Raw genomic sequence first — 70,147 nt, forward strand, 5'->3', positions numbered from 1 at the left:
CGCATTGAAACACTTGTCACAATAGATTTTAAGAACTAGTGATATTTTCCTAGTAAATTAAAATTAAAAATGGATACATTTTATCACAAAGCGACTGGCGAATCAATTTATGAAATTAAAATATACCCCAAGAGTCAAAATTATGTTACGGAGATATAATGTGGAAGATTAAATGAAATAAAGTAATTGTCATTGAGGAATTAATGTATATTTTTTTTACGAACTTACATAATTTAAAATATTTACGAAATATATTCCCCGAGATTAATTTCGATCCAAACTGATATCCGTATAATGCCTGTAAATTAATTTTAATTAAATTATCAACAAATGTTATTGTTCACAGGCCGATCGCTGTTAATCTTGTTTCACGAATTTGTTTTTCTTGCGTAAATACTATATTTGTCCGCCTCCGTAGTGTAATGGTCAGCACGCTCGGCTACCGTTCTGGAGGTCCCGGGTTCGATTCCCAAGGGGGGTTAAATAAATATTAGTGATTTTTTCACTGTAATATTTACTTAATATTACCCTAGACTGGTACCTGAAGCGGAGGGCTAATCACCTTTCCTTCATGTGTAAAACGATCAAGATAACACTGCGTTTATATGACGCAGTGCCCTATGCACCATTGGGGTTGCGGATAAGGGTTTTATTATTATTTATTATTAAATACTAAATGTATTTGTTTATTTTTTATCATGCACATATTAATATACAATTTAAATTAACAATAATGTGTCCTCACTTAGTTTTCCCGTGCCGACGGCACATTTTGTAATATTTGTTTATTACGGACCTCAACCCTTGAGTTTTAGTTTTTCATTTGTATTCTCAGTTATATTTTCTCATTTGTTTTCTTTTAAACATGCTTCGTACCTTATGTTTTTTTCATTTGTTACATTTAAATGTGCTTTAGACCTTATGTTTTTATATGTTCATTTTTTACACCTGTTTATTGTTTTATATTTTGCCATGTATTAGTTTTAATTTAAAAAAAATCTTTTTTCCAACTTTCTTATTTGTGTTTCAGTCTTGTTAACCTTAATCCCATGTCCCAAAATGAGAAATAGAAATTACTCATCGGAACATTATACATATGACTTATGTATGTAATATGTTTTGAAATAAATAAATAAAATAATAAATAAAATGAAAATAATATCGAGGGTTTACTGGCAAAAAACGTTAACTCTAAAATCCTAGTAGGAATTATCCCTGTTATTTAAAGCTTTTAGCTTAAATAACATACCCGCAATTCAGCTGAATGTTGACTTTACTTGTAAAACTACATATATATATATATATATATATATATATATATATATATATATATATATATATATATATAAATGACATTTTAAACTACTTAGTGTATTTTTCTACTTTATAGAACTTTATAACACGGCATCATTAAGTCAAAATCGCAATATGATTTGTAACGCGTCCAAATTGGTTTATTAATCCAATATGATTTGTAAGGAGTCCAATTTAGTTTTTAATACAATATGATTTGTAAGGAGTCCAATTTGATTTGTAAGGAGACCAATTTGGTTTTAAATCCAATATGATTTGTATGGCGTCCAATTTGGTTTTTAATCCAATGTGATTTGTAAGGAGTCCAATTTGGTTTTTAATACAATATGATTTGTAAGGAGTCCAATTTGATTTGTAAGGAGACCAATTTGGTTTTTAATCCAATATGATTTGTAAGGAGTCCAATTTGGTTTTTAATCCAATTTGATTTGTAAGGAGTCCAATTTGGTTTTTAATCCAATATGATTTGTAAGGCGTCCATTGATGTGTATTTGATTTTCACTAATATGATCAACAACGCTGAAAAAAACTGTTCTAGTATATATAATATTAAATGCCATATATAATATTAATTGATTATCTAGTATATATAATATTAATTTAATGGAACTATAACACTATGATTTTTTTATGAGCCTTAGTATTTAGCGATTTTATCGGCTTCCATAGATATTTATCAAAATAATCTTCTATGTCTCTTTGTTTTTTTTTTATTAATAATCACAACCAGACCATACAAGATAACACGTTCTGCACACGTAATAAAAAACAGTTGATACATCCATAAATTGAAGGTTAAACGATTGGCATCATAAAGGCTTAAAAATCTTATTATCTTCCGATTTCAAACATTTCGGAGTCGATAAGATTCCTATCATATTTTTGTACCGTTTTACTGTGATCGAGTAGTAACAACTTTACCATTGAATTCAGACGAATTAGTGGCAAACGGTGTATGATAGATGTTCGAATGGGGAAATGAGGAAAGATTGCAAGGCTGAGAGATGATCACTTTCGATCGAATTAAATTTTGGTTAAACTTTGGTTACCCTATACATAAATATAAAACTCAACCTCAAGATAATACTTTAATTTATTATAGTATATGACAGGAAGCAAGCAAAAAAATAACAGTTATTTAGGAAATAGCTTATTGAACCAGCAAGGACTCAGATCGTTATCAAAACACGTTGCATAGGTGATCAGATGAGGTATTGTGGATTGTTCGTAGACGCCAGTGAAGAGATGCTGCCATGGTCCGTAAGCAAATACCCCCACATCGTCACCTCCGTGGGTTTCAGATTCTAAAGGATTTAGTCCTGGGGAAAGAAAACCAGGGTCTTCTGCAAAAAAAACAATTTATCCATAGAAATTATAAAAACTGGCTACAAAGTATTCTTACTAAGAATATAATACCAGCGGAATGAATGGTTTTTACAACATTTTGAATGTGTACAAATATTTGTTCACAAATTGGATCTTTTTCCGCTTAGCGGTTTATAAAGTTTTTTTATTTAACATTTTTAATTAATTTTCTAGACATTTGTACTTTTATAATCTTAAAATTAATAATGATTAAAGAAAACACTTGTTTTTTACCACTTGAGTTTTATTATAGACTACATGTTTCGGAAGTTAAACTTCCGTCATTCAGGTCAGTATAATAATAGTTATTATACAGATCTGAATGATGGAAGTTTAACTTTTGCAACATGTGGTCTATAATAAAACTCAAGTGGTAAAAAACAAGTGTTTTCTTTAATCATTGTAACATGTCTTACCACAAAGTTAGTGCCGAAACAATAAATAAAATAAAATTAATAACGCAGTTCTCTCCAATAAAGAGACTAAGCTCTTGTGCTTTTAGAGGGAATAACACTTATTATTTATTGTTTATGTTTTTTGGTAATTTAATTATTTTTTATAAAAAATTTTTTTTTTTTTCTCTTCGATTTAACACGTATATAAATCATACATATTTTTTTTTTAAACATTTTAATGTCTTTATTTTTTTTATATCTAGAGGAAGGTTTTTAATGTACTTGGTTCCCAAATATTTAAAGTTCTGTTGGAATAAAAGCAAAAATACGCTTTTTTTAATTTAAATCGTAATGTTACTCCACAAACTTATTTATTTTTTACAAAAATGCTAATAATATTAGTATATAACCACTCACCGAAAATCGATGAGTGGTTATATACTAATATTATTAACATTTTTGTAAAAAAATAAATAAGTAAAAATGACTAACCACAAAGTAAATGCTTTAAATATGAATGATATTGAGAATACTACTCCACAAAGTTTATACTAATCGTATTTATATAATATATTGATATTTCCAGCTCAGTTCTGGATCATAGGATAACTTACAACCTAGATTGTTAAGAGTTTGAAAAAATCTCACCTGTATTTTCTTGCGCCACATTAACTCGACTGCCATTAACTTCTTTTCTATACCCAGGTCCATTAGCATAGTTCAGGGTCATGTACTGCAGTCCATCAGTTGCTAGTTGTGTATCGACAAATCCAGTAATAGGGTTACCTCTGGTCGGGTATCCGCCTACAGACATTGTATGCGCGTGGTCTGACGTCACTACGATCAAGGTATCCTCGAGATCTACCATGGATACAGCTTTTGCGATCCCTTTGGAGAACTCTACAGTTTCATCGAGGGCAAACTTTGCCCTGGATTCATGATGAGCATGATCTATTCTACCCCCTGCAAGCAAGACAGGTTAAATGGTAATATGGTGAAGACCATATGGAAGTATGAGAAAATTCAGAGTCGACGGGATGGCTTCAATTAATGTAAAAGGTGATATTCTGGGATTTAACATACAATTTGTACCTGATTTAAAAATCATTCCTTATCCGTTTCAATAATTGTCCCATTTTTATAGCTCAACTCCAACAAATAAGATTAAAATACATTTTTTACCAACCTTCAGCAAATAGGAAATATCCTTTAGGATCTTTTGAAAGAACTTTTATAGCAGCTTCCACCATCTCTTCAAAAGATGGTTCCTTGTCGTCATTAACTTCCAGATGATATTTGCAATGACTTGGTTCAAACAAACCCATTAAGTATTCAGTGCTCTTATTTACGTTTAGAAGTTGGGATCTATTCCAAATATACTCGAACGGCTTATTTTGTTTACACTTGTCAGTTTTCCACTCTTTGACTAGGTTCCTTCTATCTTGGCGCCTTCCACTAAATCCCTCTTCATCCAAAGTCGTCGATGGCAACAGTTCTCTTCTACCTCCTCCAAGAATGACCTGAATGAATTAACAACCAAGAATTGCAATGGCAAATAATCTCACAAATCTTTTTTACGATTAGTGAAATCATACATTTTAAATTGTTGAAACTACCATCACTAGATAAACATTTTTCTATCCATCGGAAAATAGATCACCATTAACGTTGAGACGTTTGGCTCTACCAGGTATTTTTGTTAGTATCATAAGTGCATACATTTCAACATTAACCATATCCGCTTCATATGCGGAGCATATAGAATCCTTAAAGGCTCTTCTGTCCACTGCCAACTCCCTTACGTCTTTCTTTGTCAAGTCCACGTCAAATAAAAACTGCCGACGGATTGTCAACAGTGGACGTCTTGACCTGATGCTTTGTAAAAGAGGCAAGCTTGATGGCGGCTCTCGGAAGGCATTGAAGGAACTACATTGTTTTTTCTTGACAACAGTTGAGACTTTGAGTTGCTGCATCCCTTGCCGTATTTCTATATTCCACGAAGTCAGACCAATGCGCGTCTAAAATTATTCGAAAGCACCTATTATCGTTGCTGAGTTACGGCTACTCTAGGCCCTTGCAAGGTATCATATCTTACACCCGTATAAGAGAAAAGAAGCATAGGAGAATAATGTTAAGTAAGAACATCTTTTAAGAGTTTGTCTGCTGATCATACCTCGCCCCATCAGTTATGCGCTGTTGAGGTAGTATTTTACGAAAACGGCGCTATACAAATCATCCAACATTACGACTTTTATTATCTTCAAATGAGTTTACCTTGAGTTTTTGCCCAGGATCTCCATGGATGAGCTGGTGAGCTATATCTCTGCAAAGGGTTGGATCGTGGCCCGCAGCCCTTACGTCAGCATCACTCTCCCAGTTACGATCGGCAGTATGGGCATATGTTCCCGCTGGGGAAGCGTGGGTGACTCTGGTCGTAGTCAATATTCCTATTTACCAAATTGTGATATGATTTTTCTATGGGGGTTTCATATTTGTGATGATATTTATTTCCCAAAAGGGATCCATGCCTAATACAAAACTGGATAAAGTAAATTTAGTGCGCCTCTTAATTTTTTTGTTTAAAAATGCTGGATTTCATCCACTAACAAGTTAATTTTAGAAGAAGAGGATGAATGGCTGAGATAAGCATTTTCGATAAAATTATGAAAGGTGTGCTGAGATGATTTGGATTAAACAAATTTATGAGGTAAATGTAAGTGGAAATATAAACAGAGGAAACTTGGCATGATCAACTGTTTTAAATAATTGAAAGTGGTTAGGTCAGATCCATGATACATGAAAGAGGCGAAGATGGTTTGCAAAGAAAGATTTCTATTCTCTCTGCCTACTTGCCTCTGCCTGAAGCGGCGTGATGGTTAGTCAGTTTACAAGTTGATTTTTATAAATGTCGCAGCAAAGTTCTTTTTTAAATCTGCGAAAAGAACAAAAATTTGGACACACTAAAATATTTAATAGAATGCTTCTTGCTGTATCGTCTACGTGTGAACAGGATAAGGAGGTATGAGTGTAATTTCTCCTTTTTTACTCTGAATTTAATTTTAATTCTTAAAAATTCACCAGCACTCCGTCCGCTGTCGATGAAGAGCTTTGCCAATGAGTGGACGTAAGTTGAGTTGTCCTGCATCTTGTTGCAATCGAATCTTGGGACTTTCGCTGTTACTCCGATTGTCCCAGAATTAGCCTTAACGCCGCCAAGATACGCAGTTGCACTACAAGCCGAATCTGCAACTTGGTGGTTCACGCAGTACGTCTGAAAAAATAGTCAAATCTACAAAAATATTCAAATTTTTCAAAAGATATATTTGTAAATAAAAACCTTCATTAAAGTTTAATTAAAAAAAAATACAATTACAGACAAAAAGTGCTAAGGGTTCTAAAAATAATCGTTAATTCAAAGTATAACAACGAAAACAAAAAATATACATTTTTGACATCTCAACATATGCACATGAAGAAGAATATGGAAGTTTCCGCATCTTTACAGGACGACCTGCCATAGGTTAGTTAAGTGATCACTTTACTAGTGTACAAACCCTTTACCCGTGATTGACACCAATCTACTTAAATTTTTAGAACTCCTATATATGTCATTAATTTCATGACACCGCAAATGTCAGTTCACTGGACCCATATATAAGCCTATGATAGACGTAAGCCATATATTAATATGGCTTCCATATCTTTCTTTGTAAATATTAAGATGTCAAAAATATATAAAATGACTCCTAAGCCAAGGTAATCCACGTTTGTAACTAAGTATTTGGACACTCAAAATGTTAAAAAAAATAAAAAAAACATTAAATAATTTAACTCACTCAATATTATTAGTATTTAAAACTTTCACTTTTTCGTTAGTCCTTTTTATTTGATTTTTTTACAAAAATGTTAATATAAGTATAAAACCACTCACCGAAATTTTAATGTCTACTAAATTCTAAACGTGCCCGTATCTTTGTCAGGACAATCACTACAACAGCAAGCAAACAACGTGTGAATAGTGCCATAGTGGTGACGTGCAGTATTGTTTGCATGCTGGTGTAGTGATTGTCCTGACGAAGAGTCGGGTGCATCTCGAAACCGGTGGACATAAAAATATCGGTGAGTTGTTTTAAACTAATATTACGAACATTTTTGTGAAAAAATATAAAAGTAAAAATTTAACTCACCTTTGACAGGCCCGTAACTGGGAACTTTTCAAAACTAAGTTCGGTCTCTTCTCCCGTCAAACCCTCCATCTGGCCCTGGTAGGTTCTGGCAGCAGCCAGTGTCGGAATGGACATCCCGTCTCCCAGAAACATAATGACGTTCTTGGCTCTGTTGGTGTTCGTCTTCTGCTTGACGACCATCCTCACCCTATCTCTACCCAGCTTCTGCCAGTACTCTGCAGTGTCTTCGTCCGGGTTGTGCCTGAACCGCTTGGAGTTTGCTGGACCATCCCTGATGCTGGGATGCATCCAGGTATCATCACTATCTGCAATACCAATTCAACGCAATCGTATTATTCTAACTAACCAGCTAACCATAACGCAGCGGGGATAGGCAGAGAGAAAAGAGCGTTACACCAATCTGAATTTGCAAATAATCCTTCGCCTCTTTCAAATTCGTGCATCTCCTTATACATAGCCGCCGATAATTCAAACTCCCAACCTGGCCGCTTTTAAGTATTTAAAATATTTAAAATATTGTTGGCTGGTTTACACATGAAACCTTCACCATTCTACCCATGTATTGTCGTACGTGTATAAAGTGTTCACTCAAACCAGTCCTTGGCCTTGTAAATAACTGAAGTTTCATATTCTTCAACATCTTTTTAATATGTCTATAAAAAACAATTGAGATGGAGGAAATAGGGAAGAATCATATGATGGACATTTAATACATTTATTCATATATATATATATATATATATATATATATATATATATATATATATATATATATATATATATATATATATATATATATATATATATATTTATATTTTATATATATATATATATATATATATATATATATATATATATATATATATATATATATATATATATATATATATATATATATATATATATATATATATATATATATATATATATATATATATATATATATATATTTATCTAATACTCACAGTCGTGTGGAAATGCGATAACACTCGTAAAAAACGGTACGAGAATAAACGGGAGGACGCTCTCCATGACGCTATCGATGTGGCCACCTTAAATTGGTAAACTTCCTTTTATGCCGACACGGGGGCCAAGTCGATATCAGGATTTGAACGGTTTACCGTTACCTCCGTATAACTTGTACACAGTGCTAAAATAACAGTAGGTGGTCAGATTACAGCTCTAACCCTAAACGACGAAAAATATTCAACAATTTTTTTGCATATTAACCACCCTAAAAAATCACCAATTTTGTCGTCACAAAATATTGTCGGGTGTGAAACCTAGCAAAAATTTATAAGTGTATCCGGTACGCATTAAATATTTTTGGAACATATGTATTTTGTCGTGCGCGTAGGTCATACGGGCTGGCGTGGAATGGTGAAGATAAACCGAGCGTATCACGTACGTTCGTATGTGTAGGGCGGTTGAAGGCATTGTTAACTTTGTGGTGTGGTAATTTTGAATGTCAAAATGTTTGATTATGTTTATTTCTTTTAAGAAACGTCTGAGACATTACTATCTATCATTAGAATCCTAAGTGTGCATCAAACCTCCTCCCTTAGTTTTATAAAACTACGATTACTACAGTAAAAATTATTGTTGTCGCCTTGAGGGTTGACGAATGTTATAATATTATTATATGTAAATTATCAATATTCTCAGAATTAAAGTACGGCATACAATAAAGTTTTAATTTATACTTCTTTAAAAACGTATCTACATATCTACATATACCTATTACAATAGTATGTCGTTCACTCCTTTCAACAACGTCATATATCAAAAATCGTCAATTTTCAGTTGTGCATGTTTTCGGAATACCCAGAAAATGTACTATATCCCAGCAAAAGCGGCATATTTTAAACTTGATATTTACCTATATTATTTCAAGAAATAAAAATAGTTTGTGTTTTGATTCACTCACATTTTTATTAACCAACTAGTTTCGGCAACAACCTGTTGCCCTCTTCATGGTTTAATTTATGACTCATATTAGGAGTCATAAATTAAACCCTGAAGAGGGCAACAGGTTGTTGCCGATCTAGTTGGTTAATAAAAATGTGAGTGGATCAAAACACAAAGTATTTTTATTTCTCGAAATAATATATCAATATGATCCACACAGTTAATGCTTTCAATATTCAAAACTTAATATTTACCCCCTGCAGGTATTGTTTAATTATATTTTTTTAAATGTATAAAATATTTTTTAAATGGGAAGAAATGAACCTTTAAGTTTTACCTAAAAAGATCTGTTGCACAGTAAAAAGTTCAAGAATTTTCTTGATATTTATTTTTAGTACATTTCATTAAATTCTTAAACATTAAAAGTGATCTCCTGAAAAATCATGTTTCTTGATATATGACGTTGTTGAAAGGAGTGAGCGATGTAGGTTCGTAATATAATACCAATAAACCCATTCAAAAACAAACCAAAACATATACAAAACACATTTCGTTTGCTGTATGTGTGCCATCGAAAAACAATATTTGGACAGGAGACGGGTTTTTTAAGCTTGAATGTGGTCGGTTGTTTTTTTTATGGCAAAAACGTCATTTACGCTAACATGTACATATAAATTTCCTGATTCGACTCCCAGCAGGGTTACAAATTTAACTGTTTTCACGCACGTTAATATTTTAATTAACAAAACCTTCTTGTCAATTACGATTTATGTTTTTGGATGTGGATAAGGAACACATAAAGAGTAAGAAAGTATACAAATTTGATATTACGATTTATTCACAAAATTTTGAGTAAGTCCCATTTTTTCCAAACTTGCAACACAGATTGTAACCCATGAAGAAGATATAAAAGTAGAATATAAAATAATTAGGGCATTTACTGGGCATATGACCTGTCGGAAATGGTGAATGCTTATACTCTGTATAAGCAATTAATTTTATTTGAATGACCTGATGATGGAATGATTTTCCGAAACCGGAAGTCACGAATAAGTGTTTATAAAAGTGGTAGTATACAAAGTAAAATATGGATGATATAGAGAAAGTTTTATTACCTTACCACAAAGTTATCAATGCATTTAATATAGAAAATATAGAATAATTATTTTCTTTTCTTGTGTTTTTATATTTACACAAATATTTGTATTTCATACTATTTCTGTGAGCCTAAGTGACTCATTATTAGAAAAAGGTATCAAATTGTGGTAGAAGGGGTTCGAACCGAGAAACTCTGACTCAAGAGTCCGTGATACTAACCACGGGACTACAACCCGACACCTAAATGGCCTATTTGAGATATGAGCAGTGTGATTGTCAATCATGGATTGAATGGTGAATGTTGTTAGACAGTATATAAATCGATCACTCAAAGTAGACAATGTCATGTCGAAAGCCTAGTAAATGCCCAAACTTCCATATTTGTATTTATCTATGTTTGAGATGTGGATACAAAAATCTTGATATGAATGTATTCGTTTATTCAACAGTGACTGCGTTCGGGATCAAAGCAGATAGCATAAGTGATCAGATGAGGTATTGTGGATTGTTCGTAGACGCCAGTGAAGAGATGCTGCCATGGTCCGTAAGCAAATACCGCCACATCGTCACCTCCATGGGTTTCTGAAGATAATGGAACCAGGGATGGAGAACGGAATCTATGGTCATCTGCAACCCAAGATTGAAATTACACTTTTTAGTTTTTACCAAGGAAATATTAAATTGTAAAATCCTTTTTTCCATTCCTAATTTAGGAGTTGAACTATTTTTTTTAATTATATTAGGAATTACTCTACTTTATCTTCTGAAAGGTTAAATATTAGAACAAAAATAATGGATTTGACTCTGTTGCCTTTTATATGCTGACGATGCGATGCTTTCTGTTGAAAGTAGAGAAGCTCAAAGGTTTATAATGTGTGCCAGTAAAGTGATAAATTTTGAAGAGAAGAAGATTGTTTGCAACGTCAGATTGGTGTGGAGTCTCTGCTTACTCCTGCGAGGAACCAGAAGACAAATTCAGTAAGTTAGGTAGTTACCTATATCTTCTTGTGTAACATCTACTCGATTTCCATCATTTTCCCTTCTATAACCGGGACCGTTGGCATAGCTCAAAGTCAGAGTCTCTAGTCCATCAGACACCGTTTGGGTATCACTTATTCCAGCAATGGGGTTTCCTCTGGTTGGATAACCCCTTATGGACCTGGTGTGTGCGTGATCTGAAGTCACCACGATCAAGGTGTCTTCGAGGTCCACTATGTAAACTGCTTTAGCAATGCCTTCGGAAAACTCTGCAGTTTCATCGAGAGCTTCCTTGGCTCTTGTTGCATGATGAGCATGGTCGATTTTGCCTCCTACTGAACAACAAAAAAATTAAACACGTGTTTATTACTAAATCGGATCGAAGATTTAGGAATTTGGCTTCGCCGTATAATGCTTCTTCTCTGGATGGATTGGGTCACAAATAAAGAAGTTCTAAGAAAAGCTGGATCACACAGAGAACTCTCGTCGAATAAGGTTTGGAAGACTTTATACATTGATCCACGTATTTTGTGGAGGAAAACACCACCTTCTTCAAATCATCATGATAGAAAAGATAAAAGGACACTGAGGAGCTGGCAGAAAACTAAAATCGTGGCTTCGCAAACATTCGCGACTGGACCGGGATAAGAGTAGTAGAAGAGCTGTTCCGGATGGCGCAAGACCTGTTGTTCCAAAAAAAATTAACAACCAAATAAACAATATTAAGTGAACTGTGTACCTACTCCATGACGTTATCGGTATGACTCCTGCTTTGTTTTTTTTAGCATATTATCGTCAGAATTAAATTCTATCAGCCAGAACACTACTAACATTAATCGGATTAAAGTATTTTCAGTAATCTTGCATGATTATTATCAACACAAGCAATTTCTTGCATTATATATTATAGGTTTCTCAACTTGAGGCTAACCATCTATCACCTTTTATACGAAAGAAGGTGAATATCTTAGTAACCAAAGATTTGGGATCTGACATTTGGTAGATAAGTTTATACATTTTTTTTTACTAAACGTAATTACGGCTCTTTAGGCATGGCATGTGTTGAGTTAATACAATTTTTTTTTATTAGTTTTTTTTTTATTAGATTACATACAATAGATACAATAACTATTTACATTGTAAAGGCTTTACAATAAAATAATTACACCTGGACTTTAATTAATTTACTTTCTACCTTGTCCTTTCCAACGAGATTATGTATTTTATACACCTGTGTTTACATTTTTTTTATTTACATAAATTGCATACATTTATTTAAAGAACAATTAAAAACATATTTATTTCTTTTTTTGCAGTAGGTACCTTACCTTGTGTGTCTTGTGGGTGGAGTTCTTTTTACATATTTTTTAAAAATTATATTTATCTATTTTAACCTAATATACACCAAAAACGAGAAAAAATAATATATATAGTATTTTAAAATTTTAATGGAATCAACTCTTGATAATTTACCCATTCCTTTATTTTGCCTTTGTTCCATATTTTATTTTGACCTCTAACATCCGTCGGCAACAAATTAAAAATGTTTGGAAAACGATATATGGCAGTGTGACTCCCATATTAATTGTTATTCTGGCCATTATTGAGTTCATTTTTTAAACCTATACATATGCAATGGTTTCGGGTATTTTCCACATTCGGATAGCATTTTTAATGGATTTGGAAGACCGACTGATTGTGGCGCCATCAATTGAGAAATTTGTGAAATAATTATATAGCTTGCTCCATTTTAAATTCATTTCGAATTAGTTTACATATATTTTTTAAGACACAGATCCTGAAATAACATTTAACCTGACTACGGATGATATGTCAATATTATAGGTGTCTCAACTTGGTATGAAACATCTATAGATAGATGTTTCATCTCAAGCTGAGACACCTATAATAACTTTTACATATTTCCAATTTTTTCCCATTTTTCCTTTGCTAAAATTACTACCACATTCGCCTCATAATTTTTTTATTCGATTTTCTAGCAATTTGAATACAAAACTAAGTTGTCGCGTTATCTGTCGACAGTTTATTATATGCAATTATGACAACCTTCACATTTGATAAGTTAGTTTATAATTAGTGACATCTATTCAAAACTGTGTAAAGGCAAAATGAATGATGAATTATGAATTATGAATTATGAATTATGAATTATGAATTATGAATTATGAATTATGAATTATGAATTATGAATTATGAATTATGAATTATGAATTGTGAATTATGAATTATGAATAACACATCACTCGAGCGAGTGTTTTTGCCTAGAATTTTCACTCACAAATAACATTCACACTGTACATAATTTAACTATAAAAAATTAAACTAGCGAACCATCACGCCGCTTCCCCGTAGGGGTAGGTAGAGAGAATAGAACGCAATACCAATATTTCTTTTTACACAATATTCGCCTCTTCCAAATTCATCCATCTTCCACGCCGATTCTTTCGACTCCTGACCTGACCACTTTCAAATATTTGTTATACTTGATCATGCCAAGTTTTCCTCGGTCTTCCTCCGTTTCTATTACCAACCACATGAACCTCGCAAATTTGTTTAAGCCTTTCTTCACACATTCTATTTTTATGCCGAAACCACCTCAACACACCTCCCTTCATTTTAATGATAATACTTATCTCATCCTTGCATGCTTTCCTTACATCACCATTCGAACATCCATCACATCAATGAGAAATCGCATTTCGAATGAAAAAATCACTAATTTTAATGATTAATAATAAATAAATAATAAAACCCTTATCCGCACCCCAATGGTGCATAGGGCACTGCATTATAAAAACACAGTGTTATCTTGATCGTTAACACATGAAGGAAAGGTCATCAGCCCTCTGCTTCAGGTACCAGTCCAGGGTAATATTGAATAAATATAAGAGTGAAAAAATCACTTATATTTATTTGACCCCCCCTGGGAATCGAACCCGGGACCTCCAGAACGATAGCCGAGCGTGCTGACCATTACACTACGGAGGCGAACAAAATGATTTAAATAATTACTGTTTATTATTACTAATTATTTATTTCAATCATTAAAACATTTAAATTTTAATAACGCGGTATTTCGTAATCTTGATTACTTATTTTTAGACTAATTTTATCTCATTTTATTGGATGTCATGCGTACTACTGACGAACATAGTCATGTCAAAGATAATTTACTGTGTATGATAAAAGTATAATAACCACGTGGGTCCCACGACATGAATCATGGCATGAACCAGCCAGTGAGTATCGTGACAATATACACACATTGTATTATAATATGTGTTTACTCACGTGGGTCGTTCGATAAGTAACTGCCGTAAAAAAACATCTATGTAAAAAAAAAATATATATCAACATAAATGAAGAAGAATATGGAAGTATGGGCATTTACAAAGCTTCATAGGCTTGGTTAAAATTTCCCTTACCGTGCTAAAAACTTCTGCGTTCACCGGTGATATGTATTTTGTACACCATATAAAAATGTGGTTTTAAAACGGGAAAATGTGAACATGTTCCGATATGTTTTTTTATTATAGTTGGAGTTGAAATATAACAATTTTGTAATGTTAGCTCTGGTAAGTCGCTCACTCCTTTCAAGAACGTCATAAATCAAAAATCGTCAATTTTCAGCTGTGCATGTTTTCAGAATGCCTAGAAAATGTACTATATCCCAGCAAAAGTGGCATATTTTTAACTTAATATGTACCCGCTACAGGGCAGAAAGTGTTGTTTTTGCATTTTGAAGAAAAGGCATTGTTTAATTATTTTTTTAAATAAACTAAATATTTTACAAATGGAGAAAGAACCTTCAGGTTTTACCTAAAAAAGATCTGTTGCACAGTTAAAAGTTCAGTAAGTGGCTTGATATTTATTTTTAATACATTGTATTATATTTTCAAACTTTAAAAACGTTATCCTGAAAAATCAAGTTTTTTTTATTTATGACGTTCTTGAAAGGAGTGAGCGAAGAATCTGAAAGCGAGAAAAAAGTGCATCGCAAGTAGCTGCAATAGCTAACGTAGCGACACGACTGCTGCGTAAGACAACCTGCGCACTACTGGTGCGGTAAATACGCTACGACATGCCCGTATACGCAAAAAACGTCCACGCGCGAACACATTGAAAAATATTCACAAATTCTACCCACGATTGACAACCACACTACTTAATTTCTAGATGTATTGATCGAACTCCGTATCATGTGAGTTCAGCCATCTATGTTGAAATAGGAAAAGCTTTTATTAAGCAAAGACTCTGTCTATTTATACCTATGCAGGGTCCGAACCTTGGGTCAAATTTAGAAACCTGAGACCCGCTTGAAAACGTGACTTTAATTTGTATTTATGTACCTTACAATATGACCATTTATTTTATTTACAACATTTTGAATGTGCCTAAATACTTGTTCACAAATCTGGATTTTCTCCTTTTATGAAGTTTATATGGCATATGTAGGTTATGAAAGAAAATATATTTTCTTTTATCACAGAAATAATAACTATTTGGACTGTATGAAAAGTTTGACAATGCTCTAACATGGCAATTAAAAAATATATGATATGATTTTGTAATATTATTATTAGATTAAAACCAATATTTTTAGCTTTTCCACTTTATTTTTATTTGACCAGCGACCGGGTTTCCACCAGTCTGATGATGTCGGTAACGACGAAACCCGGTCGCTGGTCAAATAAAAATAATGTGGAAAAGCTAAAAATATTGGTTTTAATCTAAAAATATATTAAAAATGCAATTCCATCGTGAAGTGTCAGTGGATAATTTAAATCTATATGATTTTGTGATGATTTAAAATCTGACATTACATTTTACAACTGTTGTGTTGATAAGTCAACTGTGTATCAAATCACAGTTTTTTTTTTCAACACACTAATCGGAAGCCCCTAATATTTCATTTGTTTAGAATTCGTCTCCTAATATTCTGTCGAAACCTTGAGTCGGTATAGTTCAATAAAAAAAATCACTCTAGATTTAAAAAATGTAATTTACAAGTACTAAACTAAAATACTCAAATCTTAATTCATTGTTTGACAAAGCCATACTTATCTTAGTTTTCTCAACATCATAATGTTGAGAAAACTGAGATAAGTATGGTTCAATATGGCTCCAGAGTATCTTAAGGAGCTGTGTATTCCAGATGAATTGGTTGATAGACGTCCCACGCTTCGATCGGCTACAACATCTGCAATGGGCAAAGTTATCTTACCAGCTCGCAACCAACGCACTAAATTTGGCGAGCGTGCCTTTGCTGTTGCAGGACCGACGGCGTGGAATGCTCTTCCACCGATGGTTAGAAATAGTGAGAGTGAGATGATCTTTAGAAAAAGACTAAAAACACATTTGTTTGCTAAATCATTTCCACCATAATATTTTCCCCAATTCATTCACAGTGAAGCGCCCTTGAGGTATTTTTTTTACGAAAATGGCCCTATATAAGTTATCCAAATTTATTATTATTATTTTTATAAGCGATTTTCAAATTCGCCCTTGGCAGGAATACCGGAATAAAGCAAACCTCAACAAAGTATTATACAAGTATTTTTATTTAAAAAAATGTCTTTTTACTCCCTTTTTGGAAACAGTTTAACATCGTAAGGGCGTTTGTCCACCACACGGAATTAATAATAATAAAACCCTTATCCACACCTTAATGGTGCATAGGGCACTGCATCATATAAACGCAGTGTTATCTTGATCGTTAACACATGAAGGAAAGGTGATCAGCCCTTCGCCTCAGGTACCAGTCCAGGGTAATATTCAATAAATATTAGAGTGAAAAAATCACATATATTTATTTGACGCCCCCTCCTTGGAATCGAACCCGGGACCTCCAGAATGGTAGCCGAGCGTGCTGACCAAAATTACACGGAATTTTACCGTCCGACACGTCAGTTAGGGTTTTAAAACGATGATTGGCTTGGATTGGCTTGTGCTTTTCTTCCATATCTTTTCTTCTCTAAAATGTTCTTGTTATTAGGTTTATCAAGTCAAGAAAATGTTGATCACATTGGACGTACCAATATGCATAAAAAATATAGTGCTACTAATCTAAGCATGGCCATGACGGAACAGAAGATAGCAAGTTTTAATAAATTGACCTAATAAACCAACAAACAATGTAAGGGTAGGCAGAGAGAATAGAACGCCACACTACTCTGAACACTTCTTCGTCTCTTCCACATTCATACATCTCCTCATACACCCATCGATTATTTCGACTCCTGACCTGACCGCTTTCAAGTATTTGACATTCCTGATCATACCAAGTTTACCTCGGTATTCCTCTGCTTTTTTAAATATTTGCCTTATAAAATTGTTGTACCGTTCTTTACTTACCCGTTTGTTTCATACGTCCTCACCTTCTAAACACACTGTAACCGTCCGGCCACGCCATTTGGTGTTGTCAGGTTGACAACACTGAATTATACTGCTATTGTCAGGTTGACAACACTGAGCGGATTCAACAAAAGCAGCCAACCGAGGCGCGGGAGCGATAATCGCCTGCTATCGCTTGATTGTTAAAGAACGTATATTTTAGCTTCATATTTCATTCAAAGTTCAATAATCAATTAGATAAATTATAATAAGTTAATATCAAATCATTATCAAATCGTGTAAGAATTTTATATCAATAAACAAACTGTAAGTAAACATTTCTTTTAAATATCCTGCTCTGGCATCCCGTCAATACTACACACACCGGGTTTCCAAATTGGTGACCTCCGTTATGCAACGCACACACTAGGTGGCTATAACACCTTTCTTATTTTTTTACTGATTTACTGAATTATTTTACATTCTAAGAAAACATGACTAAATATATATTTTTAAATATTATAGGCATTTTTATCCAATTTAAATAAGGGTCTTGCCTGCATTTGGAAATAAAAAGAGTTTCTGTTAAATGAAAAAAAAACTCAAATCAACCATAGATAAATGCCGTAAACTCACGCGTAAAGCGATGTAAGAATTATATGATATATATATGAGTTTCAAAAATTTATTGAGTATTGAGGTTGTCAATCATGGGTAGAATGGTGAATGTTACACGTGTGATAACGTAACCAGCCTATGACAAATAAGCCCTGTAAATATCCATACTTCCATATTCTTATTCATCTATGTTGAGATGTCGAAATGTAAAAATAACATGTGAAGAAACCCAGATTTGTGAACAAGGATTTGAACACACATAAAATGTTGTCAATTTTACATTTTTATTAATCATGAAATATAAAAGCATTTGAAATAGAAGATCGTTTGCTAATATACTTAATACTAATTTCCTGACGAAAACTCTCACATATATTGCTCACTCCTTTCAACAATGTCAAAAATCAAAAAACTTCATTTTTCAGGAGATCGTATTTAAAGTTTAAAAATATAATACAATGTATTAAAAATAAATGTCTAGCCACTTATTGAATTTTGTACTGTGCAACAGATCTTTTTAAGTAAAACCTGTATGTTGTTTTTTTTTTAAATATTAAGTATATTTCAAAAAATAATTAAATAAAACCTTTTCTTTTCTTTTTTTCTTTTCCGCCCAGGACAACCACTGATGACAATTTGTCGGCAGTTCTCGTCCGAACTTCGGGACGCGGATCTGACTTGGGAGAATGCAAGGGAGCTGGCGGCCGACTGAAAAGCCTGGAGACAGTTTGTGGACTCCATATGCTCCACCTAGGGAGCGGATATGGTTTAATTATTAATTTAAATTTTTCTTCAAAATGCAAAAGTAATATTTACCCTGTAGCGGGTAAATATTAAGTTTAAAATATACCACGTTTGCTGGAATTTTTTGGACATTCCGAAAACACGCACAACTGAAAATTGTCGATTTTTGATATATGACATTATTGAAAGGAGTGAGCGATATGTACATACTCAGTTTATCTTTCCGTCATCCTCCTTACACTGGCAGTACTATAGCTATGCCCTATGCGTGACCAGAGCATGTAATCTTCGATCATCGTTCAATCTTGAACCGTGACAAGGAACGAGTGATAATTCTGAAATGTCAACACAACTCGAGATAACTCCATCTCACAAACAATAATTTTATCATCTAGTGATATTTGGATGCAGCGAGCATCATACTTACATTACACACAGTCGGACCTCTAAAGATAACACTTATTAAAACTAATCAAACATGTAAAGTACACTGCACACACGACTTACAAAGTTTATTAATTAATCTGATTCAAACATTGTTGAAAAAGCTAGATCCTTATTCAAACAAATTCATAATCGACTTGTTTAAACGTTGAAGATCTGTTCTTTCAGTGATTTTTGGGAAAATGCTAGGTCCCATTGATGAATGCTCCAAAAAGTTGTCCCAATTCACTTAGATTTTGTTAAAAACTTTATGTATCTTTCAGATCATGGTCCTCACTTTGTTCTTCTTAATAGAAAATGTCATTCCTCGTCATACCACATCATTCGTCAGTAATTTCTGCATTGTCTAAGTCAGGGGTTCCCAATCTTTTTCAGCCCGCGGCGCACTTACAAGCTTAGTATTTTGTCACGGCGCCCCACATTATTAAGCTATTCGGAATAGACATAGTGACTGTATATTGGGTCGTTCAATAAAGACTTTCAAACTTTCACAGTTAATATCGACCATATTGTTGATGCTACATCTCTGGCACACACCTTATTTTATTAAAATTTAAAGAAAGAAAGCACTTAGTGAAAGATCCTGTATATATTATAGTCGAAAGAAATAGATACAATACCTACAATAATAGTAGTTGGGTAGATGGACACAAAAATTAAAACATCCACAATATGAAATTGAGTTTTATTATATCTATAAGAATTCAGAATCGAAACGGAGAACAACAAAAAATAAAATATTGTGGTTTCGGATAATGATAGAGGATCGACTCACGGCGCCCCTCTTTACTTTTACGGCGCACCAGGGCGCCACGGCGCACACTTTGGGAACCCCTGGTCTAAGTGGTTAAACTATGAACTTCATAATCTCTCCTTATTTTTTTTTCAGATATATATGGTAGTTGCATTTATTATTAACTTTGCTAATTATGTTTATAGATCAATTATATCTTTGAAATTTATAGATCATAACAATGATTAAGGAAACTTTGTTTTATACCACTTGTGTGGTTTTAAAAACAAGTGTTTCCTATATCATTGTAACATGTCTTACCACAAAGTTAATGCCGAAAAAATAAATAAAATATAGATCATTAAATAAATTTTTCTTTCTTCTAGCTGGAAGGCATATTTTCTTTATCTGCGTTGGAAACAGGGAGGATAAACTAGAGTGACCCAATCAGGAACTTCTCAGCATTTGCTCATTGCTGGGATAAAACCACCTTAAACTCCTCAGGAGTTATTCCCTAGGACTACTGACTGTCGTCAACAGACCTACTTTTTCATGATAAAAATGTCCCACCTCTGATCTTCTTCTGTATGTGTCAGGTCCCCCTATCACTTGTCCTGGACAGCGCTAAACAGCACCCCGACGGTTCTGATCCCCTCCCAATCTCGTATATTTCGGAGCCAGAAGATCTCTGATGCCCACACTGGCAATCTAAATAAATTCAAATTTGTAAAACCACCACCAAGTTTCTAGAAGAGCCCCAGTGTAGGCAGTGAAATATATTAATATTTATTTTTTGACATCTTATCAAAGATGAAGAAGAATATGGATGTCTGGGCATTTACGGGGCTGACGACCGTCATAGGCTGGTTTAAATGATCACTTTACACACGTGTAACATTCACCAATTCTACCCATTATTGACAACCACAATACTCAAATTCTTGGAAGTTCTACATATATATGAACCAATTCAGAAACATTGTTATTGAATCCCAGACTTCCATTGACTTCCGGACTTTGATATCAATCAGCAACTGTCTTCCTACTCTTGCTCTTTAGAGCACATTTACATTGCTGATCATATTGGTCCATGGAATGCGCAGCATTCTACGATGTTGCCATCTCTGATCACTTTCAAGAAATGCCACAAAATCTGCCCACTAAAATTCACACCCCGCAGGTTTTTGGAGGAGTTGAACATCTGTATAAAATTAATAATCTGTGGCATACTTCAATAATAATTAATTAAACCATATCCGCTCCCTAGGTGGAGCATATAGAGTCCACAAACTGTTTCCAAGCTTTTCTGTCGGCTGCCAGCTCCTTTGCATCCTCCCAAGTCAGATCCGCGTCCCGAAGATGTGACGAGAACTGCCGACGAATTGTCAACAGTGGTCGTCCTGAGCGCCAACACCTTTATCAACCTTTCTTTAGGACCAACCGATTTCGATCAATTTTCGTGCGCATTAGTTTTTTCTCAATTAAAACATAAAATATCGTGCGAAAAAGATAGATGCCCGTCGGCTACTTGCTTGAAAAAGATAGCACGATGATTAGTACGTCGTATACCTAAAAAATATCCTACGCGGAAGCAAATGAATTCGAGTAGTCATGATTGGTCACGTGTACAAGACGTCATTCTAAATATTATTTTACATCTCAATAATAATGATGATTACGATATAAATAATAATAATTTTATTCCGTCACACATATTTTGTCTACAACATAACATTATAAAATTAAATTAAAATAGCAAAATATCATCGAGAAAGATATAAATAAAATTAATTATAGGAATTAATATCGTTACTAAAATATGCTCAAGCAAAGTTTTTTTTATGAAATAATTTTTCAAAAACCGTTTATAATACATGATCGGATGGCGATATGAGGAAAGAAAGCATTATCGATTTAAAAAAGGTGTGTTGAGGTGGTATATATTTATATATATATATATATATATATATATATATATATATATATATATATATATATATATATATAAATATATATATATATATATATATATATATATATATATAAATAAAATTTATCCATAATTGTAAAATTATATATGTCCGCCTCCGTAGGGTAATAGTCAGCACGCTCGGCTACCGTTCTGGAGGTCCCGGGTTCGATTCCCAGGGGGGGTCAATTAAATATAAGTGATTTTTTCACTGTAATATTTATTCAATATTACCCTGGACTGGTACGTGAAGCGGAGGGCCCACCTTTCCTTCATGTGTAAAATATCAAGATAACACTACGTTTACATGAAGCAGTGTCCTATGCACCATTGGCGTGCAGATAAGGGTTTTAAAAAAATGTATAAATTAACTAAAATAAAATGCATTTCGACTAGAGTAAGGTCGTGGTCTCGATACAAGCGTCCTGCGGCAGACTGGCGAGCGATTTTATTATAACTGCAATTTTAGAAGACCGTCATAGTATGCACGCCGCCCATCGTATCGACATTTACACTGCCGCTAACCGCTCGCCGCTTGTATCGTGAAGACGGCCTTCATAGTCAGATCGAAGCGTCAATTAATCGGTGTATAGTCGGTTCAAAACTAAATTACTCCGTCAGTCTTGACCCCATCTTCACGGTACAGAGTATTGAAAGATAAAAATACATTATTATCAATCTAATTCGTTTAAATTTTAACGCCCTGATTATTTTCAATTATCGTCAATAAATGAACCTCAAAATAACCAAGCAAGCGTGAAAAATTGTAAGAATTAATTTTTAGATTAAAACCGAAAAACACAATATCCATAAAGAATGGAATATTTTATTATCTTCGAGAATTTAACCATACCAAAATTTGATCAAAATTCAAGTCAAGATTTTATTGATATCTCAACATAGATGATATTTTACAATAATAATATTCAAACACTTATCCGCACACCAATGGTGCAAAGGGCACTGCATCATATAAATGCAGTGTTATCTTGATCGTAACTCATTTTTTACAACAACAAAAAATAGTTCATTACAATACCACATTTTTTACGAATTATATTTAAATAGATTGTAATTACGTAAGCAGAAACATTGTTTCGTCTTTTTTTTTTTTTTGACATCTCATCAAAGATGAAGAAGAATATGGAAGTCTGGGCATTTACGGGGCTGACCACCGTCATAGGCTGGTTTAAGTGATCACTTAACACACGTGTAACATTCACCAATTCTACCCATTATTGACAACCATACTACTCAAATTCTTGGAAGTAATTAGTAACTTCCAAGAATTTGAGTAGTATGGTTGTCAATAATGGGTAGAATTGGTGAATGTTACACGTGTGTAAAGTGATCACTCAAACCAGCCTATGACGGTCGTAAGCCCCGTAAATGCCCAGACTTCCATATTCTTCTTCATCTTTGATGAGATGTCAAAAAATAATATGAAAATAACTCCTGTAATTGGAGATAATCCAGATTTTGTGAACAAGTATTTGGACACACTCAAAATATTGTTTCGTCTAATTGATTTTGTGAATTTAAAAAAAATATTCATGAAAAGAGGTGCCGGAACGTCGTTACACCGCATTACATGGAAAAAAGCCCTGTCTACACAGAGCTTTTATTATTTTCATTTTCTAAAATATTCCTCTACAGGTATATTTTAAATTGAATGTTTTTAATTAATGTTTTATTTAGTAAATACCACTATTTCTATAGAAATAGTGGTATTTACTAAGTAAAACATTAATTAAAAATGGATAGATTTAACCACAAAGTGAAATTTAATTGAATGCTTTGGCTCGTTCAAGAGGAATTAAATAAAATCGTAACATCGGTAAGTCGTTAAATTGAAGTTCCTTATATCGAGGTTCCACTGTATTACATAAAGCCGTCACATAACTTTTTTTGCCTTATCAACAATTATGCGCGTATCATACATTCTCTTGACTATTTGATTCATAGTTTTGGCATGGTCACTCACAAGGTTTGATCTTTTTCGAACGTCCTCGACTTTCACTTCCTTCAAAGTTCTCATCTTAAATCATAATATATCTTTTCCGACAGTTTTATAAATTTCTTCCTCTTCTTATTGGTGCAGGCCTTGCAGCCTATTTTTAAAAAGGATTAGATTAGATTATTACTTCTGCGATGTCGATTCCCAGCTGTCAATCCATCTTTTTGGAGATCTGCCCGGTAATCGATTACCTTGGGTAGTGCAATGCAATGTGGGGAAGTCTGGAAGGTTCCATTCTCCTCATTGCCTTCTTCGTTGCCTTCCTCGCCTAGCGACATCTTCAATCTCGCATATTTCTCTTATCCTGGTGTTCCTTATTCTATCTCGTAGACTCTTCCCAGATGTTAGAGTCTCTCCTTAGAGTCTTTATTTCTGACACTCTTAGTTCATTTTACTTATTCATTATTTATTTCTGTGGTGTACTATTTCATTCGATCCCATATGTCGTATTTTAAGTGGTTTTACACAAAATAACCGATGAATTATAAGGAGAGTCTTAATGTTACATGTGTATGAAATGATCACTTAAACCAGCCCTGTAAATACCCAGGTTTCTATATTCTTCTTCATATATATTGAAATTTCAAATTGTGACAAATAACTTAATAATTAATTACTAAATAAATTAATATGCGTATGATGAAAAATAAATTTGTATCAAACGACCCTTATTTCCGTTTTAATTTGACATTTTTTAAGAAAAGATGAAATTTAAAAAAAAAAACTTAAATTCAAGGAGTTGGGACCTTTTGAGGGACATTTATAGGGTCCTAAGGAAAACTTGGGCCAAAAATCAAAACTATTTTTGAAAAAGGAGATTGATGCTTAATTCGCTCGGATTGTAATGGAATGGTTTATTAAGCACGTGTTCCATCAATGGTGTTCACAGCTTCCCAAACTTAATCGGCGCCCATTTTTCAACGTTTACATTTATGCATGCAAATGTTTTTTTTTTCAAATACATAAATTGGATACATTTATTTAAAAGAACAATTATAAACATATTTCAAATATTTTTCTGCAGAGACCAACCAAGCCATCTTGTGTGTCTTGTCAGTGAAGTTCTTTTTACACACGTTTTTTATTGTTTTTATATATTTTAACCTAATATACACACAAAAAAGAGAAAAAAAATATAAACCAATTTACAATTTTCATAGAATTAACTCTTGATCATTTACCCATTCCTTTATTTTGCCTTTGTTCCATATTGTGTTTTGACCTCTAACCTCCGTCGGCAACAAATTAAAAATGTTTCAAACGATATATAATATGTATTGCAGTGTTCGACTCCCATATTTATTGTTAATTCTTGGGACTATCAAACCTTCGTTTTGAGTAAATCGTGTAACGTAGTTGTGTACTAGAAGAATTCGATATTTTTGTCTACTTTGTTGTTCAACGAAGATACTTATCCACAATATTTTATGTACCGGAAGTAAGTTTAAATGTTTATATATCAAATTCGGATTGTCCCTTTGATTGTTTATGTAATATGACTGGGTAAAAAAAAATATTATGGAAAATAGCAGATTTTGAACCATTTTCAAATTTGTTTTCTGAAATATGTAAAATATTTAAATCAAACACTAAGTTTTGGAGTCTACTTAAAGATAAAAATTAAATTTGTTTAGCTTCGTTATGGCATTTTCAAACTAATGTGAAGATTAAATGGACTGAGGGTCCTTATATAGCAATACAATTCTAGGTACTTAGGTAATAGTTTTAACATGTGCAGTAATAATTTACGGGAGAAGACAATAGTTCATGGGGCATGTAGGTACACATACTTGTATTCCTTTTATGGGGAGACAATTAATGTTTCATAATTTAAAAATAACTTTTTAAAATAACTATAAATTTTATATTTTAACTTAATTATTCGAATTAATAATGAATGTGAAGATTCACTTTCGTTTGAAAATGCCATAACTGGGCAAAACAATTGTGACAGTATTAATTTTTATGTGTTTTTTTAGCAAAACACAACTGAGTTGACTCAAAAAATCTTTGTTAGATTTAAAAATTAATACATAAGTTAAATTTTAATATAAAATGGAAAATCACAATGTTAGTGCTTCAAATATAAATTATACATACAAAAAGATATTGTCCAATTTAGGAACCTTTGGTGTAATTGAAAGGGGTGTAGCTTTGATAATCACATTTAGCCTTAAGAAACGAAACATCCGATCCAGACATCACGCGACGGAAATCCCCAAATTGTAAAAGACATGGTTAGATTCATCTTATTCGTTTCTCCTAAACTCCAATTGCACAGCAGAGGCCGATAATTTAAAATACTTACGCGATGGATCAAGAGTACTCAAACCATTATGGCGCAAAAGATGATTACAAGGGGCGCGTTGCATTTTTGCGCCCGATTATTTTTTAATATGCTATTAACCCGTATGCTGCACATCACATCTATTGTCGTTTTTATAGAAGTAACGTTGACTGCGGATCGCATGCATAGTTGTTTTTCAACTTTACGTACTTATATCAACACCTATGGATAATTTTTGCACTAAAATTTGGTTTGAGGCATGGATGAATAAGTTCGTTTTGATTTAATATAATTAATAATAAAACCCTATCCGCACCCCAATGGTGCATAGAGCACTGCGTCATATAAACGCAGTGTTATCTTGATCGTTTACACATGAAGGAAAGGTGATCAGCCCTCCGCTTATATTAGGGTAATATTGAATAAATATGACAGTGAAAAAAATCACTTGTATTTATTTTACCCACCTTGGGAATCGAACCCGGGACCTCCATAACGGTAGCTGAGCGTGCTGACCATTACACTACGGAAGCGGACAAAAAAACACTCGTTTTGATTTAGTGTCATAAAATATCAAAATTATTTTAATTTAGTGTCAACTTTATCGTGAATACTTCCGGTCCTAAATTATTCCTAGATTATCATTAACTATTTTCATAATCATCATATTTATTTACAGTGTGGAACGAGAAGGGTATTATAATTAACTAACAAGTGTAAATAACAAGTAACTTTAAATAACTCTTTTATTTTCAAAACTATAAAATTACTTCAAAGAAAACATATTGCATAAACTATGTTTTAAGAAAAAAATCAATTAAGTTAAATGTTACCTGGATTTAGAGAAAATTACGTTGCGACTTAACGATTACTGGGCCTTCACCAAAACATGTAACCTACGTCAGATGTGTAAAAACAACCTATAAAATAATATGTGTATCGATAATTATGAAAATATTATTTAATTAAATTACATTTTTAAAAAATTAATTTGTTTTTAACGAAAACATGTTACCATCGGTTGAAATGTGTGAGACAAAAATATCAAATAATATGCGTACTAGTAATTATTTTTTTTTAAATCATGGAACAAATGGAACTTAGCTCCTATGTTATTTCAGTTTAGAACCATATCAGAAATGATGAAAGTGACAGTTCAAATACCCTAAATTCATTTTTGAAAAGCATTCAAAAATCTTGATCAAAAGGCATAAAGGAGCATTGTCAAGTGAGGTATTCTGAAATCATTTATTTTGATGACTTTCACTTCTGATTTAGAGTAGGGTAAATGTTCTGTTACTGGCCCCATGGCAGTTACTGGCCACTTTTTTGCGCCAATTTTAAGTCTTGCATTTGCGGATGCATTTTTTTTTATTTCATATATCGAATACATCATTATATAACGTGTCATTGTGTTAAATTTAATGGACACGATTTTGACGTTAATTTTTAACGCTTACAATTAATTTTCTTGTCTTTTTCGTATTTTGTTCAAATAAAAAAGCATTTATATGTTTTTTTAAGCTCTTACATAAATAAAATAAAATGGTTTTCAGATTAGTGGTAAACGCGTCTAGCTATCGAACTACAGGTTCCAAGAGCGATTCCCAGATGAGCACAAAAATTCAGTAAATTTTTCACTTATATTTAACATTATTACTGGTACTTGCCTAATTAATGATTAAAAAAAAACACGGCATCGCAGAAATGCAGTGCCCAATGCGCCAGTGGGAAAAAGTTAAATAAAAGGTTTTTTATAGGAATAACCCGCAAAGCGTCTATTTTAGATGCTTGTTTGCAGGTAGGATAGTAAGGATAGGGAAAAAACAAATAAGGATCCTAACCAAGACACTGCAGACTGAAGAAACATGACAAAAATCTCACTTCATGACTCCTCAGTATGCAGATTTTGTATGGAGGATAGCGAAACGCCAATCCACATTATTAACAATTGTGACGCACTCGCTCACAAACGAAGTCACATCTTTGGAGGACCTCTACTGGACTCCGAGAAGGTGAAGCTCCTACCACCAAGACAGGTCGTGAGTTACATGACTCAAGTAGGTCTTGGCAGTGAGCTGTAAAATACAGGGAAGTCACAATAGACCTGACATGGTCGCGGTGACATAAGGGATGCAAGATCCCTTGACCCCCAAGGAAAAAAAAGGACAGGGAAGGTAAATGTGAAAAATACATCACAAAAACCCAGACCAATAGAAAATAAATCTTTCTTGAATTAATTTTGCAATCGGTGGGAATCGAACCCGCGGCGCCAGTTTCGCAGTCGAGCGTCTACCCAACTACGCCACAGCGCCTGCCTACATCAAAGGGAAAAAGTTGAATAGGAAGTCTTCTTGAGTTTCATAACTATACATTTTGCTATTAATATTAGACCGTTTTTCGGATTACCACATCAACACAGTTTTTAATATGATCAATCAATCAAACCCTTATCCGCACCCAATGGTGCATAGGGCACTGCATCATATAAACGTAGTATTATCTTGATCGTTAACACATGAAGGAAAGGTGATCAGCCCTCCGCTTCAGTTACCAGTCTAGGATAATATTGAATAAATATTAGAATAAAAAAATCACTAATATTTATTTAACCCTTCCTTAGGAATCGAACCCGGAACCTCCAGAACGGTAGCCGAGCGTGCTGACCATTACACTACGGAGGCGAACAATATGATACACACATAAAATCTAAGTTTCATACTGTAAATCTTGATCGTTTACACATGAAGGAAAGGTGATCAGCCCTCCGCTTCAGGTACCAGTCCAGGGTAATATTGAATAAATATTACAGTAAAAAAATCACTTATATTTATTTTACCCCCATTTGGGAATCGAACCCGGGACCTCCAGAACGGTAGCCGAGCGTGCTGACCATTGCACTACGGAGGAGGTGTTTACATAGAATAAAATAATAAGTAAGATATAGTTTTTTCCACATTAATTTTATTTGACCAGCGACCGGGTTTCGTCATTATCGACACCACCAGTTTGATGATGTCGGTTATGATGAAACCCGGTCGCTGGTCAAATAAAATTTACATAGTTATTATTTAAAAACTACATAGTTATTACTTCGTGGGCACTGGCAAAAAACGTTTAATCTAAAGTCCCTGTTTAAGTTATCCCTGTGATTTAAAGCCTGAACAAAATGGCCGCTATTAAACTTAAGTTTGAATTTACTTTTAAAACCACATAAATATGACATTTCAAACTACTTAGTGTATTTTGCCAGTTTATAAAACGTTGAAAACTTTATAATTTCAACTGGTTACCTATAAAAAAGAGACTAATATATAATATTCTTATCTTTATATTTAAATATTTAAATAATAAATTACGCAAATATTTTAAGGATAAAATAGTTTTGATCAACAATTTAACAAAAATTTTCGTGTACATAGCACTAGAAATAAAGATAAAATAAGACCGAGTCACAAAATTGTTTAATGTATAAGGGTTTGAAATGTATGATGAGATGCCTGAATGTATGAAGGATGAAAAGAGTCTGAAAGAATTTAAAAATAAATGTTTTGTTTACTATTTGAAGATGTAAATATATATATATATATATATATATATAGGATGTAAATTATGTTTCAATAATAGTTTGTATTAAATATAATATAAGTTAACTTAAGAAATAAAATTAAAAAAAGTCAAAATTGCATATTTTCGAGTTAACGTTTTTTTTGCTACTACACCCACGATTTCATTCTATAAAATGCAGTTCCACAAAGAAATCTCAGTACAAAACTTAAATCATATATTTGTTTACGTTTGATATGTACATGTAAAGACCCACCGAGATTCGTCCGAAGAAAATCGCCTCAGACGACTGTGACGTCACATTCTAGGGCACCATCCGCCTATATAAGCGCGGTAATCAATCAAAATTTTCAGTGTTTCCCCGCTCTTGCCGCGATCAGCGGTGGCGCGCGTTATCCATAGAAAAATAAATACGATAACATCCCCTAATTTACCCTTCAGTCATGAAAACGTAATTCAAACAGCCCAATGAATATTTTTCTTCCTTAATATTCATCCTCTTTTCCATGGCCAATTATTTTAATATTTTTTAAAAGTCAGACTTTTTAGTCTCACGTTGTATTATATCACCTAGTCAAATTAAATTTAGTTATTTATTATTTATCGCGTAGTTAGATTAATTTTATTAATTAGAAATGGAGTCAACGAGATGTTTCAAGATGTTCCTCGCTTTAATTTATATATGGATAGTTTTGATAAGTGAAATTACTGCACCTCCTGCTACTAAAAGTGGTAAGAAGATTTCATATTTTTTTACAATGCATTATTATACTATAACGGCATATCCGTATTTATAGAATAAAATATCAACTACGGAATTATTTCCACCTTAATTGTATTTGACCAGCCACCGGGTTTCGTCGTAACCGACATCACCAGTTTGATGTCGGTTACGACAAAACTCGGTTGCAAGTCAAATTAAATTCATGTGGAAAAATTACATAGTTGTTATTTTATTCTATAAAATGCAGATCCACCAAGAAATGTCAGTACAAAACTTATATCCGTATTCTGAAAACCCGTTTATATTTGACCTTATATTTTAACGAACAGTCGATATTAGGTTAATTCTCACCCTCGTCATGTTGAAACTAACATTAATCTAGCAAATCACCATCGCCATTTATCCAATATGTATAAAATAAATTTGAACGCAGGCCAGTTTCGTTTCGTTCAACGAAATTTGTCTAAAATCGACAGTTAATATTTTTTTAAGATCGACACTTTATTTCTACTGGTTGTTTTGATATAAGTTGATTTTTTTAAAATTTTTACTCCATTAGTTGATAATATATTGTTTATCTAGCTGTAAATGTCAAACACATGTGATACCTATCCTAAATAGCAAAAATTATTTATTCAAATATATAAATATACTCGATTACATTTAAAATACTAAATAGTAGCAGCTATCAAGAAGCAGGCTGAGAGCCATGAGTAATGCTTGTTATTGAGTGTGTTGCTGCTACGTTCAACAGATGACAGCTGCCACTGTCAACAAAAAAAATTAACTTATTTTAATTTTATTTATTTTAAAGGTAAAAAATCCCATCATACGTTTATAACAAATGTTGATACACGCGCCTATTCAAGTGCAAAGTTGTGTCAAAATTTCATGGAAATCGGTAAATTACTTGAGGAGATTAAGGTTTTGAACAAACCTTGTGATTTTTAATACTTAAAATATTAATTTTTGAAATAAAAATTATCAAAAAAAAATTATACACATATTTCTGTTACTCTTATTTTATCATTACAGTTATCGTAGAGTTTAAAACATCAACTTTGTTTTTCGTTTTTATTATTTTTTGTAAAACCTTTATTTATTTAATAAAATAAAATTGTAAAAATAAATAAATTTTGTTTTAACTTCAATAAATTATTCTGCGTGTTTTAACTCATTGTTATCCTTTTTTATTATTTAATTTATTATTGCCAAGTGATCGTTCATATATTGTGAATAAAATAATAAAATATAATTATTTTTCTACCTATTCGTGAATAATAAACCACTTCAATGAACTCGGCACATCTGTTTCAACAAGACAAGTACTTTAAATAGATGAATTGTAAAAATTATTTATAGGAATGACAATAAACTTGGAATGAAATTGAAGTAAATAAAAATATATATATATATATTTATATATTTATATATATATATATATATATATATATATATATATATATATATATATATATATATATATATATATATATATATATATATATATATATATATATATATATATATATATATATATATATATATATATATATATATATATATATATATATATATATATATATATATATATATATATATATATATATATATATATATATATATATATATATATATATATATTTAAATGTAAACCGTTATCCGCACCCTGGTGGTGCATAGGGCACAGCACCACATGAACGCAGTGCTATCTTGATCGTTAACACACGAAGGAAGGGTGATCAGCCATCCTTCAGCTTCAGGTAGGTACCAGTCCAGGGTAATATTGAATAAATATTACAGTGAAAAACATTACTTTTTTTTTAAATATTATTCGTAAGTTGGGTATACGTAAGTCGAGGCATTCCTTAATTGTAAATGACGAGACTTATTAATAGACTTTTGGAAAGCTATATCTAGATATCGCATACTTGAGCGAATATCGTAACCAAATTTGGTGTATAAGTTACAGAAATAAATACCGTAACCGGTTTTTGCCCATATTGCAAATATAGTAAGACTTCCTTTTAAGGAAATGTCGTAATGACAATTGCATATGATGTACAAATACTTTCAATATTGACAGGCGCCGTGGCGAGTCGGGTAGACGCTCGACTGCGAAACTGGAGTCGTGGTTTTGATTCCCGCCAACGGAATAGACTTTTTTCCGCGGCACACCAACTAATCGCCACGGTACACCAGTGTGCCAATGCTCTAGTACAGGCCTGATCTACCCAATTTGCACCCCGGGCCGCATTGACGACCTAAAATTTTCCCAAGGGCCACACATACAAACATTATGCAAAAAAGATTTGTTGCAAATAAAACCAATTATCAATGACTACTCCTTTCAGTGCGAGATTTGAGATTCTTTTCGATTACTTAATTTTTCTAAATCTTTTTCGATTCTTTAAATTGCACACCTTAACTGATCTTCCAGATCTACATCTATTATTGACGCCCTGTTTTTATTATCATTGTATCTCATTATTATCATTTCTTTTCCAAGAATTGTCAGAAGGTACATTACTTTCCTTTGATTTTAAATGTGAAAAAAAAATTACGAAGTATTATATCGATATGCCCACTAATTTTAAAACTAGTTGGTGCTATTTTTGATCTCGTGCGCCAAAACTACTCTGAATCGGATTACTCCAGAATAAACCAATTACATTTTATATCAAATTTAACTATCGTCTAAATAATATCTTTATTTGAACCCGTTTATAGACTTGATCTTCCTTAATTGCAATCTTTCACTTTCCGGTTCTATGCCGAGGTAGAATCTAAAGGTAGGTTTGTATATATATATATATATATATATATATATATATATATATATATATATATATATATATATATATATATATATATATATATATATATATATAAATTTATATATATACATATATATATATATATATATATATATATATATATATATATATATATATATATATATATATATATATATATATATATATATATATATAATATATATATATATATATATATATATATATCGCTCACTCCTTTCAAGAATGTCATAAATCAAAAAAACTGGATTTTTCAGGAGAACGTTTTTAAAGTTTAATAATATATTACAATGTATTAAAAAAAATATCAAGCAACTTATTAAAAATTTTACTGTGATTTCTTAAAAATGCAAAATCAAACACTTTCTGACCTGTAGCGGGTAAATATTAAGTTTAAAATATGCCTCTTTTGCTGGGATGTAGTACATTTTCTGGGCATTTCGAAAACATGCACAACTGAAAATTTACGATTTTTAATTTATGACATTCTTGAAAGAAGTGAGCGATATATGTATATACATAGTTTGACTTAAGGTCAGATCACGGAGTTTTTTTTTTACAATATTGTTTGTGTATATTTTTTTCATATATCCTGGATAAGCATCACTTCAAATGTTATTCATAAAGCACTCCTTTCCTTCATGAACATCCCTCCATTTAATATTCAACAACAGGTAAACTATAGTGCAAAATCAAAGGTAGTCAAAACAAATGTTAATTTGTATTGAGTTATTATTTCAATGATTAAAGAAAACACTTCGTTTTTTACCACTTGAGTTTTATTATAGACTACATGTTTCAGAAGTTAAACTTCCATCATTCAGGTCTGTATAGTAACTAAAATATAGAATATAAAATTGTTCTATAAATAAGGAGAGGGGAAAGTAAGGGGAAGGGGTTAGTCAAGGAACGGAGTTTGAAAACAAAGGAAAAATGGAAAGCAATGGCGAAGAATTCTGAAACAATATATAATTTAATAAATTATTAAAAGAATTCAGGTTTTTTTGTATTTCTAAATTTTCAAGATAATTTGGCCTTTATATGGAACAAGGTGTTATAATTTTAATTTATGAGTGTGAAATGAGTGAGTAGTATCTATTATATGATTTTCAAATTCCAAAAAATAATTACTAATAAGACCAAGAGTTATTATTTATAAACCTGAGCAGTTCGCTTTCAGAATATGGAAATAATAAAGATATCAATAGACAAGTCACACAAGGTTGGCACGTCTGCCCAAGTTCAATCGTTTTTTATTATCCATTGTAAGTACAGTCACGCACATTTGAACGGAAATCTTGTAATGGTGATCTTGAAATCATATTTTTTTTCAATGGTATATTCTGTAATAGACTGGGTGAAGAAAAAACCTTTTATTTCTATGATGATACCCACTTTATAGTGAAACATTGACTGAGACATTGGCATTGATTATTGAAAACACATACACCCATTGGATCACAAAACATTGACAGAGACATTGATTATCGAATGAAATATACTAGGTGAAGGAAAAACCTTATATTTCTATATGATATCACTAAATCATGAAACATTGTAAGAGACATTGGCATTGCTTATTGAAAATACATAGACCCATTGGATCACAAAACATTGACAGAGACATTAATATTGTTTATTGAATGTAATAGACTAGGTGAAGGAAAAACCTTACATATCTATGATATCACTTAATCACGAAACATTGTTAGAGACATTGGCATTGCTTATTGAAAATACATAGACCCATTGGATCACAGAACATTGACAGAGACATTAATATTGTTTATTGAATGTAATAGACTAGGTGAAGGAAAAACCTTACATATCTATGATATCACTTAATCACGAAACATTGTTAGAGACATTGGCATTGCTTATTAAAAATACATAGACCCATTGGATCACAGAACATTGACAGAGACATTAATATTGTTTATTGAATGTAATAGACTAGGTGAAGGAAAAACCTTACATATCTATGATATCACTTAATCACGAAACATTGTTAGAGACATTGGCATTGCTTATTAAAAATACATAGACCCATTGGATCACAAAACATTGACAGAGACATTAATATTGTTTATTGAATGTAATAGACTAGGTGAAGGAAAAACCTTACATATCTATGATATCACTTAATCACGAAACATTGTTAGAGACATTGGCATTGCTTATTAAAAATACATAGACCCATTGGATCACAAAACATTGACAGAGACATTAATATTGTTTATTGAATGTAATAGACTAGGTGAAGGAAAAACCTTACATATCTATGATATCACTTAATCACGAAACATTGTTAGAGACATTGGCATTGCTTATTAAAAATACATAGACCCATTGGATCACAGAACATTGACAGAGACATTTATATTGTTTATTGAATGTAATAGACTAGGTGAAGGAAAAACCTTACATAACTATTATGATATCACTTCATCACAAAACATTGTAAGAAACATTGGCATTGCTTATTGAAAATACATAGACCCATTGGATCACAGAACATTGACAGAGACATTGGCATTGCTTTTGAATATAATAGACTAGATAATAGACTAAAAACCTTACATATCTATGATATCACTTAATCACGAAACATTGACAGAGACACTGGTATTGCTGATTGAAAATATGTACACAGACCCATTTGATCACAAAATATTGACAGAGACATTTATTATTGATTGTAATATACTAGGTGAAGGAAAAATCTTACATTTATATGATAAGAACACTAAATCGCGAAACACTGGTATTGCTTATTATCTCAATGAAAATACTCCAACGCGATCTTTAAAAATTGGTGACGAATCAAATTAATTAATTTTCATTAATTGTTTCGGCAGTCACTATTCATTTTAAATAAAGTTTTACTTGGTAAATACCACTATTTCTTAATATCTATTGTGACACGTGTTTCGATGCGTTCCGCATCATTTTTAAACACTGTATGGTGTTTGAAAATGATTCGAAATGCATCGGAACAAGCGCCACAATAGATATTAAGAAATAGTGGTATTTAACAAAGTAAACTGAAATCCGCCTCCGTAGCGTAATGGTCAGCACGCTCGGCTACCGTACTGGAGGTCCCGGGCTCGATTTCCAGGGGAAGTCAAATAAATATAAGTGATTTTCTCACTCTTATATTTATTCAATATTACCTTGGACTGGTACCGGAAGCGGAGGGCTGATGGATAACGATCAAGATAACACTGCGTTTATATGATGCAGTGCCCTATGCATCATTGGGGTGCGGATAAGGGTTTGAATTTGAAACTGAATTCGGGTGACGCCAAATAATAACATCATAATTTTAGATTGTGTTAAACACAAAACAACAGTTATACTACTGTTAACATTTTTTTTTACTTTGATAATATCCTACGAATTCCCACATACCACCATACATTATTAAATAACGGATATCTAAGTGAGACGGTCACAAGGTTTGTTTTTATCATGTTTCTAAATAACTTCTACATGAATGTCATATTTTTGTGTCATTGTCAACCGGGCATAATTATTTATGCAATCAATGCATGCAATTAACGTCACTTCAAAATCAATAATCAATGGTAAAACCTTATGTTTTCCCTTTTTTTACATAGACTTACACTAACCAATTAACCAACTCGCCATTACGCCGCAAAAAAAACTAACAAAAAAAATAGAACAACTATTACCAGTATTTATGGTGAAAAAGTGTGGTGGAGCGGTTAAACGCTGCTTTATTTACTTTTTTTTCACCCACATAAAGTATATTTGAATAAAAAACATTCTCGTTACTATCCATTGTTTAATAATAATAATAAAACCCTTATCCGCACCCCAATGGTGCATAGGGCACTGCGTCATGAAGGAAAGGTGATCAGCCCTCCGCTTCAGGTACCAGTCCATGGTAATATTGAATAAATATTACAATGAAAAAATCACTTATATTTTATTTTACCCCCCTTGGAAATCGAACCCACAAAGTTATCAATCCTTTTAATATACAAAATATATATTTGAAAACACTATAGTAAATATGTAAGAATCCCTTCCCCGTGGCATGACCTTGTATTTATGTATTTTTTTCCATGCAAAAAAAAGTGGAAAAAACACCATCATAGGGGTTAGTCAGAGAGAATAGATCGCCACACCAGTCTGTATTTACAAACATTCATCGCCTCTTCCACATTCACGCATCTCCTCATATATACCCGCCGATTATTACTACTGTAATTTCAATTATTGAAAAAAAAATACTAATTAAATAATAGAAGGCAACACCAATATTTCTTTAACCACAATATTCGCCTCTTCCAGATTCATACATCTTCTCATACATACACGCCGATTCTTCTGACTCCTGACCTGACCACTTTGAAGTATTTGAAATACTTGATCATGCCAAGTTTTCCTCGGTCTTTCTTCGCTTCTATTACCAACTTAATTCGCCTCGTAAATTTGTTTTTCTATTCTATCTTCACTCATTCGATTCACATGCCCAAACCATCTCAACACACCATTCTTAATATTATCGATAGTGCTTATTTCAGCCTTGCATTCATTCTTTATATCACCATTCGAACATCTATAATACATCGCTTGAGACTTCGACCGCGTTCAGTCTACTTTCAGCCTTCTTTTGCCAACTCCATGCTTCACTTCCATAATACATAATATAGAAAAAAAATGGTCAGCGTGTTTAGCTACCGTGCTGGAGGTCCCGGGTTCGATTCCCAGGGGGGGAGGAGAAAATAAATATTAGTGATTTAACACTGTAATATTTATTTAATATTACCCTGGACTGGTTGGTGATCACCTTGCCTTCATGTAAGTAATGATCAAGATAACACTGCGTCAATTTTATGCAGTGCCCTATGCACCATTAGGTGCGGAAAAGGGTCATACAATAGAAAAAAAGTATAAAAATAAGATGGTCTGACAACAAAGCCGCTGTTAGGGGTAGAAGTTGAGTGCAAGCGACAACAAACCGAAAAAAAGGAAGGGTACAAAAGAGGCCTATATCCAGCAGTGGAGGACAGAAGGCAAATAAAAAGAAAAAGAAGATGAAGAATATTGGACAACTAAACATAGATGAAGAAAAATAAGCCTGGGCATTTATGAAAAATAACTCCTATAATGCAAAGTATGCCATGTTCTCTCCGATTCCGCGGCTTCACATGTTAGCCAATGCTTTTGAAAGTATAGATTTATTTAATATATTGTAATCCACCTTGAAGTCTGTACTTTCTCAGCATTTCTTCTCCAAGTTAAAATGGATAAATTTAAACGTTGTGTTTCACTCTCTCTCGCTGCTCGATCATAGTGTATGAAGGAGACGTGTATTTACCAGTGATTACTATTTGCTATTTTTTATTATTATTTTACGTTTAAGACTTTTTGTGTCTCTATAAGTGTATTGTCCGCCTCCGTAGTGTAATGGTCAGCACGCTCGGCTACCATACTGGAGGTCCCGGGTTCGACTCCCAGGGGGGGTCAAATAAATATTAGTGATTTTTTCACAGTAATATTTATTCAACATAACCCTGGACTGGTACCTGAGCGGAGGGCTGATCACCTTTCCTTCATGTGTTAATGATCAAGATAACACTGCGTTTATATGATGCAGTGCCCTGTACACCATAGGGTGCGGATAAGGGTTTGAATAAGTGTATTCATTAATAATAATAATAATAATAAAACCCTTATCCACACCCCAATGGTGCATAGGGCACTGCGTCATATAAACGCAGTGTTATCTTGATGGTTTACACATGAAGGAAAGGTGATCAGCCCTCCGCTTCAGGTACCAGTCCAGGGTAATATTGAATAAATATGACAGTGAAAAAATCACTTATATTTATTTTACCCCCCTTGGGAATCGAACCCGGGACCTCCAGAACGGTAGCCGAGCGTGCTGACCATTACACTACGGAGGCGGACAACATTTTTATATTTGATACTGTAAATATGTATTATGATAAAGGCATAAGCCGTTCAATAAATAAATAAATAATTGTAGATAATCCAGATTTGTGAACAAGTATTTATGGTAGACCCACTCAAAATTTTGAAAAGAATATTGGATATTTGCTATTTTTGGCATAATTCTTTAGTGTTTAATGCTGGGAGAAGGAATTATATACATTTGTCTCATTTTCATTGATCCTTTGTAGTTTTATTCGTTTTGTTTGAACATCATCGATATTTTCATCTCTTATCGACTATAGAAAAACGTATTTAAATCGATTTTATGTATTATTAATTGATTATTCAGTTGCCGAATTCGTTTTGTCGTGTATCAATGAATGCGATGGTGCGAGTAATAATTGGCTTTGAAGATAATAAAAATGGTAATAACATATTATGACTACAATAGCATCAGCAGTCGATAGCACTTCTTCAGTTTTAGCACTGTTTGCTGAGCGATAATATATTCCACGAGTACTTGTAAATTACGGAACATTATATTGGCAATCGTCAAGTATGAAAAATGTTGGATGTTGGATGGTAAGCTTCATTTAAGATTCAACTCTTACGAAGAATCTTTAGCCTTCCATAAATTATCTTCACTTAGTAAACGTAGGAATATATCAGATTTATGTTTTTTGTATAAAGTTATAAATAATATGACTGAGAGCCCCTATCTTCTTGCGCAGATACCTTTTCACTGTCCAATTAGAATCAATAGGCATAGTCATACTTTTTATAATCCAGCACCAACAAAGAACTATTCGAAAGATTCCTTTATTTATCGAAGTTGTGGGAAATTTAATGAATGTTGTACACACCTTGATATGTTCTACTCCAATCATTCAAAATTTAAAGCTAAATTGTTCGAAATCTTATAAACCTAAAAAAGTAATTCTATTCCCTGTCCTTTCCTTTTCTTCTTTTCCTATCACTGCCATCTCCTTTTCTCTTTATCCCATCCTTGTCTCATGTCTCTTCCTTTATATAGACCTCTCTTATGTATAGTTGTGAAGAACTATAATTGGTACTCATGATTTTATTTTTTGTATTCTGTATGTATCATTTATTGTAACTGTTGTTCTTCCTTCCAATAAAATAAAAAAAATAAAAGTATAATATTGATTAGTTATTAATTATCTTACTGAAGACAGAGAAGTCGCAGTGTGCTCTGTGACCGAGAAATAATTCCATTTTATATAAATCACAATTTTTTATTCATATTTTAAGGTCCAGCATTTGTTAAGTCGCATTTATTCCACTGGAGACCACCGGATAGGTCACATCGCTCACTCCTTTCAAGAACGTCATAAATCAAAAAACTTGATTTTTCAGGAGAACGTTTTTAAAGTTTGAAAATATAATACAATGTATTAAAAATTAATATCAAGACACTTATTGAACTTTTTACTGTGCAACATATCTTGTTAGGTAAAACCTGAGGGTTTTTTCTCCATTTGAAAAATATTTAGTATATTTAAAAAATAATTAAACAACACCTTTTCTTCAAAATGCAAAAACAACACTTTTTGCTCTGTAGCGGGTAAATATTAAGTTAAAAATATGCCTCTTTTTCTGGGATATAGTACATTTTCTGGGCATTCCGAAAACACGCACAACTGAAAATTGACGATTTTTGATTTAGGACGTTCTTGAAAGGAGTGAGCGACATGTCTTTTCACGCCCGATGTTTTAAAGAATGTTTATGGTTTTGTAATTTTTTTAAATAGAATATATACCTACATATACGAGTATGTAGAAAACGTATTTTTATTGTTTTTTTTTAACTCCTTACCTTTCAAGAACTCTTATTTTCAAAACCATATAATTATTTCAAAGAAAAACTTATTTTTTCAATGCAAAAACGGTGTCTTAAAAAAAATCAATTGCGTAAGATGTTACCTGCATTTAGAGAAAATTAAGTTGCGACTTAACGAATGCCAGGCCTTAACTAAAAAAACTAAAAAAAATATATAAACTTAACGTCCTAAATACAAAAAAGGTTTTATTTATTGTTCCGGCATTAACTTTGTGGTAAGACATGTTATAATGATTAAGGAAAAACTTGTTTTTACACCACTTGAGTTTTACTAGTTTCGGAAGCTAAACTTTCATCGTCAGGTCTATAATATAATATAATATAATAATAACTAAAATATAAAATATAAAATTGTTCTAAAAATAAGGAGAGGGGAATGTTAGGGGGAGGGGGTTCGTCAAGGGCAGGAGTTTGAAAATAAAGGAAAAATGGAAAGCAAAGGTGAAGAATTATGAGACAATATATATTATTTTACAAATTATGATTAGAATTTAGGTTTTAGATTTATTGGTTGTTGCAAAGAAAAAAGTTCTCCAAAAAATATTGTGTTGGGTGTCTTCAGCAAATTCAAAATTTACTATTGATCAAGTAGCATTCATCAAAAAGTAAAAACTTGCAAATTGTAGGTTGGATGGTGTCTGCATAATGTGGTCCAATTGTAAGGCGCTATTGAGGTAATTTTTAAATAAAACAATGCGTTATAAATTGTCTATTATAATTTTTACTTATTATTATCATTAATGCAGTTTTTTCAGAAATTGTAACTTCATGTCAAGTATACAATATAATAATTTATAATAATCCATTATGTACTTGAATACATGTGCTCATTTATATATTATCTTCATATAATAGTAAAAATGTACGTTTGAACAACAAAACATATAATAAATTGCTATAAGTATGATTGTATTTTTATCTGGCGCATCGTGCATTTTATGCAGTAGCGATTGTAGATAATAAAAAATACATATTTACTATCAAAAGGATTTCCCCGCGTAAACTATGGTAAAATACTAAAAACAATCAGTGGCGTGCACAGAAAATTAATTAAGGTAGGCAATAGAGGTAGAAGTAAGGTAAGCTAGGTACTACTTACTAGGGTAGGCAGTAGAGGTAGGTGGAATTCAGCCGTGGTGGGATTCAGCCGGTTTGTACCGGTTCTAGCGAACCGGTGCCCAATTTTTTTAGAGCTCACCGAACCGGTCTTTAACCCTTTGTTGTCACAATATTCCGATTGAGATCATGTATCGGAGCACGCTCGGTTTACTTGGTCCGCCACGTTTAAAAATTATTTGAAGAATAAAAAACAAATGCATGAATAAATGTAAAGACTATTTTTTTATAGGGGGGTAGGGGTAGTAGCTAATGGGCGATCCGGTTCTTGAACATTTTGAAGCCCATCACTGGTAGTAAGGTACTACTTAGTAAGGTAGGGTAGGTTCTGGTTGCTTTTATATATATATATATATATATATATATATATATATATATATATATATATATATATATATATATATATATATATATATATATATATATATATATATATATATATATATATATATATATATATATATATATATATATATATATATATATATATATATATATATATATATATATATATATGACGCGGGTAAGTTAGGATAGGCACAACTTTTCTGCCTATATGGAATGCACGCCTCCGTTGACAAGTGCTAATATTTGAATCCCTACACATATTTTCATTCATCTACCTGTTCTATAATTTCCCCATCATACATTCCAATATATCACATCTAGATCTATATTCATCTCTTTCAAAAACCATAATTTTGGATTTGCCAACATTCATCAGCGAATCATTTTCCTTGCACACGTTATACACTTTTGTCACCAACGTCTGCAGGTCTTCTCTGCTATCGGCAAGAAGAACAGCATCGTCAGCATACAAAAGGCAACAGACAGTCAAATTATTCATTCTAGCTCCCACATTTAAATTTTTCAGTTCTTTCATGAAATAATCCAAGTAAAGATTAAACAGCCAAGGCGACATAACACATCCATGTTTAACACCTTTAAAGATGTTACACCAGGATAAAAATAAACCACTTATCCTTATGCATGCAGTGCTATCTTCGTACAAGGCCTGTACATTGCCTTGGATAAATTTTATGTTTATTTGAGTTATTATTGGACATCTCAACATAGATGAAGAAGAATATGGAAGTCTAGGCTTTTACGGGGCTTACGACCATCATTAGCTGTTTAAAGTGATCAGTCAACACGCGTGTAACATTCACTAATTCTAACCATGGTTGACAACCACTCTACTCAAATTCTTGGAACTCTAATTATTTTATATATTTTACGATAATTTACTAGAATTTCAGTAGAGACATCTATGGTGAGGTGAGAGAAGCAGAAACTCTTTCATTTATATGTGAGTTCCGAATCCTGGATTATATTCACATTTATTTATTTATTTATTTTATTTATTTTATTTTATTTTATTTTCATAATACATAGATATATTCAATATACATATTCATTTCATATACACATTTATTATACGTATTACGGCTCTTTAGGCATGGCCTGTGTTGAGCCGAATACTAACATGGTAATACAAAATTTATATATTTTTTTATTTTTATTTTTTAATAATATTTTTTTTAATGATTATATCATAAACATGACATACAGGAGATACAAAAATAATTTATAGTTTTAGGTGATAATTACACCTGAACTTTAATTAATTCACTTTCTACCTTGTCCCTTCCAATGTTAAGTAACCATCGACGGACACTGTTCTTAAAGACCTGAAAAAAACTCGAAAAACATACTCGAAAAACGCTAGAAAATATCCTTTTCAGTTTTTGTTTTTAGCTCATAATTAGACCAGTTAATTTATCTTTATTGAGATGTTAAATAAATATATTTTAAATAACTCATAATTGGAGATAATTCAGATTTGTTAACAAATATTAGTTGGACACACTCAAAATATTTAATATTATAGTTATTATGTTAATATTCATATTTTTTTTGGTTAAAACAGAAATTCAGTAAATAAGTATTTTAACAATGATTAAAGAAAACACTTCGTTTTTTACCACTTGAGTTTTATTATTGACTACATGTTTCAGAAGTTAAACTTCCATCATTCAGGTCTGTATAACTATAAATAAGTATTTTAACCACTTTAAACGATGCAATTAGACGCAGTCATTTAACTAAATTATAGTATCCATCCGAAATTACTGAAAAAGCTATTACTGTCCAAATAAATTGAAATATTTGTGATGTGCTTTTTACGATTTGCGGAAAATCACGATTATAATAATTTTAAATGTGTTTGCAGTTCAATCCGGACGTGAGCGATTTTCCAGCAATTTGAATACAAAACTGAGTTGTCGCGTTATTCGTCGACAGCTTATTACAAGCAATCATGCCAACCTTCACATTTGATAAGTTAGTCTGTAATTAGTGACATCTATTCAAAACTGTGTAAAGGCAACACTAATTATGTATATGCATAAACATCGCTCGAGCGAGTGTTTTTGCCTAGAATTTTAACTCAAAATAAATAATAATAATAAAACCCTTATCCGCACCCCAATGGTGCATAGGGCACTGCGTCATATAAACGCAGTGTTATCTTGATCGTTTACACATGAAGGAAAGGTGATCAGCCCTCCGCTTCAGGTACCAGTCCAGGGTAATATTGAATAAATATGACAGTGAAAAAATCACTTATATTTATTTTACCCCCCTTGGGAATCGAACCCGGGACCTCCAGAACGGTAGCTGAGCGTGATGACCATTACACTACGGAGGCGGACAAAAAACTCAAAAATACTTTTTTTTTTAAATATTACATATATAATATGGTTACAAAAGTTTTTTTTATAATTTTAATTTAATTCCTTGACATTTCTACTTACAATCTTAAGATTAAAAACGCAGTATTCTCCAATAAGGAGACTTAGCTCTTGTGCTTGGAGAAGGACTTACACTTGTTAGTCATATTTGTTGGTAATACAATTTGTGTAAAAATATTTAAAAATCCATTGTTTTTCTTTTTTTTTCTTACTGTAATTTCAATTATTAAAAAAAAAAATTACTAACTAACCAACCTAGTAGGTAGAGAGAATATAAAGCAACACCAATATTTCTTAGCATACAATATTCGCCTCTTCCACATTCATACATCTTCTCATACATACACGCCGATTCTTCCGACTCCTGACCTGACTACTTTCAAGTATTTGAAATACTTGATCATGCCAAGTTTTCCTCGTTCTTTCTCCGCTTCTATTACCAACTAAATTCGCCTCATAAATTTATTTAAATATCCTTTCTTCGCTCATTCGATTGACATGTCCAAACCATCTCAACACACCTTTCTTAATTTTATCGATAATTTTTATCGCAGCCTTGCATTATTTCCTTATATCAACCATTCGAGCATCTATCATACAACGTTATGCCGCACATTCGTCTGAGAGAACGCATTTCAAGTGCATTTATAATTTTAATAACTTTCAATACAAAAACAATGTTTTAAATAAAAATTCAATTACGTTAAATGTTACCTGGGTTTAATGAAAATGAATTTGCGGGCCATCGATTATCCCGCCTTAAGGAAAAATCCATGCAAAAAATCAACTATGGGAATCTCCATCGTCTGTATCTCTTAGTCTCTTCCTTAAAATTAAATTAAAACCCCTAATTTTGTATAATAAATAACAGTCCCTCGGGACTCAGGTACTAAAAATATATGCAAATGCCTCCCTAATCTTATTTTGCAGACATTGGTTAATTTTTTTAAAGAAATGTAATTTGACGCTGGCGATATTAGATCACTTGGAAAGAGTGATGACCTTAAGCATGTAATTTTAATAAATGGTTATTTTTTAATCTAAATATTACCTCTTTCATTTCAGTAGGTTCTGTTTATTTTATGACAAAGTAAAAAAATCCTTTTACTTATTTAAATGTTACCTACACACTGTTTGTGTAATTAGCTATTGTTATTGATCGAATACCTTGAATTAACACCTTGAAAATAAGCTTTTACATGATATTTATAATGGGTGATTTTTTTATATCATTTTTTGACATCTCATCAAACATGAAGAAGAATATGTATAATATAAAGTCTGGGCATTTACGGGGCTGACGACCGTCATAGGCTGGTTTAAGTGATCACTTTACACACGTGTAACATTCACCAATTCTACCCATTATTGACAACCACACTACTCAAATTCTTGGAAGTTCTATATATGAACCAATTTAGAAGCCTTGTTCTTGAATCACTAGAACTTCACTAGAGGCATCTGTTGGTGAGATGTAAAGAAGCTTTTTATTAAGCAGAAACTCTTATATTAGTATGTGAGGTCCAAATCCTGGATTAAAATCACACACATGAGAAACGCCAGAAAATACCATTTTCATTTTTATTATTTAGCTTATAATTTGACCAGATAATTTATTTACAACATTTTGAGTGTGTCCAAATACTTGTTCACAAATTCTGGATTATCTCCAATTACAGGAGTTATTTTCATATTATTTTTTGACATCTCATCAAACATGAAGAAGAATATGATTTTTTAATAGCTATTGGTATTTTTTTTTAAAGTTATAAAATTCAGAAAAATGCATGAAATGTTTATTTGAATCGATAGCACGGTTCATATAATTACATTTTTGAAGATTATTTCATCTAAATGTTGACCGCGGCTACGCCTCAAATGGTCCATCCGTTTAGTCCAATTTTGGCATACACTTTCCAACATTTCGGCCGGTATCTCACGAATAAATGCTTCACTGTTGTCTTCCAATGCATCAATCGAAGCGGGCTTGTTACTTTGGACATGAGCCTTAACAGCACCACAAAAAATAATCTAATGGCGTTAAATCGCACGATTGACCGGTCCCAAACGTGAAATAAACTGTTCACCGAACTTTCCTCTCAATAGGTTCATTGTTTTGCGTGCAGTGTGGCATGTAGCACCGCTTTGTTGAAACCACATGTCATGCAAGTCAAGTTCTTCTATTTTGGGCAAAAAAAAAGTTGCATATCATTTCACGGTAGCGCTCACCATTCACAGTTGCATTGCGAATCGCATCATCTTTGAAGAAGTACGGTCCAATGATGCCACCAGCCCATACATTTTTTTTTCCATATTTTTCATGATTTTTCAAATACATTACATTAGTTTAGTATTTTCATGGTAAAACTACCCATTATCAATAGAAAGTCAACAACCATATGATAATAACAACGGCTATACAGTTTTTACACATTTATTTTATTTGATCAGTGACTGGATTTTGTCGTTACAGACTGCCTAGACGAAATTCTTTATTTTATACCTAACAAGGGCAGTGGTTGAAAATTATGGATTTTTATCCATTATAATGGACAAAGTGAATTTAAAAATATTGCTATTTTTGTTATATTGGATATTAACTAGATTATTCACCCTACAGATGAAATGTCAAAACATAACAATAAGTAAGTAAAAAAAAATGTTTTGTGTAAGGTTATGTTTTTGTTCAAGATCAATCTCGCCAGTCTCGCGGTCTCCCTGAAAAGGACCAGTCGCTAGGCTCCGCCCCCTGGCACGCGGGCGCGCAGTCCCAGCTGCTGCGGCTGCTCTCCCGGACCCCCGACACGCAGATCGCCAGGAACGTCATCCTATTCCTGGGCGACGGCATGTCGGCCGCCACCGTGTCCGCCGCTAGAGCCCTCCACGGACAGATGTACGGCCTTATGGGAGAAGACTCCTCCCTCTCGTTCGAGGACTTTCCCTACACTGGACTGTCTAAGGTATGAAATCTTTCCTGTATTACTCCTCATTACTGAGGGTCATGACCCTCATGAGAGAGGACTCCTCCCTCTCGTTCGAAGACTACACTGGGCTGTCTAAGGCAGAGGTTCCCAACCCCGTGCCCGCGAACCCCAAGGCGCCCGCGGTCCGATTCGTATGTGCCCACCACTATTTGACAGATATATATTTTTTTCATAAACATTAATTAAAAATGTGAATTCTTTTATTTTGTTGTTATTATTTTTATTATTTGAGTGCCTGGGTTTATTAAATACGTTCGTATGTTTGCGATATTGTATATAGTGCATCTACAAGTATTTTACCTCTAGTTGTTATGTTTTTTATGGAAATATAAATCAGATGTAAATTAAATATGAACCAAAATAAAATCAATATAAATAAATCAGAGGTAAAATAAATATAAACGGACAGTATATGAGTGGTTTCTTTGCTGACAGTACTTTAAAATAAGTCGATTAAAAATAGGTGGCACCCGCCACCCTGTCGATATTTTAGAATGTCGTCTAGAGTACAAACACAGGTATGAACTTTTCTCTGTCTTTTTAACTTTAATTGTGGAATTGTTTAACTATATGAAAAAAACAAAAAAATTATACGTAGGTGTAATAAATTGAAATTACCGTGTTATAAACGTAAGCTGAAGCGGAGTATCTCTGATCCCAGCTACTACTGCAAGTTGACAAGGAATAGCACAAAACAAAACACCTTATTAGATAGTTAATCTAATGCCTGAACATATAAATTCAATATTAATTAAGTTTCTCGTAAGTTACTATATAGATCACGAGATCCCAACGGAACCAATAGGAAAACTGAGGCGATCACACTTAAAAAATGCGAAAAAAGTGTTCAAAATAACATTTTCTCCTCATTCTCTTCTTCGTCTCATTTCTCATTGCTGAGGGTTGTGACCCTTGTCGAAGCAACGACTCTTCTCTAGTTATCCTTTGACTGCGCTGCACGTAGCGCTCCAAGCACAGATGTGCCTGCTGCTGTCTTAAATTGATTGGTCCATCGGGTAGGGATCTTCCTCTCCCTCTCTTCTCTTCCAGGCTACCGATCATAACCGGTCGTTCCAGGCTATCCTCATTGCCAGGCGCAACGTATCCAAAGAAGTGAATATCTGTTCATGACAGATTTTTCAGTTCTTTTACCGGTTAGCATATTATTTTATGGGTTGTTTTTTTTATTTTTTTGTTTTATCTGTTGGTGACATGTTTTGGTTAAAAACAAATTAATATTTCATCAATACAATGTAGCGAGTGTTTTAGACTAGAATTTTAACTCATGAATTACATGAAATTATAATAACTTTAAACATAAAAAGTAAATCCACTCACGAGTAGGCATAGGCTAAGAAACTTAAAAAGTTGAAGCCTGAGTAGGGTCATGATAAGCGATGTTGCATAAGCCGTAGCTAGATTTCAGAGTCACTCGGACGTTAGGTAATTAAAAATATCAATACAATGTAATATAACAAATTAATGTTTTCATTTTTACCAGTACGCATATGTGTGCTGAAGCAAACATGCCACTTGCTCTACAGTATCGGGGTAACTTCATGAGGGCCCTGTATCCAATATATCTTGATGCATCGCGTCACCAAAAGATAAGATATTTCGAGACGCACTGAAGTGTAATGAATCTTCATAATGCCCATATCCAGGATGACCATTTCCGTTTATCACTGAATCGATTCACAAAAGAACTCTGCATTATTGGCTGTGACTGATCTGATCTCTCTACGAACAAGAGCACGCCTGATTGGACGCGCTGTAGCTGTGACGTTTTATGCTTTTTTATACAAGTTACCTCAGCTATGGTTCAAAACTTTTGTTGCAAGATTTTCTAAAAAAAACAATTCATTTAACTATCAAATTCATTAAAATAGCTCTTTTTTATCAGCTTTCCCAAAACCCGTGACTAAATTTTATTTGATTTTTCGTTCTTGTTTCGATCAAATTGGTTAAATATCTTGGACAAAGATGAAAACATCTATTATTCTAAATAAAAATGATGGAAGTCTGAGCATGACAAGACTTACTACTTTGTATTTGGCTGGCTTAAGTGATATTTTATGCACTAGTGTAACGTTCACCATTCTGCCTATTATTATTAATATTTGGCCTCCACTCGTTTAGTGAGTGATTAAATTATTGGACATCCGTATTGCATAAATTTTTTGGAACTTTTATAAGTGCAATGGTCTTGGATTTCTTTCACATATAGGTACAAGTCAATAGATTCGGAAATATGATATATATATATATATATATATATATATATATATATATATATATATATATATATATATATATATATATATATATATATATATATATATATATATATATATATATATATATATATATATATATATATATATATATATATATATATATATATATATATATATACAATATATACATATTTTTACATGTTTTAATCTTTAATTTAAGTTTAACTCAGTAAATACCAATTTTTCTTAAAATCTCTTGTGACATGTATTTCCATGCATTCCGTATCATTTTAAAACACCGTATTTGCTGAGTCAATATTTTTGAGTTGTGTCCTTTTTGGGACGTTGAAGGTTAAAGAGGGTAGGAGCTGTATCTTATTTTTCACATACGGTGTTTGAAAATGATACAGAATGCATCGACACGCGTATCACAATAAATTTTAAGAAATAGAGGTATTAACTCAGTAAATCCTTAATTTAAAATGTATAGATTTTACCACAAACTGACTGCTGAATCCATGAACGTAAATATTTTTTTACAACATTCATTATAATTCAGAATTCGGACCTCACATAAAAAGCTTCTTTTCATCTCACCAATAGATGTCTCTAGTGAAGGTCTAGTGATTCAAGAACAATGTTCCAAAATTGGTTCATGTATATATGTAGAACTTCCAAGAATTTGAGTATTGTGGTTGTCAATAATGGGTAGAATTGGTGAATGTTACACGTGTGTAAAGTGATCACTTAAACCAGCCTGTGACGGTCGTCAGCCCCGTAAATACCCAGACTTCCATATTCTTCTTCATCTTTGATGAGATGTCAAAAAATAATATGAAAATATTTGCATTGCAGACTTACTGCTTGGACAAGCAGGTTGCCGACTCGGCGTGCTCGGCCACGGCCTACCTGGGCGGTGTGAAGGCCAACTACGGCACCATCGGGGTCACCGGCGCCGTGACGCGGAAGGACTGTGCTGCATCAGCCGGCCCCGAGAACCACGTGCACTCCATCGCCAGCTGGGCGCAAAAAGCCGGCAAGGCCACGGGTATGGTCTTTTGTTCAACCATCCAAATGATTTTTTTTTCAATAAAACACTAGACACGCACCATTGGTCTGTTGATACATGCACCAAAGTGTAACCTACCTAAACCATGGTCAAAAAAGACCATGGTCGTCTTCTTCCTATATTAAAAATTCTTCTGAAAAAAATACGTTTTATAAAACTTTATAAAATAAAACAAATTTGTTTTAACCACTTTTTTATTTTAAGTACACTTTAACCTATCGGTTTCGACAAGAACCTTGTCATCATCATTTCTACGCAATGCATAATAAAAATAACATTTAGGATTTTTAACAAAGTTTTTGGTAAGGGAATGTAATTAATTATGAGTATTTTGATGTTTTAGAATTTAATAAACCTTGATGATGACAAGGTTCATGTCGAAACCGGTAGGTTAAAGTGTACTTATAATAAAAAAGTAGTTTAAACAAAGTTGTTTAATTTTATAAAGTTTATAAATTGTGCCACAAAGTATCTGCGAAAAACATTCTACAAACGTTTTATTATTTTACTTTGTTAAATTATCAATGTTTTTCTTTGATTAAAACTGAACTCAATGCATCTTAGGTCTTAAGTGCATGTTGACCTGTAATTCTTAATGCATGTTGGTTCTCTGGTTGACTAAAAACGCGTGTGATCAATTTGAGTTCAAACATGAAAGCTAAATTTTGTACTAATTTTCTTAACATAGTTCATAGTCTGTCAGGAAAACCTAGATGCTTCTGTATCAGATCCGGAAATACGGTTAGGAGAGTCCGCCATCGTGATGTAATGGTCAACGTGTTTAGCTACCGTACTGGAGGTCCCGAGTTCGATTCTTAAGAGGGTCAAAATAAATTTGAATGATTTTTCAATCTAATATTAATTTAATATGACCCTGGACTGGTCTAAAGCAGAAGATAACACTGCTTCTGTACGATGCAGTCCCCTATGCATCGTTGGATGCGGATAAGGGTTAGAAGAAAAGTTTTTACTTTAAAAAGTTTACATATCGCTCACTCCTTTCAAGAACGTTATAAATCAAAAAACTTGATTTTTCAGGAGAACCTTTTTAAAGTTTAAAAATGTAAAACAATGTATTAAAAATAAATATCAAACCACTTATTAAACTTTTTACTGTGCAACAGATCTTTTTAGGTAAAACCTGAAGATTTTTTCTCCATTTGAAAAATATTTAGTTTTAAAAAAATATATTAAACAATACCTTTTCTTCAAAATGCATAAACAACACTTTCTGCCCTGTAGCGGGTAAATATTAAGTTTAAAATATGCTGCTTTTGCTAGGATACAGTACATTTTCTGGGCATTTCGAAAACATGCACAACTGAAAATTGACGATTTTTGATGTATGACGTTCTTGAAAGGAGTGATCGATTTGTGTTTTTTAGGGGACAGAGTCTGAAAAAAGGTTTCATATTCTTTCATATAAAAATAACGGTAGATGTTTTATCTCAAGTTAGAATATTTATGATATCGATATTTCATCCGATATAATGATCCAGTTTCTGATATAAACTAACTAACTAACTAACCATCACGCCGCTTCCCCGAAGGGGTCGGCAGAGAGAATAGAACGCCACACCATTCTGTCTTTGCAAACATTCTTCGCCTCTTCCACGTTCATGCATCTCCTCATACATACCCGGCGATTATTACGACTCCTAACCTGACCACTTTCAGTATTTGGCATACCTGATCGTGCCACGTTTTTCTCGGCCTTCCTCTGCTCCTTTTTCCAATAACCTTCGCCTCATAAATTGGTTTTACCGTTCTTTCCTCAATCATTCGTTCTACATGTCCAAACCATCTCAACACACCTTTCTTAATTTTATCGATAATGCTTATCTCAGCTTTGCATTCCTTCCTTATTTCACTATTCAATCTATCATACATCGTTTTCTTCTAAGAGATCGCATTTCGACTGCATTCAGTCTACTTTCATCCTTCTTTTGCCAACTCCATGTTTCACTTCCATATATTAGGGTTGGAACCAGGACTCCGTTTCAGTTACTGAAATAATAAATAATATTTTTAACAGGAATAGTAACTACGACTAGAGTGACCCACGCATCGCCTTCAGGAACCTACGGGCACACGTCTGAGAGAGACTGGGAGGCAGATAGTGACATCATCAAGGCAGGAGCAGATCCGAGCGTCTGTCCAGATCTTGCAAAGCAGCTTATCTTTGGAGACGTTGGAAAGAATTTCAAGGTTTACCATATATTTTCTTAATGCCCTTTCTATGCCAAATTTTCAAAAGCCTTAGCCTTTTTTTGAAAATTTATTTTACCTGAGCGTCTGCTACCAGGGAGTCAAAATGAATATGTGTAATTGTTGACCGTAATATTTAGTTTATATTACCCGGCATTAGTACCTGAAGCGCAGGGCTGATAACCTTTCCTTTGTGTATTGGATCATATTTACTCCTCCACAAAACACACTCTGCAAAAAATGGTTCTAAATATGTAAAAATTGTGATTTAAATAAATGTATACAAATAATAATAAAAAATATAAATAAAAATTCTTTATTGAAAAACAATTTTTATTAAGTACATATTGAGCATTATTTTCTTTGACTTTTTGCCATTTTTCGGGTAGATTCATAATTCCATCGGTGTTGTAGTTCTGTGTTTTATTACAGTTATCTTGTGATTTTTGATAATTATACTTATCACGATGAATTCTGATTAGTTTTTTTTATCTAAATAATATTTTTCGGTACTTTTAGGTGATTCTCGGTGGGGGTAGAAAGAACTTCCTCCCTAATACTACCATTGACAGAGATGGAGAACCCGGTGTCAGGTATTATATATTATTTTTATCCAATATATGTATGTAGGATTAAAATATAGTATTATTATTTTATCTATGGTATGTAATGTATAAAATTTAGGAATTAAAAATAAAGTATTGACATGTAAGTATTTCGGCTATTAGACAGAATTTGTATGGAGGATAACGAAACGCCAATCCACATTCTCTATAATTGTGACGCACTCGCTCGCAAACGAAGTCACATTCATGGAGGACCTCTACTGGACTCCGAGAAGATGAAGCTCCTACCACCAAGACAGGTCGTGAGTTACATGACTCACGTAGGTCTTGGGAGTAAGCTGTAATACAGAGGGAGGTCACAATAGACCTAATATGGTTGCGGTGACATAAGGGATGCAAGATCCTTTGACCTCAAAAAAAAGTATTTCGGCTCATCACACGTGAAGAGCCGTTATACATATAATTTAAAAAATGTAAAACATTGTATGTATGTACCAAAAATAAAATATAAATAAAAATAAATAGACAGTAATAGACGATACATAGATAATAATTTTAAATACAATTTGCGTATTGTAAAGCTTTGTGATCCTCTGCGGGCTCTAGTGAATACTTTATAAAAGTTGTCCTTTATATTGCTTCAAAGATTATCTACTCTTAGTTGTTGGAATCCATTTTAAGATATAAAATAAAATTATGGACCATATTATAAAAACAAATCTGAAAATCGTACAAAACCTGCAATATTCCATAATAATAATAATAAATGTACCCGGCTATAAACAAAATATATTATATTTATATACCATACATAATCAAAGGGATAGTATGTACTGAATTGATATATAACCATATTAAATATGAAATAATATAGATGGATAATCATAGTAGAGCAATAGACTAGTAAAAAGCGTAAAAATGGTCCAGTGCACGACTATGATGATACTCGCTTCAACCACCATGAAGGGTTGATGTTCCCAAAAGTGTATGATTAGTTTTTTTTTCTTTTCTTGTGTGTATATCATGTTATAATATATCAAAATAATAATTTAAAATGTGTGTTAAAAGAGCTCTGGCAAGAAAACAAAAAAGGTGGCCTTGTGGTTCTCCTCAAAAAATCTTCCTCTTCTTCTTTCTTCTTATAGATCCGTGGATCTGTCTTTCCGTTATCCGTCTCTTGTGACGTAGACTACCAGCTGTAACGCCATCGTCTTGGAGGTCTTCTTCCGTTTGGGTTCTCATGAAGAGCAATTCGGGCCAGTCTACTTTCTTACATTCTATTGACATGGGCATTTCAGAATCATCTTCGCTGTCTTCTCCATCTGACTATATCCTCCGCACCACACATTCATATTTCCGTGATCCTTATTTGGTCTCTTAACATGTTTCCGGTTATGCACCTCAGTACCTTTATTTTTGGTATTCTTAGAAGAGATTATATTTTCTTTATGTCTGCTCGGGTCTCTATTCCATATGTGGCAATCGGTCTCACACGTGTCTTGTATATTTTTACGCAAACTATAAATGTACGTACGTTTTTTTTTCACAAAAAAAAATTCTGAAAATAAAATAAGATTTACAACGAGAGGTATATTTCAGGCAAGATGGAGTGGACCTGACATCTGTGTGGCAGAAGGAAAAGTCTTCTCGCGGAATATCGTCAGCCTATGTGCAAGACAGGAATACTTTGATCGGAGCCTCACAGATGGCAGACGCTATCCTGGGACTCTTCGACTCCGACCACATGCAGTACCACCTAGAATCGGACTCAGCGAAGCACCCAACCTTAGCCGAGATGACAACCATCGCCATACAGATGCTTGCCAAGGAGGAAAAAGGGTTTTTCCTTTTTGTTGAAGGTAAGAATTAAAACTAAAATTGCGCCACGACATATTATTTTTAATTCTTTTAAATTTAAGTTTTACTTGGTATTTATCAAGTAAAACTTAAATTTAGAAGAAAAAATCTTTACAGACATTCCCACGAATTAACACGAAATCATTTAATATAACTTATATACTCCTACAATATTTTGAGTGTCTCCAAACAAATTCTGCTTTTATTTCCACTAAGGAAATATTTTTACAGACATTTTTTTATTGATATCTCATCATAGATTAATACAATATGGAAGTCTGGGCATTTATAGGGCTAACGACCTGACATGGGCTGGTTTAAGAAAACTTTATAAACTGTGTAATATTGACAACCACAGTTATCAAACATGCATGTACTTATTCACTTATTCAGCAAATTTATTTAATTATTCAGCCCATCTTAGCTTGAGCTTAAGGCGCAATACACGAAAAATAGAATATTAATTTTCTTTAATCCCAGATAATACTTTACGCATTTATTTTTTTTGTTAAAATACCGCTTTTGTATTGAAAAAAATGTTTTTTCGAAAAAATATATGGTTTTGAAAAGAAAAGAGTTATTGAAAGGTGAGGAGTTAAAAAAAAAATAGTGCGCAAACATACGTCCGGTATCTCGCGCAGCCGATCGCATTCTGAATCATCCTGTTTGCTAGTTATCCCTTTATAAGTTTTTTTAACATATCCTTTTATATTTTGATACAACATTTTGAGTGTGTCCAAATACTTGTTCACAAATCTCGATTAACTCCAATTATAGGAGTTATTTTTCACATTACTTTTTGACATTTCAACATAGATGAAGAAGAATATGGAAGTGCGTAAAGTGTGCAATATATACCAAGAAGTTCCAAGAATTTGAGTAGTTTGGTTGTTAATCATGGGTAGAATTGGCTAATGTTACACGTGTGTAAAGTGATCACTTAAACCAACCTATCACAGTTGTAAGCCCCGTAAATGTCCAGACATCCATATTCTTCTTCATCTATTTTGAAATGCAAAAAATAATCTTTTTTTATAAATTTTCAAGAGCCATTTGGTTACCTAATGTTTTTTCTGTTATATTTATTAACACTGTTTTTATTAATAAATGCCTTTATTCATCTCTTCAGGTGGAAGGATAGACCATGCTCACCACGACAACTTAGCCAGGAAGGCTCTAGACGAAACCATCGAGTTCTCTGAAGCCATCAAGTCCGCAATGTCCATCGTCGACAAAGACACCCTCGTGGTGGTCACTGCCGACCACGCGCACACCATGTCCTATGCTGGCTATGCCAAGAGAGGCTCCGACATCCTCGGATTCGGTGGAATGGGTACAGACGGACTCCCTTACACGACTCTCGCATACGCCAATGGACCCAGCTACAAGCCTGAGAAAGGAGGAAGATATAACTTATCCAAAGATGACACACGTAAGTCTTCTTCCTTGCTGTTTCTCAACTTTGTAAACTGTTAGGGTCAGCTCTCCTTGTCCATTGTTGGTCCGTCTATCATATAAAACGTTACCTAGGTCATGCAGAGGCGTACATTCTATATAGGCAGAAAAGCAGTGCCTATCCTAGATTACTTGTGTTCCATATAGAAGCTCGACCAGTGCCTACTTTGCCTTATCCTTACCCAACCCTACTGCCTACCCTAAAAGTAAAGTCATTCCTTCGAATCGTGTTATCTTTCTGTAGCATCCATGAATTTTTTGGTCTTCCTCTAGACTCTAGACACACGCAAGTCAGTTCAAAAAAATCTTTGTTGCATTCTAGATAAAATACTGAAAAATTGTTTTTAACCAATTGATAAATTTTGGAAAAAATATATTATTAATTAAAGTTTTCTTCAGCATATTTTTATGTGTTTCTAGATTTTCTAAATTGTTCCTTATTTACCCTTTGAATGAGACTGAGTGTAATGACTTATGTGTGTTAATCAAAAGAAAGGTTTTTATTTGCTTTTACTGATTTCAATGCACCATTCACTCTGTTCCTAGCATTCACTCTCCTTCCTATATCTTTATCAATCTTTTTGTTTCAGATCACCTCAATTACACATTCCCTGCTCCAGTTCCTCTAGAGTCGGAGACTCATGGTGGAGAAGACGTGGAAGTCTTCGCCCATGGACCATGGTCACACCTCTTCACAGGACTATACGAACAAAACGTGATTCCTCACACCATGGCCTTCGCAGCCTGCATCGGTCCAGGACTTACAGCCTGTTCTCTCAATTAAAAAAAATGTTTTTTCATTTCCATTCATTACTTCACTCTAGTCGTAATTACTGACAGTGATAGGATTGATAACTGAGGTGTCAAAATAATCAATCAAATAAAATCAAAATTACAGAGTGTATCATTCGAATATTGATCGAATACCCGTATTGAATACTTCCATTCGATTCATACCATCACTAGCTCTAATAGCTGCCATTACACGTACGCATAAAACGACTCTTAATGTTGTTCGTCTGATTTCACATACGAAAAATAACGTATTGAGTCGTTATTAGAACGCATTGTGAAAGGTGGTCTGCAAATTTCTTGGTCTGCTTTGAAACTTGTAGTACTTTTATATGAATTGTTCTCAAATTTAAAATTTCAAAAAAATGGGTATCAATCATGAGTAGCATAGTGAATGTTACATGATGTATAAGAATACCACTTAAACCAGTCAATGACAAATCGTAACATCCGTAAATATCAAGACTTATTTATTTAAATAAATGAAATCAGTATTTAAACATGAAAATATCGTGGGTATACTGGCAAAAAACGTTAAATCCCTGTTTGAATAATCCCTGTTATTTAATGCTTTTAGGCTGAATAAAATACCCGCTATTAAACATAAAGTTGAATTTACTGATGAAACCACATATGTATATATATATATGACATTTCAAACTACTTAGTGTATTTTGCCAGAACGTTGAAAACTTTATAATATGCGTCATTAAGTCAAAATTGCATATTTTCTAGTTGACACTTTTCGCTAATACACCCACGATATATGAGTCTTGGTTTTTAAAAGAGATCAACGTTGATCTGGTTTTATAAATAAAAAAATGTACATAGGGAAAATTTGGAACAGGCAGATGATTTCGTTTATTTGGGAAGTATGTTTTCCATGGATGAAATGATCGATAAAGATATAGAAAGGAGAGTGAATGCTAGGGAACGGAGTGAATGGCACACTGAGATTTGTATTCTGTGTGTGCACAAATTAGTTGCGATCTTTCATACAGTTTACTTATACAGTGCGTTGGCGATAACATAAATCGCGCGGTAAAGCGCTTACGTGTAAAGGCAGCTAACATTGTTAAAACATCGCCCAGTTTATCATAATAAAAAATTGTGAATAATTTTGTCAATACCTCGTTAAAGATTGTGTATTTTTTGCATTAATTTTTTTTCGTTCCCATGTCTAAAATGTCATTCTTTACCATGGAATATGTTTTTTCAAGTATTCTTTTTGTACATAATTAAGTAGTATTTTACAAATAAAAAGATAAAATTATTATCATTTTAGGTGTCAATGATTTCACTACAAATAAAAGAAAATAAGAAAAGTTTTCATTTTATTTTACATATTCCTTCCCTATATGAAACTTCAAATCACAAATCAAATAGGGTTTTAAATAATTAAAAAGTAAATTAATTAAAAAATATGCACAACCATAAAATCTTCAAGTAACCATAATCTAAAACTAATCCATGGTACCTACATTGCTCTCTATAATAGAAACACTTCTTGAATTACTATTTAACATAATAAATTCTAAGATGGTTGGAAGTGTATTTCATTTAAGGGTGTACTCTCAAATATACAATGCGACCAGCTGCGCAAAAAGCCACACGTATCTCTGAGCATTTTTTTAAAAAAAATTTTGGAAAATTATCATTTTATTTTTACTTCTTACCTTTCAATAACCCTTTTATTTTCGAAACCAAATATTTATTTCGAAGAAAAACTTTCGTCTATATGAAAGTTTACATATATTTTTCAATACAAAAACGGTGTTTTAAGCAAAAATTTCAAAAACGATACCTTAAATGTTACCTTGTTTTAAAGAAATTTGCGGACTATCGATTATCCCGCCTTATGGAACAAATTTCGATATTCTTCTTTTTCTGACCCTTTTCAGCCACTGATAGTATACAGAGTGCATCATCGAGTTGACTGCGGTGTTAACTGAATAGTTAATCATTCAATTTCTTTTTCTTTTTTTTTTGCTTTTGCACAGTAAAAATGAAAATACTACATGTTACAAGCAACCCAATCTACGATGATACTATTCTGCAAAATCCACAGTGTTACAAAGACGCCACGTTGCAAGGCCGCCCTAATACGGTGAGACACGTTATGTATTATAGATAACACCAAAGTATCATGGTGTTGAATTTAGTTGGGCGTTATATTACTTTTGTTTGTAACGTTGACCGAACAGACGGCCGTTGACCGTTTTGCTGTCACTCAACATCACGATACCCTATAATAACGTGTCACGTATATTGACAATCTGCGACTCGAGGGAAGACTAATCAGGACACGAAAAATTAATATTTTCTAAAAATTATTTACACACTTGTTTTCATCGTACACATAATAACATCTTAGTTTCAAACTAGCATTTATAACTCCGCCATTGCTGGTCCCGGCTCCCTACATATAAATATAAACAAATGCTCATTGAAACGTTATCGAAGTTTAGGAATACAATACATAAATGGAAAAGACTAAAGCAAGAAAAAAGTGGAAGCAAAAAAATGTATTTCGAAACTTAATCAAACAAGGATTGACTTCTGGAATATTGAATTTGCATCGTAGAACAGAAGAGATCGGGAGATTATAAAGATTTCAACAAAATTGACATCTACGGAGTTTTGGAAACCTAAAAGGAAATACAGAGCAGACACAGCGAGAACCAAATGTCTTCTAAGAACTTTAAAAATGAGGACATTGAGGTGCATAACCGGAAACACGTTAAGAGACCGAACAAGGAACACTGAAAACACAAATCCGAAACATGAGTATTAGGGAGGATAAAGTGGAAGACAGTGAAGACGATATTGGAATGCCCATATCAATAGAATACAAGAAAATAGACCGGGTCTGAATTGCTCCTGAGTTAAATAAATTTAAGTGATTTTTTTCACTCTAATATTTGTTCAATATTACCGTGGACTGATACCTGAAGCGGAGGGCTGATCACCTTTCCTTCGTGTGTTAAGGATCAAGATAACACCGCGTTTATATGATGAAGTGCCCTTTGCACCATTGGGGAGCGGATAAGGGTTTAAAGAAGAATATATGTTTATTTATATGTATATATATATATATATATATATATATATATATATATATATATATATATATATATATATATATATATATATATACATATATATTTATATATATATATATATATATATATATATATATATATATATACATATATATATATATATATATATATATACATATATATATATATATATATATATATATATATATATATATATATATATATATATATATATATATATATATATATATATAAGTCTAAAAATCGTTACTATACCTCCCATTTGCGACTTACAGTTTGTCGAAGCAATTACTAGTATACACAGTATATTTTACTATCTTTCTATGCTTATAATGTTGCACAACATAGCCATGGGTCGGTTCAATTTTAAATTAACTATTTTATATTTCAAAATAAACATTATCTATTAAAATACGTGCATGGCCATATATCAGCTCTATTTTGATTCCATTGGGTTCTACGAGACCAATCTCAAAGCTGGTGATACATAGTTAAGTATACAAATGTTAGGCAAGATGGTTTATACGTAGTTTATAAGTAAACACATATCCTATGTAAACTCACAAGTTGAATCATAGAACTTAAATCATACACCTTAGTAACTTCATTGCTAACTTAGAATCATTGAATTGTATTAACTCATGCCTTTAACGAGATAGCAAGTCTGGATTATCTCCAATAACAGGAGTAATTCTCATATTATTTTTTGACATCTCATCAAAGATGAAGAAGAAAATGGAAGTCTGGGCATTTACGGGGCTGACGACCGTCATAGGCTGGTTTAAGTGATCACTTTACACACGTGTAACATTCACCAATTCTACCCATTATTGACAACCACACTACTCAAATTCTTAGAAGTTCTATATATATGAACCAATTTAGAAACCTTGTTCTTGAATCACTAGAACTTCACTAGACACATCTATTGGTGAGATGTAAAGAAGCTTTTTATTAAGCAGAAACTCTTATATTAGTATGTGAGAATGACTCCTGTTATTGGAGATAATCCAGATTTTGTGAACAAGTATTTGGACACACTCAAAATGTTGTAAATAAATTATCTGAGATAGCAAGTGTTTTTGCCTAAATTTCTTCCCTCAATAATTACATAAAATAACTTTAATAACTTCAAACGTAAAAAGCAAAAAGCAAAAAATAGCATTAAACACAAAAGGCAAACCCACTCACAAGTAGGAATACGATATAAAACTCTTTTTGCTTAGAATTTTTCCCTCAAAGTAACAACTATGTAGTTTTCCCACATTTATTTTTTTTGACCAGCAAACGGGTTTCGTCGTAACCGACATCATCAGACTGGTGGACCTCAAGAATTACATAAAATTATAGAAACTTTAACCATAAAAAGCAAACCCACTCACAAGGAGGATTAGGCATTAAAATTGTTTTGACCAGAATTTTACACTCAATAATAACTTGAAATTTTAGTAACCTCAATCATGAAACGCAAACCCACTCACAAGGAGGAAAAGGCATTAGAACTGTTTTTGACCAGAAATTTTCACTCAAGAATAGCAAAAATTTAAGTAACCTTAATCATGAAACGCAAACCCACTCACAATCAGGAACAGGCTTAAAAAGTTTATAAAATTGGAGCCCAAGTAGGGACATGATGAACGGTGGTGCATAAGCTGTTACTAGATTTCATAGTCTTAAATCAGAATTTCTCGGTTAAAACACCCTCTACCACAATTTGATACCTATTTCTAATAATGAGCCGCTTAGACTCACAGAAATAGTATGAAATTGAAATATTTGTGTAAATAATAAAAAACACAAATATTTCTCTTTAAAAAAAAATAATAATACTGACTCTCTTCAGTGAATATTGCTCTTTAGCAAACAGCCCGCCAGTGTACATATATTTTATTTTTAAAGAAAATAATAAAATAAATCAATATTATATTCTAGAAAAACAAAAAAAAATGAACCTCTGTACTTTTCATTTTACGATACTTTTAAGATTTTGTGGCCAAAGGAAACACATACTGAACCATTGTCCATAATGAAACACTTTTTATGTGTTTCCAGGAAAAATTTCAACTATTGTGAGCAGTTTTTCCCGTTTTTTTGTTGATTTTTTTAAATTAATAAAATACCTTTTATTGTGACAATCAACAATGGTGTATACAAAATAAAAAAAAGCATTAAAATCGAGTTTGACAACGTCAACCATTCAATTCAACTCAGTGCCAATTATTGTTGATTATACACTACTACTACCATCACGCCGTTTCCCCACAGGGGTAGGCAGAGAGGATGGAACGCCACACTCTTCTGTCCTGACATACACTCCTCGCCTCCTTCACATCCATACATCTAGTCATACATGCCCTCCGATTACGCAGACTTTTGACACCGCCAGATTTTAGGTTCTGATCTGATCATGCCAAGTCTTTTTCGGTCGTCCACGTCCTGTTTTCCCTCTCACATTGGCCACATATATTTTCTTAGTCATTCTCTCGTTATCCATTCGCTCCACATGTCCATACCACCGCAAAGAACTCTTCCTAATCTTTTCAATTATTCCTCGTTCAGCCTTACATTCCTTTCTTATATCTTCGTTTTTAATTCTGTCATACAATGATTTTCCACGCACTCGTCTGAGGGAGCGCATTTCAACAGCGTTCACTCTGCTTTCATCCTTCCTTTGCCAGTTCCATGTTTCGCTTTCATACATTAGTGTCGGTACTAGCACGCCGTTGTGAACCGCTAGCTTGGCTTCCATGGACATATTCTTATTCGCAATCACTCTGTTCAAAGCACCATTTATTCTATTCCCTGCATGCACTCTTCTCTCAATATCCTTATCCACTTTTTTTTATTATACACGTGGCACAAAATTAATCATTCAATTTTGTTATTGTAATATTTTTTTACCAAAATAAATCAGTAATGAAAATCTGTACTAACTTTATTTTTAATTATTTTTGTTAGAAAAATTACCGTTAAGCCAAAAAACGCAAAACTGCAGCCCGTTCAGAACAGCAATTGGATGTTTTTCCTCATAGTTTTCTAATGTCCACCCTTATAATCTATTATGCTAATGTTGTGTTAGCGATTATAATTCAACGATTAAATTGCTCGGGGGTAGAACACACCCTCAACAATGCCGGCGGCCCCTCAATCGACCCTTTTGACACCAAACGTAAAAAAATTATTTAAAGTTTTTAACGTTGTAAAATATATCCACAAAAAAAATTAAATCGTCTGAATAGAAGTACAGGGCGTACGTCAAAAATATTTTATAAATATATATATATATATATATATATATATATATATATATATATATATATATATATATATATATATATATATATATATATATATATATATATATATATATATATATATATATATATATATATATATATATATATATATATATATATATATATATATATATATATATATATATATATATATATATATATATAAATATATATATATATTTATTTATATATATATATATATATATATATATATATATATATATATATATATATATATATATATATATATATATATATATATATATATATATATATATATATATATATACATATATATATATATATATATTTATATATATATATATATATATATATTTATATATATACTCCTTTTAAGTATTTGATAGATAAGAAACATATAAGAAAGTCCGTTATGTAAAAATAGGTTTAAAATAATTTTTAAATACTTTTTATTTAAAAATATGAATACAGTATTTAGATTTTTAAAAAATAAATAATACAAAACAAAATTCCATATATTGTCTTCAGACCAAGTTTTGTTTGGACTTTTGAAGTTCTGATATATAATTTGTGATTATTTTTTTTTACCTTTTTTTAAAAATGGAAGTCTGGGGCATTTACAGGGCTTACGACCGTCATAAGCTGGTTTGAGTGATCACTTTACATTCACTAATTCTACAAGTATTTGGACACACTCAAAATGTTGTTTTTGCGATTATCATGGCCGCTAAAATTGTTTGCATGCGGCGACACTTGAATTTATGCCTGAATAATATTAACAGGTCGTTATTTTTTTCACAGCTGCAGCTAGCTGACGTGATTTGTTGTCCGTTATATCGAAGTTTTATTGTACCTTGAATCTGGCAAGTAAAAATAGGATGAGGGTATTAATAAATAAATAAATAAATAAAACCGATTTATATTATCCACTGACACTTCGTGATGGAATTGCATTTTAATATATTATTAGATTAAAACCAATATTTTTAGCTTTTCCACTTTATTTTTATTTGACCTCATCGATAATATAAATCGTTCATCGATACGTCATCGATACATCATCGATAATATAAATCACCAGTCTGATGATGTCGGTAACGACGAAACCCGGTCGCTGGTCAAATAAAAATAAAGTGGAAAAGCTAAATATATTGGATTTAATCTAATAATATATTAAATAAAACAGTATAATTTATTTTTGAAGCAGTAACATTGTTATTTTACAATTTATAATTGAAATGTAACTTTGTTTTAAAATCACTATAAATATTTTACTATAACTTAATTATAATGTCTACTGGTTTCGAAGCTAACGGCTTCTTTATCAAGACTGATTTATACCATTATTATTAATCAGTATTGTACTAATAGTATTTTGCTAAAAGTCCGTTATTAAATATGTTTCCAATCACTCATCATCCCTAATCCCTTTTGACTGTGACTACCAGTCAACACAAAAAAATAAAACCATTTGAGATCTACCTAAGCTACTTTCCCTTACCGTTAAAATATTTTGAATATTGTTTAGTAGATAGTGTTTTAGTATTAATTAGTCTTGATAAAGAAGCGGTTAGCTTCGAAACCGGTAGACATTATAATTAAGTTAATAATAAAAAACCCTGATCCGCACCCAAATGGTGCATAGGGCACTGCGTCATATAACGCAGTGTTATCTTGATCGTTTTTAAACATGAAGGAAAGGTGATCAGCCCTCCGCTTCAGGTACCAGTCCAGGGTAATATTGAATAAATATTACAGTGGAAAATCACTTATATTTATTTGAACCCCCCTGGGAATCGAACCCGGGACCTTCAGAACGGTAGCCGAGCGTGCTGACCATTACACTACGGAGGCACTAATTAAGTTATGATAAAATATTTATAGTGATTTTAAAACAAAATTACATTTTAGTTATAAATAAAAACGATTGTGAAACGGGCTCGAGACATTCACACGGTGCCTTCAAAGTTTGTCGACGGAGTATAAATTTCCCGATAAACGGGAGAAGTGGGTGGTAATGTGTAGGGGATGAGGAGTATGGGGTAAGGAGCAGGGGGTAAGGTGCAGGGGGTAAGGTGCAGGGGGTAAGAAGGTCGTTGAAGTAATCAGCTTGCATATTGTTGCCGCAACAACCTTCACTATTTCTAAAGTTTTCGACTTTCAATATCCGGCAATGTTTCGACACTAAATCCTTCCTGGTACATTTCAGATAATGGTCTCAGCCCGGATATCCGGCACTTTTTTAAAAATATTTTTGGGTCATATGTATCAAATGTGTGTTTTCTAGGATTTTTTTTTATTTTATTAAGAAATAACCTGCAAAGCGTCTATTTTAGATGCTTGTCTGCAGGTAAATATGAAAAATACATTTTAAAATCCCGGACCAATTGAAAAATAAATCTTTCTTGAATTAATTTTGCAATTGGCGGGAATCGAATCGTAGTATCGGCCAGTATCGCAATCGAGCGTCTACGCAACTACGCCATGGCACCTGTATAAAAACATACGTACATTCATTTGAATATGCCGTAACACGGCGAAACAACTGTCACTCATTTTATTTTTATGTGTATTTTTGACAATAAAATACAATTTAGTAGACTAAAAAATCAGATTGATTTTAACATTTAATATATAAAATAATTAATTTTATTAATTGATTCCACAGTCACTTTGTGGTAAAATCAATCCATTTTAAATTTAAGTTTTACTTAGTAAATACCACTTTTTCTTAAAATCCACTGTGACGCGTGTTTTAATACATTCCGCATCATTTTCATGCGGTGTTTAATAATGTTTGAAATATATATTTAAATATAATGTTTGTTAAGTAAAACTTAAATTAAAAATAAAATAAATGCATATGTTTGCATACTATAATGATAATTTATCAACTGGTCAAGACAAGTGTCGAAAAAATGTTATTTCTTCAGTCAAATTGAAAAACAAATTGATAAAATGGGCACAAATATGTCTCAACACTGGTGGCAGCCACATAATGCACTGAATTATGAGGCAAGTTGAGGTTGTTAATAGAAGCAGAGGAAAACTTGGTATAAAGTAGGAGTCTGAATAATCAGTAGGTAGGTACGTATGATAAGACGCATGAAAATGGAAGAGGTAAAGATTGTTTGCAAAGACATATTGGTGCGGCATTCTATTCTTTCTGCCTACTATGGGGAAGCAGCGTGATGGTTAGTTAGTTAGTTAATTAGTTTATGTACATACATATAACGTCTGTGTTAATTTATTTTAAGTAGATACACCCCCACCTCTGTAAAGACCATGGGTTCGAATCCCATAGAGATCAAAATAAACATAATTTGATATGTTGTAATTATCACCCTAGACTTAGCGCCTAAAATCCATAACCTGTCATCTTCACTTCCGATTAACGATTAGATTGTGAAATTACACATACTTGAAATGTATGCATTATTTTTTTTCTTTTCCACTTAAACAGGGTAAGTCACAGCTATACTTGACCAGGTACAGCTAGTATATAATACAATTCTTTTTTTCATCTTTTATCCGCACCCAGTGGTGCATAGGGTACTGCATCGTATTGACGCAGTTTATCTTGTTCGTACTTATATGAAGGCAAGGTGGCCACTCCTGCGCTTCAGGGACCAGTCCAGAGTAATATTAAATAAATATTATTTTTTTGACATTATTTCATCATCATATTATCTCATCAAAGATGAAGAAATATGGAGGTCTGGGCATTTACGGGGCTGACTACCGTCATAGGCTGGTTTAAGTGATCACTTTACACACGTGTAAAATTCATCTGTAATTGTAGATAATCCAGATTTTGTGGACAAGTATTTGGACACACTCGAAATGCTAAAGTGTAAAATGTCTTCTATTTATTTTTTTAACCACACCTGGGAATCGAACCCGGGACCTCCAGCACACTATTCCTATTACACCACGGAGGCGGGCATATTTTCATTGCTTTACATCTTAGAAATGTGTTTTTTTTTCTTTTCCATTAACCAGAGTGAGCCACAGCTACTTGTGGCCAGCTAGTGTATTTTGCGATACGTATCGGTAACTAATACTCCAAGGACCTTCTCGAGTGTTGTTCTCAGTAAAATAATATATATTTGTATATAACAATGGTTAATACATTCCGTTAGCCGTATATTTCAAAAACAAAAGATTCCTTATAATATCGTATTACAAGCAATCGTCTTTATGTCGAGGGTGACTCGAAAATCGAGTGATAAAATTTAGAAAACGATATCAAACAATTGTTGGGTAGTATATCCTAAATTATACATGGTTATTGGATTGAATTCTACCTTTATTTTCATATATATAATAATATGTGACGCGTTTCGTCTTATTAAAACACAATGAAACACATAGTTTAATTATGTCTTAATATGTGTTTGTCACATATTATCATATATTTTAATAAATATATATATATATATATATATATATATATATATATATATATATATATATATATATATATATATATATATATATATATATATAGTATAAACATATCAATAAAAGTCAAATTCAATCTAAAAACCGTGTTGAATTTTGAATACAGTTTCGAACAGATTAATTGAAACAAAACTTTATTTCGTATTTTCAACACCCTCTAAAAAATAATTTTGGGGGTGTTTCTCGTATCATGGACCAAGGCCGCTTGTTTAAGAGACTGAGATGATCAATGGCGAGAAGTATCACCCAATCCTACTGGAAAAGATTCTACCAGAGATACAAAAACGAAGTTCAAATGGTAATGGAATATTTCAGCAGGATTTCAGCCCCTGCCACAAATCCAAAAAAAATATTCACACCCGAAATTTTTCACACAAAAATAATGAACTGTGTTGGACTGGTCAAGAATTTGGCCAGACATAAATCTAATTGAAAATCCATCGGCAATCTCCAAGAATCAGCAATCTGTAAGAATCGGCTTTCCAAAATTGATTGCACTACGGTGGAATAGCTCATTTTTTCCATAACTCAGGTATGGTTTCGAGACGAAAAAATGGTATCCACGTGCCAACACCTTATATAATAGATGCCAAGAAGAGTAAAATCTTTGATTGAGCTCAAATGCGATCATATTAAATAATTATTTGTGATATAACTAATAAATAAAAGATTTTACATAACTTTGTACGAAAATACAACAAAAACAAAAATGTTTCAAATAATGTGTTCGATACTACCATATCGCTCACTCCTTTCAAGAACGTCATAAATCAAAAAACTTGATTTTTCAAGAGAACGTTTTTAAAGTTTTAAATTATAATACAATGTATTAAAAATAAATATCAAGCCACTTATTGAACGTTTTACTGTGCAACAAATCTTTTCAGGTAAAACCTGAAGGTTTTTTCTCCATTTAAAAAATATTTATTGTATTTAAAAATATCATTAAACAAAACCTTTTCTTCTAAATGCAAAAAC

The 70,147-nt window shown here is 32.6% G+C and overlaps 3 protein-coding genes across 3 annotated transcripts; 1 reads left to right on the forward strand and 2 right to left on the reverse strand.

Annotated features, from left to right (window-relative positions):
- Positions 1-2,426: 2,426 nt before the first annotated feature.
- Positions 2,427-8,290, reverse strand: LOC148300006 (membrane-bound alkaline phosphatase-like). The gene is made up of 7 exons (XM_088275398.1): positions 8,227-8,290; positions 7,262-7,566; positions 6,153-6,345; positions 5,349-5,521; positions 4,261-4,594; positions 3,723-4,037; positions 2,427-2,657 (listed from the first exon to the last, which is right to left on the reverse strand). Exons 2-7 carry the CDS (start codon positions 7,547-7,549, stop codon positions 2,449-2,451), a joined length of 1,512 nt encoding a protein of 503 aa, XP_088131524.1. The 5' UTR covers positions 7,550-7,566; positions 8,227-8,290; the 3' UTR covers positions 2,427-2,448.
- A 2,419-nt stretch (positions 8,291-10,709) lies between these two features.
- LOC148300007 (alkaline phosphatase, tissue-nonspecific isozyme-like) lies at positions 10,710-12,241 on the reverse strand. Its single transcript, XM_088275402.1, has 3 exons — positions 12,187-12,241; positions 11,263-11,580; positions 10,710-10,894 (listed from the first exon to the last, which is right to left on the reverse strand). Exons 1-3 carry the CDS (start codon positions 12,239-12,241, stop codon positions 10,710-10,712), a joined length of 558 nt encoding a protein of 185 aa, XP_088131528.1.
- An 18,089-nt stretch (positions 12,242-30,330) lies between these two features.
- Positions 30,331-59,669, forward strand: LOC148300008 (membrane-bound alkaline phosphatase-like). The gene is made up of 8 exons (XM_088275406.1): positions 30,331-30,710; positions 47,868-48,136; positions 51,253-51,445; positions 53,502-53,674; positions 54,194-54,267; positions 55,840-56,099; positions 57,227-57,529; positions 58,143-59,669. Exons 1-8 carry the CDS (start codon positions 30,614-30,616, stop codon positions 58,334-58,336), a joined length of 1,563 nt encoding a protein of 520 aa, XP_088131532.1. The 5' UTR covers positions 30,331-30,613; the 3' UTR covers positions 58,337-59,669.
- Positions 59,670-70,147: the final 10,478 nt, after the last annotated feature.

The sequence above is a fragment of the Brachycentrus maculatus genome, unplaced genomic scaffold (assembly GCF_059751285.1).
Source record: "Brachycentrus maculatus isolate JH-2025_06_01 unplaced genomic scaffold, ASM5975128v1 h1tg000855l, whole genome shotgun sequence".
In the NCBI taxonomy this organism is placed as follows: domain Eukaryota; kingdom Metazoa; phylum Arthropoda; class Insecta; order Trichoptera; family Brachycentridae; genus Brachycentrus; species Brachycentrus maculatus.

Coding starts and splice junctions, on each gene's coding strand:
- LOC148300006 (XM_088275398.1), bottom strand. CDS start 7,549: ATGCATCCCAGCATCAGGGATGGTCCAGCAAACTCCAAGCGGTTCAGG. Junction 4,595..5,348: donor ATCCTGGGCAAAAACTCAAG/GTAAACTCATTT, acceptor TAATTCATTCAG/GTCATTCTTGGAGGAGGTAG. Junction 4,038..4,260: donor ATATTTCCTATTTGCTGAAG/GTTGGTAAAAAA, acceptor TCTTGCTTGCAG/GGGGTAGAATAGATCATGCT.
- LOC148300007 (XM_088275402.1), bottom strand. CDS start 12,241: ATGTCAGATCCCAAATCTTTGGTTACTAAGATATTCACCTTCTTTCGT. Junction 11,581..12,186: donor CACCTTCTTTCGTATAAAAG/GTGATAGATGGT, acceptor TTTGTTGTTCAG/TAGGAGGCAAAATCGACCAT. Junction 10,895..11,262: donor TGTTACACAAGAAGATATAG/GTAACTACCTAA, acceptor CTTGGGTTGCAG/ATGACCATAGATTCCGTTCT.
- LOC148300008 (XM_088275406.1), top strand. CDS start 30,614: ATGGAGTCAACGAGATGTTTCAAGATGTTCCTCGCTTTAATTTATATA. Junction 48,137..51,252: donor CCTACACTGGACTGTCTAAG/GTATGAAATCTT, acceptor TTTGCATTGCAG/ACTTACTGCTTGGACAAGCA. Junction 57,530..58,142: donor CTTATCCAAAGATGACACAC/GTAAGTCTTCTT, acceptor TTTTTGTTTCAG/ATCACCTCAATTACACATTC.